The sequence below is a fragment of the Diadema antillarum genome, unplaced genomic scaffold (genome assembly GCF_040938485.1).
Source record: "Diadema antillarum isolate AM-2024a unplaced genomic scaffold, OU_Dant_1.0 seq00000126_RagTag, whole genome shotgun sequence".
NCBI classification, from domain to species: Eukaryota; Metazoa; Echinodermata; class Echinoidea; order Diadematoida; family Diadematidae; genus Diadema; species Diadema antillarum.
The window spans coordinates 718,937-791,025 of NW_027271205.1; the positions used below are offsets into that span (position 1 = coordinate 718,937).

At 42.3% G+C, this 72,089-nt stretch overlaps 2 protein-coding genes across 2 annotated transcripts; one reads left to right on the top strand and one right to left on the bottom strand.

The window, feature by feature from the left end:
- Positions 1-547: 547 nt before the first annotated feature.
- LOC139727335 (solute carrier family 23 member 1-like) lies at positions 548-40,581 on the bottom strand. Its single transcript, XM_071638292.1, has 12 exons — positions 40,348-40,581; positions 15,067-15,224; positions 14,332-14,420; positions 13,576-13,643; positions 12,091-12,272; positions 11,494-11,614; positions 10,440-10,596; positions 9,267-9,520; positions 8,518-8,647; positions 4,874-5,017; positions 1,076-1,171; positions 548-801 (listed from the first exon to the last, which is right to left on the bottom strand). Exons 1-12 carry the CDS (start codon positions 40,528-40,530, stop codon positions 548-550), a joined length of 1,836 nt encoding a protein of 611 aa, XP_071494393.1. The 5' UTR covers positions 40,531-40,581.
- Positions 40,582-49,232: 8,651 nt separating this feature from the next.
- On the top strand, positions 49,233-50,282 carry LOC139727336 (octopamine receptor beta-1R-like). Its single transcript, XM_071638293.1, has one exon. It carries the CDS (start codon positions 49,233-49,235, stop codon positions 50,280-50,282), a length of 1,050 nt encoding a protein of 349 aa, XP_071494394.1.
- Positions 50,283-72,089: the final 21,807 nt, after the last annotated feature.

Consider the following 72,089-nt stretch of genomic DNA (forward strand, 5'->3'; position numbering starts at 1 on the left):
AGAAATATTTAAAGATATAATTACAACCAAAGTAAACCAATTTTTTATATAATCACGTGATATTTCCCACAACACACACCGAACACACAAAATGCTCATATTATCTTCTTCCATACAAACATGCAGGAGTGAACGAAAATGTGTTCAGAACTGGACATAACACGGGCAGATCCGCAGATTGATCGATCTCGGTCATGGTTTATATTAAATTGTATCATTATAGTATGCATGTATATCATTTCTCTGCTGTTGCATCGCGAAGTTGCCTGAACTCATTTCATATTTCATTTCATTTATGGGGGCGTTGTGACAGAGTGGTTAAGACTCCCGACTTCCGATCGGAGGATCCGAGTTCGAGTCCCGATCAGCGCTTACGTCCTTATTGGACAAGATGATTTTACCCACAATGTCCCTCTCGACCCATGTGTATAAATGGGTACCTGGCAACGCTAGGGTAATAATAATAATGGCAGGGCCCTCTGGTAGAGCAGTGGCAACACTGAAGAGGCTACCCTGGAAAAATAAGACCTTATTATTATCATTATCATTATATCTTCGGTCTGCAGCGATTTACTTTCGCGAAGGGGTTCCGAAACCCGGTGAAAGTTGGACAGAAAGGCACTCGTTTGGTCCATTTCCACCGTCGGACAGCTTTCATACCGAAGGGAAAGTCGTAGCACTTTTTCACCAAGTAAGTGACGTCATCTCCAGACTCTCCCAGGTCGCTTTCGACGTCGACTTCGTCGTCTTTCTGGAATTGCATCTTGCTGAACTTGATCATTCCTCGCTCTTCCGGGGAACCTGTTTGGCCATAAAAATCAACGAGACTAAACATTGTGCGACTTAATACTACACAATAAAGTCATGATCTTAGCCAAAATCCCGAGAAGCGATAATAGAATACTGTATAGTTTGCCCCTTGTTGTATTTCAGTGTAAGCACGCACAATGTATAGGTCCTGCAAAAATGTTACCTTATTTACATTTTACAGATGCCACAATGTCTAATCTTTGAGAGAGCATTACCAGTACACATTTGTGTTCTACTTTTTTTTTCTTCAAAAAGAAGTAATTACCAGGAATGGTGTTGTCCAAAATGCAGCCGACTGTCCCACCTAGGAACATGCTTGTGCCCAAAATGATCACCAAGATTTGGTCAAACGTCTCAGAACCTGCATGATAACAAGTCACAAGGATCGTGTTAAAAGAATAGTGTATTCATTACTAGCTGTACTTACGCGCATGCTCTCATTTTTAACTGAAGTTCTTGCATGGCAATAAAATTGACTACAGACCGATCCGACCTGACAGCAAAATCCACCAAAAGATTACGTGTCCCATTCGCGCAAGCATACTATGCGAATGCATGATATTGCGACCCGCTCGCGCTCGCCGCAATTTATACTCACTAGCCGCGGTCACAGTGGCAGAAGATTAAGGCCGTGTCACACCAGCCTTGCGTGCGACTTGCAAAGAACAATTTTGACTCCCCGGAGGTCCCCGTAGATATCCGCACATGGCAGTACCTAGCATGTATCTCAAAAGTAGTCGCCCGGAGGTGAGCACGCATATTTTTTTACCCGCAACCGTGTTCGAGGCCCTGTCACACCTTTCCGGGCAAGCTACTCGGGCTTGTTACGTGTATGGATTTTTTTAGCATACCGGACATTCCTGAGGGCGGAAAGGATTTGTGCGAGTCAGCGCATGTGTCTTACTTGCTGGACGCGTTATGCTTGCGAGTATACTGTGTGACCTTTGTACCAGTCGCGTGGGGGCTGACAACTCAGTGAAGGAATTTCTCTAACGGAATGGCTGAAATCTCACAGAATTTCATTATCTTGGCTGCATACGGGACTGCGAAGTACCTGCGTGGGAATTGCCTGGGAAGTACTGCCGCTAAGGGTCTCCTACTGGCGTTCTGCGTGGACTTCTACGGGCATTCCCGCGACTCACCCGGAAAAAGTTTTGGTCATGCTCAAAACTTGGCTGCGGTTAAATCGGACTTGCGTGAGCACCTCCGGGCAACTACGCGCTAGATACTGTCAGGTGCGGACCAACTGCGGAGAGCTCCTTGGAGTAAATTTGTTTCCCCGCAAGTCAAGCCGCAGAAGTTCCCCCGTAAGGTATGACAAGGCATGAATGAAAATTGCAAACATTCTTGTTCGCCCGCTGAAAATCTTATACGTGCTGGAAACTACCTCCTCGCCACAAGCCCGCGTTATGGTGTGACACGGCCTTAACCAAGTTCAAGATCGCAAGTCTTCGTGATCTTCAGTCATCCGTTCACACTGGCAGCAAAGATCCGTCATCCTACGTATTACTTTGCTGGCAGCCAAACTTTATCGAGAAGTTTGGGTCGTGCGCGTGCCAAAGAAAGAAGATAGAGCGCGTCGTCGGATTGCTAGTGATTGTGACGTAACAATGAACACCTGTATAACACAAAATAGGCACCGCCCGAAAACAGGTGGTGGACTGGACAGGTCACGTGACAAATTTCGCGAAGTTTCAGCTTCTAGCGTTCACCCTGGAAAAAGATCGAGAAGTTTGGTGGGGATGGGGTCAATATCCATAGTTTGAGTGGGAAGTTGCGGGAAGAGTTTCGCGAGAAGTTTCGCGGGAAGTTACACTGGCAATAACACTTCGAGATCTGAAAGATAGCAATCGTAAACTTTTCGATCGTCTGCCAGTGTGACCACGGCTTATCATACATTCAGCACACGAGTTCGCACGTGGACACTGCAGTACGAAAATTGTTGATTTTCTGCCAGATCGGATGGGTCTGTAGGGGCAGAAAGACAGAGAGAAGAAGAAGAAGACGAAGACGAAGGATTAAAGGTATCGTATAGTTTTGGTTGAGACCTAATTTCAGGTTTCTAACATTTTTTGGTGAGATAATGAGAAACCTCTTATGAAATATGAAAGAGCACGTAATGCCATGAAAAATTCAACGTTCATTTGATGAAAATTGGTTTTGAAAGGGCTGAGATATCCAAAAAAGAGCAATTCTAATAAAGTGTGGGACCCACATTTTAGTACGATCACTTTGTTTTACTTTGTTTTTGGATGTTTCAGTCATTCCAAACCCGATTTTCATCAAATTAACTCTGAATTCCTCTTAAAATGGTATGCTCCGTACTATTTCATAAGTGTTTTCTTGGTATCTCACAAAAAGATAAAAGCCCAATTCTCATCTCCACCAATACTGTACTATCCCTTTAAAGGGACTGTACAGTACTGGTTGAGGTAGGGATTCATGTTTTGAACATTCCTAAGTGAGGTAATGAAAAGCCTCTTATGAAATATAAAAGAGCATGGAATTTTAAGAAGGATTCAACGTTTATTTGACAAAAAGTGCTAATAATAAAAGGCGACATGCCACAACTTTATTAGGATCTCTTTGTTTCACCTTGTCTTTGGATATCTCAGCCATTTCAAAACCGATTTTCATCTAATAAACTTTTGATACCCCTTAGAACTGCATGCTCTTTGACATCTTATAGAATGGTTTCTGAATATTTCGCAAAACGTTAAAAGCTAAATCTTCACCTCGACCAGAACTGTACACACCCTTTAAAGTAGACAAGACACAAGCAAATAGATTAGCACAGTTCGCTGAAAAGGTTCATCTGATTGGAAAATCAACTGGATGAGCGTTCGTTTTTAGATTAGCACAGTGCATTTCATAAATATATATTTTTTTTGCTACATGCGAGCTTCCTCGTGTTTGTTTGTTTGTTTATTTGTTTGTGTCTTTGTCTTCTTTTATTTTTGAGGCAATTTGTCTAGTTTTGTATTAAGTTTTTTACAATTACATATCGTTTATGAGGAGACAGCAAAACACGAGCCGTGCATTTCCGCAGTCTTTCCGTTTCAAACAATCTATTGTACTTATATCACAGTGTTTTCCTTGATTACAATGTTGTAGTAATTGTATGTAATTATGTGTATTCAAATGTCTTAGTGCAACTGCATTTTTGTTGGAAATGAAATAAGTAAATGAAATAGAACGAAGTCAATCACAATTATATGCGTGTGCGCACTTTACAAGCGCGCCTACACCATTGCAAAGGCAAAAAATATAATGTTCTTTGTTTATGATGAAAAGCCTGATTTATCTTGTGCTATGTTTTTGTTGAAAAAGAAAAAAGAAGAAGAATGAAAACAAATGAATTGAATTGAATTGAAAAACGGCATTAAGGTAGGCCTATTACAGTATACATGACATTTTTATTTCTTTTTCTCTTTTTTTTTTGGGGGGGGGGGGAATTTTATTTTCTTTCCAGAACTGAAATTTCATGCTCTTTTGTAATTCATTGGTTCCTACATGTTTATCAAAACATGATTTCAGCCTAACGTATAAAGTTGTTTAGAATTTGATTTAAATCCTGTTGACCTTCTTTTTAGCATAATATGTATCAACGAGTCAAGTAACTTTATTTGATGTTCTTTTTTTTTACAAAACAAAATAAATTGAGATGAATTGAACCAAAAATAGCTTGCCAGAGCGTGAAATCAACCTGCAGTCAAAGTTTTTGTTTAAATGTTCACATTACATACGGATAGTTCAATTGTGTAGATTTAGTCAAACAGGTTTGGGGTTATGAATAAATGGGAATGAAAGAATTTTTCCACAATCTCGGTAATTACAGGTTGGGCAAGATCCTGTAAATAGCGAGTTTTAGATATGCGACGCGAACGCTAAGACAACGCATCCTCGCGGGTTGGACATTGGAAACAGCTGTATCGCGTATATGCGGAACACCATTTTTGCCTAATTAGCGTTACCGTTAGCGGTATCTAGCTCGCTGATGAGGAGCTGCATGGATGAATAAGCAAAACTGTTTAATGCTGTTCCGATGGGTGATGGCAGTGACCTGTGTTGATGGAGTCCCTGTTTTCGTTGATGTAGGTAGGGCCAGCTATTCCAATGTAGAACGCTGTTCCCAGGATGAAGAGGTTTCGGGACGAGTTCAAATTGACAAACTGGAGGTTGGAGAAACCCACGGCGGCCACCATACCTAAAACAAGCGGTCGAGGAGAATCGTGGAAGAGAGTACGCTATGCACTATCTCTGTGATTTCAAAGAGAAACTTAAATTGAACAACATTTTGAGTATATTTAGACAGTCTATATTAACCAATTGCTAGCAGGAACGGGTGTGCTGTGTATAATGATTTTATTGGAATCATCAATAACGGGTACACGGAAGATTATTGTGTAAATCTGTCCTACTCAATACGCATCAACGTTGATAATAACGTCATCAGTGGTATTTTGTCACTGATATCTGTATATCCTACATGCATATTAATGTTTGAGTGTTAATGTTTACTATATCAAACTGACAAACACTTCAATTGCACAAGAGATTCAGCACGTTTGTATTCATTTTTTACTCAAATAATAATTTTACAAGCAATCAGATATTTTTCTCGCCTTTTTTTTTTGGCGTGCCTCTACATTTCTTTAATCTGCAATAAAAGTGACCTATATACAGATGTATTATCACAAAACTTTACAGAAGACACCAAGGCTAATGAATGAAAATGAAATAAGAAATCAATAAAATGTAATGCCGGTTTCTTATAACAACTTTTTGAATGCCATTAAGTTTTATACGACACTTAATCTTATCCCTGGAAATAATTTCTGTTCTCTAATATCCAGGGGACTTTCTTTTGCATCACTCTGAATTTAGAAAACATTTACAAATTTCGAGTGAAAAACTAAATAGAAACAGAAAAAGTAATAATAATTCTTACCATGTAGTCCTGCTTTCACACACCTTGTGAGGGGCATAAGTACAAAAGCTTCTATGAAGCTATTGGAATTGATGTGAAATATAGTACTTGAGCTTACTTTGAATCCAGTGGAATTACGCAAGATTTCAATATTTTGTTACGTGTAGATCAGTGATATGCATATATCTATCAATTTCATGCAAGTCTCTATAGTAAAATAGCTACTAGATGGGGTATTCCGTTACAGAAGGCGTAACCTTTCGCGGAGACAATTTTCGTTAACATTACAGCATGTACACAGTCTTCTTTTTTAGCTTGAGAGTAGTACCTACTCGTAGATACTTAGGGATGAGTGTCTTTATCACAGGCGCCTCTATCACAGGCCAACGGCGTAGCCAGGATTTCATCTTAGGGGGGGCGGTTAGTGTGCGAGGGAGCGAAGCGACCGAGCCCGAGCGAGCGGAGCGAGCGAGGGGGGGGGGGTGTTTGGATGTTGTAAATGGTGCAATTTGATGCATGTTTTTGCGCGTTTTATCGACGTGAAACAGTCCCACTTGTTTATGGTAGCAGTTTATTTTGATGTAGATTATTATTGAACAATTTGCCTATAAAATGGTATAATTTAGATACACTTCTTGTATTAATTCTTTTCTCTGAGTATCATGAACGCGACTGAACCCGAGCGAGCGGAGCGAGCAAGGGGGGAGGGGAGGGTGTGTCCCCCCTCCCACAGTAAGAACTTTTTGCATTTTGATGTTGCAAATGGTGCAATTTGATGCATGTTTTTGCGCGTTTCATCGACGTGAAACATTCCCACTTGTTTAAGGTAGCAGTATATTTTAGTGTAGATTATTATTGAACAATTTGCCTATAAAATGGTATAATTTAGATACACTTCTTGTATTAATTCTTTCAGTGTATATCATGAACGCGACTGAACCCGAGCGAGAGGAGTGAGCGAGGGGGGGGGGGGGGGGGGGAGGGGAGGGTGTGGGAGGGGGTGTCCCCCCTCCCACAGTAAGAACTTTTTGCATTTTGATGTTGCAAATGGTGCAATTTGATGCATGTTTTTGCGCGTTTTATCGACGTGAAACAGTCCCACTTGTTTAAGGTAGCGGTATATTTTAGTGTAGATTATTATTGAACAATTTGCCTATAAAGTGGTATAATTCAAATATACACTTCTTGTATTAATTCTTTTCACTGAATATCATGAACGCGACTGAACCCGAGCGAGAGGAGCGAGCGAGGGGGGGGGGGGGAGGGTGTGGGAGGGGGGTGTCCCCCCTCCCACGGTAAGAACTTTTTGTATTTTGCTTTTGCAAATGGTGCAATTTCATGCATGTTTTTGCGCGTTTTATCGACATAAAACAGTCCCACTTGTTTAAGGTAGCAATATATTTTAGTGTAGATTATTATTGAACAATTTGCCTATAAAATGGTATAATTTACATACACTTCAGTGAATATCATGAACGCGACTGAACCCGAGCGAGCGGAGCGAGCGAGGGGGTAGGGGAGGGTGTGGGAGGGGGGTGTCCCCCTCTCACGGTGAGAACTTTTTACATTTTGATGTTGCAAATGGTGCAATTTGATGCATGTTCTTGCGTGTTTTAACGAGTTGAAACAGTCCCACGTGTTTAAGGTTGCAGTATATTTTAGTGTAGATTATTATTAAACAATTTGCCTATAAAATGGTATAATTTAAATACACTAGTCTTCTTGTATTAATTCTTACACTGAATATCATGAACGCTGTCTGTTCAGCAATCAAACAGAAAAAGCATGCACACGAGGGTGTAGATAGCGGCATATCCCCTCCCACACGAAGGTGATTTTGCGTTTTCAGACCTGAAATTCAGCGATCTGGTGCAAAATTTTTGATGCAATACTTTTTCATCGAAGTGTTAAAATCACGGAATTTAGCTCTTATTCCGAATGTGCACCATCTGTGCGTATGTATAAAGTCTAGTGAGGTAGAGCTTAGGGGAAGGGATTCCCCCTCCCGTTCACGGAGCTTTTGCGTTTTAGAATTGAAATAAAGCGATCTGGGTGTAGCCACAGTCTACTTCTTTGCATTTCTGGGGGGGGGGGGGGGGCGAGCAGGGAGAAGGCGTTGGCGAGTGTTATCTCCACCCTTCCCTTCCGATGGAGCTTTTATCTTTTTAAGGTTGAAATTGAGATATCTGGTATACGCATATGTATATGGAATCAACATTTGGGAAATCACCAAAAAAAAAAATGATGGGGGGGGGGGCTGAGGGAGGAAAGAGTCTATTAAAAGGGGAAATTCCCCTTAAGATACATGATGGAACCTTCAGTTTTCGGAATATAAGTGATAAGTCTTGTGCACTCAGAATTATTCAGAATTTTTTTTAATCTAAAAAGTGTACTTAGCTAGGGAAAGAGGCACAGAGGGGGAGGGTTTGGGAGGGGGATACCCCCTCCCAAGCACGAGAGATTTTGCATATTTTGAATTGAAATTCAACGATCTGGTGCACACTTTGAGTGAAATATTAAAAAAAGAAATATCTTATTTGATGAAAGGTTGCAAAGGAGACCCGCTTAATGTGCATGCATACAGTATACACGCATTTTTTTTTTCCGCCTCCCAAATCCCCGGTCCAAATCTTAGGGGGGGGGGGGGGGGGGCAACCGCCCCCATCCCCCCCCCCCCCCTGCCTACGCCAGTGTCACAGGCTACTTTGTAAACCGAATTTTCCCTATCAGGAGTTCACAGAATGAGATCAAAATAACTGAATCGTTCGGCAACTCACCAAACGTTGCAGCCATAACGCCCCCGATGACTGGAGCTGGGATCGACACGAGAACAGCGCCCGCTTTCAGCCACAATCCAAAGACGAGAAGTATGAATGACATCACCTGCACAACGAACCGACTTCCCACCTGCGTCGTTGATGGTGACATTACACAGCACATTTTAGTTCGATATGGAAGTACTCATGCCACGAATCTGCGTCAAGTGGTGGTTAATCTATAGGTAAATATGCGTAAAACTGGACAGCAAGATAGCAATGTTCATAGATTCTCTCGACCCCCCCCCCTCCTTGCTCTCTTGCTCATCACTCGATCCCGCTATCATCTTTTGTCCTGTCTGATTTGTATGGGATTGTCGAGCCTATGAAATGTCATACCTTTAGTGCTTGGAATGGAAAATACAAACGAGATGCAGGTTGAAATATCCAATGTCCTCCTATGGATATTCATGCAAACAAAATGAATGATAATACTCACTCAGCGTTTAGATACTTTTTATCAATTTTATGTTGTATGTATACTTTGTGCAGAACAAAATAATGACGCGTAATGCAAGCAGATATAGAAATGAAAACCCCAAAACGTAATTGTTTGGAGGCGAATCTCTACAACTACATAATAATATTCATTAACTTTACTTATATGCGTCAATTACAGCAGCGGTATAGTGATCGTGTATGTGTTTATTTGGTATTTTTGGCCGTTGCTGACTACTTTTGTTGTGTGAACCTATGGAAGCTATTCTCACCTTTGTGATACCTATGACTCCTATATTCTGGCTATACGAAGTAGCACCCACACCGGTTCCCCACAAGGCCGAGATTATACCTCCGACACCTTCCATCCCTATCCCACGGTTGACCGCGTGTGGCGGAAGTGGAGGGGCGCCAGCTATTCTGGCGCATGCGTAGTAGTCACCGATGGACTCAACGATGGAAGCGGTACAGCCTGCCATCATACCCAGAACTCCGGGGGCAGTTATCCGTGGCGGTCCCCACTGACCTGCGTAAGATAATTAGGCGAGTTGAATTACAAAATTGTATGGCAATTGGGACCGATTTCGACTGTTGCTGGCAGGGAATTTTTTTTTCTTCTGATATTACATGACAATTCACAAGAGGAGAACAAGCTTAGGGTTGCACGTGTGTGATAATTGGACAGTCCTCCATTTTGTGTATTATAGTTTAACATGACTATCCTTGTGTTGCATCATAAGGAGATCACGGTCGTTGCGAGATATGGCTGCGCGAATCATGCATCAGAAGTCTGCTGAGGTATCAAGACGTAAAGTAAAAGTATTCTCCTAACTATAAGTCCCGCCTACAATCTAAACTATAGTTAACTTGTATACGGCATTGTCCTATTGCATGTAGAGAATACTGTAGGCCCTACTCATTTCAAGCATATCTCAGTGGAAGAGAAGTCGCCGCGACTGCCACGACTCTTGCGACTAAAAATGGCTGGTGTTCTCACCAAGAGGGTAACTCCAGGACGACGTCCGAGACGTCTAGAAACAGGGTTACACGTATTCGCCCTGAAGTCGCGGGGACGCCGCCGCGACGTCTCTGAGACGTTCTCTTAGTCGCAGAGACGTCTCCGCGACGTCTCTACACCGTCATGGGCCTCCGAAAGGTCGCGGGCAAGATTAGTCTCCTTGACTAGGCCGCAACCAAGGAGACGTCATGGAGACGTCCCCAAGACCATCTGGAGTCTCGTGACTCCCCGGCGACCTGGCTGGTCGCGGACGTCTCCGCAACCAGCGAGACCCAAGCCGCCATCACGTCGCTATCTAGTGTCCAATCCCATGTGATAGCCACTTAAGAAAGTTTCATCATCCAACAAGTTACCCAAAGTTATAGGCCTACTGTATCTGCCTGCTACTTTGGAATTCGCTGTACTGTCTCATTCAAAGACACCATACCTGGATATGGAATGTAGTACCAGGGTGTAGCAGACAGCTGTTCATGGTTCAGGTCGGTTCGAGCCCGGTAGCCACTCGAAGACTCGTCGTCAGGAAACACGTTCGTTACCGTCAGAATGCAGCAGAACAGCCACGATGTGAAGAGCGCGAGCACCACCTACAAATATAATGCATCAGCGATGGAAATTTAGATATGATGATAACACATGTTTTTATGAATACGAGAAACTATGGAAAATCAACATTGAAAAAAAAAATTCAGAAGAAATAACAAAAGTCCAGAAATGTATAACCATCTAAATGTATGGGCTTTTGAGCCTAAATCTCCTAACAATAATAGGTATACCTGGGATACATGGAAATATCCCAATCCGTCACGTGATCATGACGTCAATCGAGTGAATGGCTGTAATCTTCCGTAGGCCTTACGTGTACATAAAAAATAGCCAGTACCATCCTTTTTCACATTTTGAATACAAATTTCGACTGTATTCATTTACATTGAATAGGTTGCTATATCGCCAGGCATAGACAATTCTATGCATGGTCTGCATGGTCTCTTTCGCCACGAAATTACAATTTCATGACGGAATTGTCATTTCTCCAACGTAAGTTTGTCATTCTGTGGCAACGAAATTGTCATTTCCTGACCAAATGACCTATTTCGTAACGAAAGAGACCATGCTTCACTTGGCGCCCCATACTTACCTACAAGTTTATCCTCGAGGTTAAGGTTCACCGTCTGAACGTAACTATTCTCTTCTCTTGCATTTCTCGATAAGTGTTTTCAGCGTTTCAGCTTAACTTAACCAATTCCCTTAGTACTCATTAATAATTTGGTTGCTTTGTAATCACTACTTGCGTAATAGCTCGTTTTGTTTGAAGAACTAGAATATTTTGAAACCAACCTATTTCAGAAAGAGTGCTTAATCGTAATCTCTTGTTTCATGTATCTTCTTGCCCTCATGAAAGGAATGAACAGAAATGTGCAGTTCATTACAATTTTGGCATATGAGATTACATTAAAATTGTAATTAATCATCATCACACGAACCGGGAATAATTTGAAGAGTGGGAACCGGACCACCTTGAATCTCTTCGTTTTCCCGAATCCGAGACAGGGAACGTTAACGCTGTCTAAATACTGCGAGAAGATAGCGATGAGAGCCAACGTGCTGCAAAGAGCGGGAAAGAAGAAAATTGTAGTTTGATCCGAATCCCAAACACTTTATTGAAAATTGCTGCTGATTTTCAAAACAATACAAAACAAAACAAACTATATAACCAGGCCGGAACAGGCTCTGCTCCGTTTCTCTCAAAATATTCGTTTTATTTCAGTTTTCCATATCCAAATAATACAAAATTATTATAAATTCTCGCAACAATATTCATCTAAAAAAATAGGTGCATGAAGGCATATCAATGAAGTAACTAGGAAAATATGCATAAAATAGATGTAAAACATTGATAATATAGGGGTAAGTACGCTAATGTTGATGTGTTTTATATATATATGTGTGTGTATATGTGTGTGTGTGTGTGTATGTGTGTGTGATATACTTTTAGCAAATGATTTAACTGATAATTATTTTAATTTTGTTCTAATTCCCAATTATGTTAATTTATACACAAGGTAAAAATATAAACTCACAGGCCAGCAATGCCCCAGTGCTGGCTCGCGTACGAAGACGCCACGTTAAACAGCGATAGTCCGATCAGACCGATCGTAGGAGCGATCGTCAGTGGTCCAATGAAGCGCAGAAACAGGCTGGTGATGCCCGCGAAACCGACGACGATCTCGAAAATGGAGGCGACAAGGACAGCTCCACTCAGCTATATATACGATCAATAAAGAGACTTCATTAATTGACGATACCATCATTAGCTATTTTACCGTATACAAGACATATTAAGATATGGATATAAATTTATGTCCTGAGCAAATACATGGTAAATTCATAATCGATAGCAAAGACTGCATTTATGTGGTGCCTACGAATAGTATTAATGCATCCTACTCGATGGGATTGTTACCATTGCCATGATTACAAAAGTACTGCTTATGTACATAGTCAACAGTTTTTCTGCTACTACTGATTTTTTTCCCTCCCTGTGCATCGACTTATTTTTTGAATGATGTTCTTTACCTGATGGGCCCACATTGTACAAGATTTGTCTCTTTAGTGGGTCCCTCCATTTTTCGCAGCTTGCGTATCGTTATTTCATTCTCATTGCTTCAGATTTCATGACAATGTATGATAATCATAAGGTTCTACAATTATTGTATACTCTTCTCGGTTTGCTTTGTTTTGCCTGTGAAACCTCATGTCTATGTTCTCGTAAAAAAAAATGAAATAAAATCTGAATTGAATTGAATAAGCTAGTTCGGGGTTAGCAAATTGTGTACATGGGTACAAATGACCTTGTTTTCAAATGACATAATGCATATTAAGCTTGACTGATGGAATTCATCAGTCATATTCAAAGAAAGTTACTAACTTGCGTGGACCAGGTGACATGAGCCCCATTTCATAAAAGGTGTTAGAGTAGCAACTCCTGTCCTGTTGGAATGGCAACTTCCCACATCGACAGCCAATCAGGAAGCTGGATTCATGCCGTTACCATGACAACTGCCATTTAAGCAAGAGTTTCTATCACGTCAACTTTTTATGAAATGGGGCCCAGAATGGTACGTACTCATTAACACTTGGGAAAGCATCCATTTCACTACTTAGCACTGAATGTATTAAAAATGTTTTCTTTGTTTTCGTTATTTCCTTGTTATAAAGTCTTTTCTCTCTGTCCGATTCGTCTGACGTCATGATGTCAAGATTTTCATACATGGAGTCCTTTTTTTTCTATCGATATTGCCAAATGCCGCTTTGGCTATCATGTGGATATGCTGGCAAGCATCGTTTACAAGGTCCATTTGAACGATCATTACATCACAGATCCTTATATCAGTGAATATGAAAAACTGTCAACATACCCTGTTGGTGCAAATGACCCAATTCTGCTATTGCTCATGCACAAAACTGAATTCCGAACTGGCTTACACTGTACTACGCGCATACACCCACAGCAAAGTAACGCGTTCACGACATTATTATCAAACTAAATATTTGGCAAAACTTGCCTCCTGTATTCGGACTTGGTATTCCTTCATCTCCTCCTCTTGAATCTCAGATGCGTTTGTGGCGTTGGCTGAAAAAAAATACATAATATGATAAAACAAAAAAAAAGGGCTCAAACATTAAAAATGAAAGCTTGAGGACCTCTCATCGATGACAATTTTATAATGTTTATATCATAGGGAGAGCAGAAGCCGCGGAACGTTTTTTGTTTGTTTGTTTGTTTGTTTGTTTGTTTGTTTGTTTGTGTGTGTGTGTGTGTGTGTAGGGGTGATGGCGGTGGCATGCAGATGGGGGGAGGGGGATAGTGCTTGTTGGTTGGGCCAAGGGGCAATGCTCTTTCCCCACCCCTTCGATGGGAAGATAGGGTGGAACCCACGAAAATAATTTTCCGTGTATTGTGTTTATAAGATTAAAAAAATCCTGGTTCATTTCTGGGTTTTAGTCAGATCCAACATTTCTGCTCGATACTTATGATAGTGCCTGAGAGGGGAAGAAGGATATTTGGTGTTGCAAAATGTGGGTGTCCACTCACCGCAACAAAAAGAGATTGTCGTATGACTTGATAAGAGACGTGTGCTGTAAGGCGTGACGAGATCATGTGCTTACCGAAGGCCAGTGCTGCTTCATAATATTTACAGGTCAGTTGATCTATTGACAACTAATTAAGATTTAATTCATCGGGGTTGAGCGTCTCAGTTGAAGTTTTTTTTTTTTCAGAAAAGCAGAGACATTTTTTTTTTAAACCCAGGAGTGCTCACCTGTCACAGCCGGACAATCTCCGCGGACGTTCATCAGAGAGAAGGCAGGGAGAAGGAAGGTAAACGAAGGACCCTGAACTATTGGAAGTCTGTAGATTTTGTAAGACAGTATGAAAATAAGACATGATACCACAAGACTACTGATTTTGGGTTTTTTTTTCACTTGCAAGACCGTATGCGTAGGGATCGTCAAACATATTGACATGATGTAGTTTAAGCTATCACCCCTTGATTGTGAGATACCTATATCAAGTGCGTGGATACTTTTTACACTTTCATTTTCTTTGAATATTGAAGCTCACTCCGAGCATCGATTCAGGGTAACGTTATAAAGAACACGATATTGACTTTTGGTATCACTCCGCTGTGCACTAAACATGTCGATTTGTTTAACAAGTATCACACATAATTATTTGCTTTCATACTTGTTTAAAAAATGTTTTGTTTGTGCGATGATAAACATGATATATCAATGTGAAAATAGGAAAATAAAGTGATTAAGAATGGAGGGATACAGCAATTATCAGATGTGATGTCGGAATATGATTGATTCGTATCACTCATTAAGATTTCATCAGCAATATTGACATGAATACTCAACTCTTTTTTTCAGAGTCGAGAACTTTTCTTTTTTTCAAGTAAATTGTAAGGTACATGTTGATGTAGCTCCACTTAAACTGCTTGTTTGTTTGTTTGTGTGTTTGTTTGCTTGCTTGCTTGTTTGTTTGCGAGCACCTTGATCCGAATGTCGTCTGCAAGAAGGTCTGGATACCAGCAACCACGAACTGCGTGGAGACCAGCTTAGAGATGATGTCCAGGTTGCCATGGATACAGAGATATGGCGCCAAGATGAGGGGTGTAGCAAAGAGGCTCGTGAAATCTGCCAAGAAATGCTGGAAGAAGCAGAGTGAAAGATGTATAGAGAGAGAAAGGGGAAGAGGGAGAGAGAGAGCGGAGGGGCGGTGTAAGGGAATGACTATATACTTTTATGACGTCTCTACTCCATCTCCGAGAAAGATACTCCCAGCCCAGCCCCTCATTCAAGCTACGAAATTGTAGTTGATGTCAGAGAACAAGCTATACAACCTTGACATGACGTTATCTAACAGCACCGCCAAAAGGTGATAGATCAGAAAGAGTACATTATAAGCTCATAAATGGAAGCCGTATTTCCTTTTTCAGTACTGTCAATGAAATAACAAAAAGAAGAAGACATACATGAAGAGACATATATATATATAATATATATATATATATTGTAACAAAAATGCACCCAGGACAGGCCCTCTACGGCCGGAAAAGAGAAGGCTTCCTGTCGCTCAGCACAAGCCATTCACTCTCAGAGCTATTTACAGATTAAAAGATAGAGGTTTACAGAGTTAATACTTTTCACCACATAGACTTCCAGGTGCCAGTGCGGACAATGGCAGCTTGTTGAGTATACGTTTAAGGCATCTTTTACTGCTGCGTCGCAATCACATTACCTTATGACATTAATTAAATACTCCCGAAAGTAAAGAGTTAATTATCCTTTTATATTTTATTATGAAGCCAAAAACAATAGATCCCTGTGGGAAGCTTACGTTAAGTCATACACTGCCGATGTTTCAGTTGTACGCACAAAGTAGATATATGCGAGAGATTCAGTTATCGGTAGAGTTAACCTCCTTATGTTTTTCGAAGACTCTACCTAAAACAATGGGGACCTGTCTGAAACTCTTATTAAGCCTTAACACATTACAGTAATGCCGCAGAAAAGAGGTTAGGTAATGGAAGTGTTAATTTCGTTATATGTTTAAAGGAACCTCCCCAAACAGGGGGTCCTTGTCCAAAACTGCATTAAGTCACTCCCTGTGGGAGAATGTGCAGAAGGTACGCCCAAGGCATCTAGCAATTTATTCTGTGGTATAAGGAGTTAATCAACTTATGTTTTATATGAAACCCCGGAAAGGAGGTACTGGGGAGTGTGGTGTTACAGATAGGGTAACAGATAAGCCGGTAAGAGCAGACGCCGAATCTAAACAAAGGGATGGAGCGGAGATATTTTTAGTCATCGATTATATGGGTTGCTTTGTTTAAAATGGGAGAAACGAGAGTAGTTTTTAATTAAGAAGTAATGACCAAACGTAATGTAATGGTTTTCTTTATCTGCCCTTCCATTTGAGTGGTCGGGAAGGGTATAAATATGTCCGGGTTTTGGTCTGGAAATCAGAGAGAATCCGACGAGGATCTCAGAGAGCAGACAAGTTCGAAACAAGGTACGGGCCTGGTCAGGTAGAGGCATTGGGTGCTGCAAGTCCCAGCATAGAGCAAAAAGCAACTTTGGTTTGTAAGCCACGAGTTTATTTGCACGTCGGCCTACGCCAGGGCGGCGGGTCGGAGTCGGTGAGGAACAGAGGATAGCACAGACGGTTACTGAGCAGCGGCTCGGTAATAGACATGGGCAGCGGCCCGTGCACGCAAGTATCCTGAGCTTCCTCACTGCCCAGCTCTCCTCCCTCCCCTGTCAATTTAGTCCCGTTATAGTTAAATCTGTTAAGCACCCCCCCCCCCCTTTCGGGCGGCTGTTCGGAGTCGGTGAGGAACAGAGGATAGCACAGTCGGTTACTGAGCATCGGCTCGGTAATAAACATGGGCAGCGGCCCGTGAACGCAAGTATCCTGAGTTTCCTCACTGCCCAACTCTCCCCCCTCCCCTGTCAATCTAGTCCGTTTATAATCCTTTAAGTCTGTCCCCCTTTTAGGAGTATGTTAATTCGGGTTGGCAAATATAACGGTAGGTCGTGAGAACTTGACCTCGGCTGATGCTGTTTTGGTCTGGCAGAGCCTTATAATAAAAACATTAGGAGCAGCACCCGATGTCCTCGTGCCGCCAGGCTCGAACATCATTTTCCCCATGTGTTTCATGTCACGATTTGATGTATTAATGTTTTGTACTACCCAACTCGATATTTGTTAAAACCAAGTTTCATGAGTAATAAAACTTAGATCTGAGTTGTGCTCAGACTCCCAAATGAACTGTTTGATTCGTGAGCTGCTTGCCCACTGACTGCTTAGACTGCTCGCTACCAGGAACGTTTGTGTGTGCGGATGTGAGACGACGCTGTTGTGATGATGATGTTGGTGCTATATAAAACGTACAGACATATAGACCCACATCCAAGAGGGACACGAGTATACACATGCACACATACAAGTGTATAAGTGATATATTCCTCGCCACGTTCGTGGTTATAAATCATATCACAGAGGACACGTCCACACTACGACCATCATTTTCCCCTTTTCGCCACATTGGTGGCAGCAGTGGGATCAGCTTTACGAATCAATTCTTTCTTTACCGAAACAAGGAGGACGGGAAACTGGGGACAGAACGGACACCTACGCTGAAAAAGGGGCAACAGTTGTGCTTCGATTCAGAGCTGGAGCACGGTGGTGTCGACGGAGTGCAGAGCCAGAGCACGGTGGTGTCGACGGGGTGCAGAGCTAGAGCACGGTGGTGTCGACGGACGGTGAGACGTAAGCAGGGTGTTGTTGGTGACTACGGCACTGAAAGCTAGGTGAATCCCAGGTTGCTGAAGAACCACTAATTGCAGAACGTAGCGGTTTAAATCGACGGAACTGAGAGACGTGAACATTTTGTGGTGGAACATTAGTATTGCAATATGGCAGAGTCGGAGCCTCCAATGCAGCCGGGGAAGGCGGCAGATGCAGTGGTGATAGATGACGCGGAATCTGAAATTGACTTTCCAAGGTCCGCACAAGCCAAAATTCGGGAGGCGAAACGTGATGATGACGGAGGCAGGGCCGGGGTACAGACGTCGGATGATGAAACTGAATCCCTGGGAAGTACATCGTCGGATGAGGAATCTGACAGTTTGTTTCCACCGAGAATCACGGTGGAGGAAAAGGGGAGGAAACCGTCAACCGTCGAAAAGCCATGGCCGTTAAAAAGAATGGAACGGCCAGCAGAGTGCCAACCGACGGGGGTGATGATTCGGAAACAAAGTTTCCATCCGGACCGATTTGATGGAGGCAGCCCCTGGAGAGATTACCGGGCTCATTTGAATCCTGCGCCCGGATAAATGGGTGGAACGAAATGCAAAAAGCACAATATTTGGCCGCGAGTCTTCGAGGATCAGCCCAGGAGATTTTGGCGGATTTGGATGCGGGGACCCTTCAAAACTATAGTGCCCTGCAGAGGAGGCTGGAGCAGCGATTTGGACCAGGAGAGCAAGCAGAGACTTTTCTCACCGAACTGAGGGTGCGGACTCGGAAACCAGGAGAGAGTTTACAGGAACTGGGGCAGGCCATCAGGCGTTTAACGACGCTTGCCTATCCGGAGTTGACGAGGGAGGCCCATGAGAGACTGGCTAGGGGACATTTCAGTGACGGTATCCCTGAATCGGAGATAAGGGCGGGCATCTTCCGAGCCCACCCGAAGAACCTCGATGAGGCGATACGGGCCGCCATCGAAACGGAGGCCTATCTCACCGCCGAGAGACAGAGACAAGGCATCCGCAAACCCGCATCCAAGTTTACCCGGAAGATGCTGGTCGAAAATCCAAACAAAGAGCGTGACGATATGAGTGCCCTTCAAGACGAGGTGAAGCAACTTTCTACCCACATACAGTTGCTCATAAAAGAAATGCACTCAGGAGGATCGAATAACTCTCAACGCTCCACCGGTGGACGAGGAGCTGATGGTGCGATGAGACGGCCAGTGGGCTCAACTGTGTGCTTCAATTGTGGAAGGGCTGGGCACTGGAAACGTGAGTGCCCAGAACGCGGAGCGGCGACCGGGATGCATGATTCGGGAAACCAGGGAGGACCTGCCCGTGGGGTCGCGGGGAGGTCGGACGTGAGAATGAATGGCCCAACGCGCACCTACACGCAGTGAAAGACAGATTGATAATGCAAGGAACGGAAATGACTGGAACTGGAACCAACATAAACGTACGTGATAAGGATTCACGGCAGGAATCGCGAAAAGGACTCTTTGTTGGGGGGGAAATATGTGGACTGAAAGTGACTTTCCTTGTAGACACAGGTTCGTCCGACACTGTTATATCTGAGGAGGTATATGAGAAAATCCCTCTTAGAAAACGACCTGCGATACAACAGGCAAGAGTTGAAATATGTCAGGCAGATGGGAGCTACTTAGGAGTGAGGGGTGTCGCGGAGATGGACATAAAAATAGGCAGACAATGCGTATGCATACCAGTGCTGGTGGCAAATGTGAACAATGCTGGCATAATTGGAATGGACTTTTTGTTGGCGACAAATAGTGAGCTCGACATGAACGGGCTCCACATGCGACTCCGCGACGAGATTGTGAATCTGACGAACGAGAGAGCGGAACCCTTTTGCACAGTGGTGGTAGCTAAAACGATGGTCATTCCCGGTAGACACGAAGCGATTATTCCCGGACGGGGAATGGAGCAGTTGACATTTACCGGTTCATGTCTAGTTGAGCCAGCGGACGGGACAAGGGATGACGGCATGCTGGTAGCCAATACCCTAGTGGATGCCGGAGATGATAATTTCCCTGTTCGTGTACTTAACACCACAACCAAACCAATGACAGTTTACGAGGGAACGCGAGTTGGAGCAATTCGCCCTGTTCAGGTGAGCTCAGCTCGAGAGGGTCAAATGCTAAATCTACAAAGGAGTGGTGTGAAGGGCAAGGAAGTACCGGCGCACATCGATGATCTGATTCAGCGGAGTAGTTCCGCTCTGACACACAGTGAACGCGGAAAGTTGACGACTTTGCTCACAGACTATATTGATGTGTTTGCCGCCAGTGACTCCGATTTGGGACGGACGGGAAAAATCAAGCATCACATCGACACCGGGGCGGCTGCCCCGATCAGACAACCACCTCGGCGGCTGCCGAGATGGCAACAGGCAGAAGCCGACGCGCAAGTGACCAAAATGCTACAACAGGGGATAATTGAGCCTTCGGCCAGTCCCTGGTCCTCTCCGGTGGTGTTGGTGAAAAAGAAGGATGGTTCTATGCGTTTTTGTGTAGACTATAGGAAACTCAATGACGTCACAATCAAAGATGCTTACCCCATCCCACGAATCGACGACACAATTCAATCGCTTGCAGGAGCAAAATGGTTCAGCACCCTTGATATGGCCAGCGGCTATTGGCAAGTGGAATTGGATGAGGATGCCAAGGAAAAATCAGCCTTCTCGACCAGATGCGGGCTATACCAGTGGCGGGTGATGCCGTTCGGATTGTGCAACGCGCCCTCTACGTTCGAAAGGCTGATGGAATCCGTGTTTGCAGGATTGCAGCACGAAATCATGCTCCTCTACTTGGATGATCTGATCATCTTTGCACCCACAGTGGAAGACGAGCTCGAGAGGCTACGCCGGGTATTCGACCAGTTGCGATCGGCAGGCTTGAAGCTAAAGCCAAGCAAGTGTAACCTGTTCCAGAAGGAGGTTGTCTTCTTGGGTCATGTAGTTTCTGAGCAAGGAGTCGCAACAGACCCGGAAAAGATCCGAGCAATCAATGACTGGCCGACACCCCTAACAGTCCGAGAAGTTCGTAGTTTCTTGGGATTGGCATCGTACTACCGTCGCTACATACAGGGATTTGCTGAGATCGCTAGACCTCTCCATAAACTGACCGAAAAGACGAGAAGTTTCAACTGGGACCAGGAGTGCGATGCTGCCTTTAGGAAGCTCAAAGAGAAGCTAACGACCTCGCCAGTACTTGGTTACCCGAGAGCAGAGGGAGAATTCATTCTCGACACCGATGCAAGTGACAGTGGAATTGGGGCTGTCTTGTCCCAAGTTCAAGACGGCCAGGAACGCGTCATAGGATACGCGAGTCGTGCACTAAGCAAGCCTGAGAGAAACTACTGCGTGACCAGGAGAGAGTTATTGGCAGTGGTAAACTTTGTGAAGTATTTCAGACAATACCTGTATGGGCAGCGCTTCACAGTGAGAACCGACCATGGGGCGCTAAGATGGCTGCTAAACTTCAAAAATCCCGAGGGCCAAATCGCACGATGGTTGCAGGTACTTGGCGAATATGACTACAAAATCGTGCATCGGGCAGGGCGGAGCCACGCCAATGCAGATGGGCTGTCGAGGGTACCGTGCCGACAATGCGGACGCACAGACGAGGAAACAACCCAGCGGGATGACGAGATCGGCCCGCGAGAGGCTACTCTCCGGAATGACGAAATCGGCACGCAGGAGGCAATTGCACAGGATGACGAAATTGGCACGCGACATTCAACTGAACTGGATGACGAGACCAGCCCGCGAGAGGCGGTTGCACGTGATGACGAAATGGACACTCAAATAACTGCAGAGGATGAAGGCCGAAATGCGAATGACAAGTGCCACAGCAGAGTGATGACGATTGCACCATTGATGGATGGAGAAAAGATGGGTGAGATGCAAATGGAGGATAAATCAATCAGCCCCATTATGAAAGCCCTGCAAAGAGATAGAACGAAACCAAAATGGGAAGCCATTTCTACTCACTCTACAGCAACGAAAGTTTACTGGAACGAATGGGAACGTCTCAGCATTCGCAGGGGTACTTTGTGTAGGAAATGGGAGTCGGAAGATGGCCGTCAAGCGGTTTGGCAGGTTATTCTCCCAGAGAAGTGTCGCCAACGTGCCATGGAAGAACTACACGACGCCAAGACGGCGGGGCACCTTGGATGCAAAAAGACACTTGCGAAGCTACGGGAAAGATTCTATTGGCACGGCATGGCACTTGATGTGAAAGCGTGGTGTAGAGAGTGTCAACGATGTGCTAGCCGAAAACCGCCTGCCAAAAAGCGTCGAGCTCCTCTCCAACAATACATCGTAGGAGCACCAATGGAACGGATAGCAGTGGATGTGCTGGGTCCCCTACCTGAGTCTTCTCGAGGAAATCGCGTTATTTTGGTTGTCGGTGACTATTTCACAAAGTGGGTGGAAGCTTATGCTATGCCAAACCAGGAAGCTGCGACGTGTGCTGAAAAATTAGTGACTGAATTTTTCAGCCGCTTTGGAGTCCCGAGGCAACTTCACAGCGACCAGGGTAGAAATTTCGAGTCCAATCTCTTCGCCGAAATGTGTGAACTGCTAGGGATTGACAAAACGCGGACCACACCTTTCAACCCAAAGTCAGATGGAATGATCGAACGATTCAACAGGACTCTGTTGGACATGCTGTCTAAAATGATCAAACCAGGTAGACAGCAAAAAGACTGGGATGAGTGTGTCCCACTTGCACTCATGGCATACCGGAGTTCGATTCACGAATCGACCGGGGAGACGCCAAACATGATGATGCTTGGAAGGGAAGTGACACTACCACTAGACCTCACATTGGAGCCCACGGATGAAGACCTACAAGGCGCAAGCTCGTATGCCCAACAAGTCCGCGGCATACTGAGGGAGACCCATGACAGAGCACGCCAGGCCCTGCAAAAGAGTGCGGAGAAGCAAAGGTGTAATTACAATCAACATCAGCACGGAAAACCATTCGAGGAAGGGCAGTTTGTGTGGTACTTCAATCCAACAAGGACTAAGGGTCTAGCTCCGAAGCTACAGAGTAAATGGGAAGGCCCCTATCGTATCGTTAAGAAGCTGTCGGACGTCACACTGCGTATTCAAGGTGGTCCGAAAGCAAAGATGAGGGTGGTACACTCTGACAAACTCAAGGAGTATGTGGGACCAGAATTGAAATCGTGGCTGACACCCCCAGGTGACCGGCAGGAGCCGGAGAAAGAGGCTACCAGCCAAGGGAGGAGAGAGCCGGCGGAAACACAGCGAAATAAAGAGATAGGAAGGGGTTCAAAGTCAAAATACTCCCTGAGGGAGCGCGTGAAGCCACCAAGCCATTACGTCTAGTTTGAAGGGATGTGTGGTACATCCATATATGGAACGAAGACTGCTTCAACTCTGTTTGTTGCCCATGGGGTTCCGGAGTTAGAGTGCTTGAGAATTGGTACCCTTACGAGGGGAAACAGCACAACTCGGGACGGGTAAATGACAGAAAAGGAGCAGGATTATAACGGTTATTGGGTTTATAGGAGAGGAACACGTGAAGTGAAGTGGGGAGATCGGCGTCCCCTGCCTTAATTCCAGCTCAGAGGGGGTTATTGGGTTTATAGGAGAGGAACACGTGAAGTGAAGTGGGGAGATCGGCGTCCCCTGCCTTAATTCCAGCTCAGAGGGGGTTATTGGGTTTATAGGAGAGGAACACGTGAAGTGAAGTGGGGAGATCGGCGTCCCCTGCCTTAATTCCAGCTCAGAGGGGGTTATTGGGTTTATAGGAGAGGAACACGTGAAGTGAAGTGGGGAGATCAGCGTCCCCTGCCTTAATTCCAGCACTTGTGTTACGAGTTGCAACGTATCCTATGTCTATTATTAAAATCCATTCGTTTAAATAGAATGTTATAGGGCGGAAAGCAACGGAATCCGCTTACTTTCCTTTTTGATAACTTTATTTCATTTTATTTTATTATGTACATTTAGAATGACGACGATCATCATTACAATTTACGGGTTCATCCTAGCCGCGCTATTGACGCTTGGAGGTGGACTAGCATTGCAGCAGTTCTTTATAGCCCGTCGGCTATTAAATTGGATGGAGGACATTTTCCATTTACTTTCCCAGGCGTTTGTAGTGCAAGAAGACCAGCGAGGGGAAAGAGATAACGGCGGAGTGGTCGCGAGCGATAACGCGCCCGTGGCAGGCCCGAGATACGAACTACATATACAACGTAGGAACTCTTCCCCGCCCTCTGACCGGGACAGTCCCTCGGATCACGAGTACATTAGCATGCGTAATTTGGGACCGTTATATGCATCACCACGCCTACTTAACGCGGAGCCCCTCCAGGAGACACTAGTCTAACCGAATAGGGGGCGAATTGGGAGGAGTCACCTAACACAGTCACGTTATCAAACTTTTCTTTAGGTAGCGGGGGGGGAATAAAACCGGCGAACAAGCCAAGACTCTCCTCATTTCCGGAATTAAATCTTAGCAGCATGGAGGGAACAACACAGACTTGCGCAACTTGTCAGAAAAAATTCAATAGCGTGGCGAGTCTCATCCGGCACCAAAGGGAGAGACATCCCGCAGCATTCGAATACCCCTGCCAGCAATGCAGAAACATTTACGGAAAGAGAAGCGACCTGTCGGCACACTACCGGTGGAGACATCCGGCCCACATGCCGGAGGCGGAGACCATAGCGGGGCGGAGAGTAGACCCGGTGGCAAAGGCGGAACAGGCCCCGGAAAGACTGAATACCGCAAAGAAAGTACCGATACCTAAAAGAAAGGCGGGCGACGAGCCACACGGACAGGTTCACCCAGAGGCAGCCAAAAAGAAGGTGGCCCGGTCGGCGGCCTCGAAACCTTCACCACCAAGGGACCCGGAGGCAGCCGCAGGGAAAGTAACTCCAACATCCAGGGCGAGCGATTCCCAGCCCAAATCATCAGCAACAAAACAACGGGACCCGGAGGCAGCCGCAGGGAAAGTAACTCCAACATCCAGGACGAGCGATTCCCAGCACAAATCATCAGCAACAAAACAACGGGACCCGGAGGCAGCCGCAGGGAAGGTAACTCGCACGTCCACGACGAGCGAGCCCCAGCCCAAACTACCCGCAGCAGAAAAGGGGGACCCGGACCCGGAGGCAGCTGAAGAGATGACGGCCCGGCCGTCGGCGGCAAACCCATCGCCACCGAGGGAGTCAGGGCCTGCTCGACCGTCCACGGCAGGGATAGAACTTCAGGCCCTATACGACTCCCTTGACGGCGACGGGGAATCCGACGCCACTCCCGGGGAGGAGACCGGTGCAGCTCCAGGAGAAGCGACACCGGTGAGGGACGAGAAGAGAGCAACGCCGGAGGGTGGAGCGGCGAAAGGAGCCCAACCAGACCAAAGGAAGTGGCGCGGGGAAGCTAGGGAGCTGCGGAGCCCGATCAACATAACAACGGTTATCGCAGATAAGTGTGTGAAGATTATTGAAAAAAATTGGATCAGGGAATACAAGGGGCAAACACTTAAGAAGGAAAGGACCTTCGAACGAGTATATTTATTAAGAAACGTAGATGGGGATGAATTTAAGAAAAATTTTATGAGGGAACACCAGATTCTGGAATAATCATTTGCAAGCGAAAGGCACAGATGTAACAAAACACTTGTTGATCTGGTTGTAAGTGCGAGTCCTTTTCTCACGTCCATAATCATTCGACAACTTGGCTCAATATTCCTCGCTTTCTCCTGCCGTATGAAGTAGGCATAGTTTCTTGGTCTCACTCTCGCTATCTGCGGCACCACTCTAAAACAATTCTTTATTATGTTCTCTGTCTTTCTTTCTTTTCTTCTATGACTCTACTACAACTTTCATTTTTTCTTCGTCTTAACACTATCCTGTTACCGCCACTTCGTTGAATTACGTTTATTTTTTTTTTGAGCCGAAATTGTCGCCTGTTTGTATCTTCTGGTTTTAATATTATTCGCCGTTCTCTATTATTACTTACACTGCGTCCCGTAGCGGGACTATTCCTCACTTTTTCTATTATGGCGTGAAATTTGATATCGCAAGTGGAGGGTTGTATATAAATTTGTATGGGATATGTTTTAAAATCATTGTGTATGTTTATATTAATAGTTTATCATACGTAAAGTTTATAAGAAGTTTTATCGCGTTTTTTTTTACATCATCATAAAGTAATATATTAGCATTTTATGGCAGGAGAAAGTTTATTGCGCTAAATAGCATGTCGCATAGATTAGGAAGTTTGTGTTCTCATATAAGAGGTCCGTGGATATTGTGAACGGAAGGCAGGCAGCATGGCAGGGAAAGAATGCAAAACTAGAACAAAAAAAAATGAGATGAGGTAAAATAGACACGCCCTTTAGACTTAAAATGGCACTAAAAGGGAGAAAGAAGTTAAATTGATGGAAATTTGTGTTATGTTTTGTTTGTTTTAATTTTGATGGATATATGCTCGCAAAGTCTGGGGTAAAGGCTGAATTCTGTTTCCTTTCTCTTATTTTTTTGTTCAATTCGCTTGGGCAGACCGTGTATTGACGCACTTTGCCGGGTTGGGCGTTATTATAAAGATAGCGTAGATATAGCTTCCGTTGTGGCGGGTATAAAGCCTAGCTGCTTGCATTCCGTGTATAGCTAGGAGAAGTAAAAGGGCGATTGGTTGTCCTTTTCTGTAGCAGAACTCAAGTAAGTTTTGAGGAATGGTAGGGATGTACATTCATTTTTTCCGTTTGGCTGTAAAATGATGAATTGTCGTAAGTAGGACGTCAATTTATTATTTTTTTCATTTCATTTTCATTTATGTGTTTCTATTTTGATAGGGTTGACGTTATAAAGCGTACCCTGGTTGTTTTCAGGCAATTTTTGTTGTTGTTATCGTTTTAGTAGTTTGCATAGTTACAGTGTTAAGTAGTTGTGTTTTCTCGATCCGGGAGTATCGAGCTGGGGAGGGGGTAGTGTAACAAAAATGCACCCAGGACAGGCCCTCTACGGCCGGAAAAGAGAAGGCTTCCTGTCGCTCAGCACAAGCCATTCACTCTCAGAGCTATTTACAGATTAAAAGATAGAGGTTTACAGAGTTAATACTTTTCACCACATAGACTTCCAGGTGCCAGTGCGGACAATGGCAGCTTGTTGAGTATACGTTTAAGGCATCTTTTACTGCTGCGTCGCAATCACATTACCTTATGACATTAATTAAATACTCCCGAAAGTAAAGAGTTAATTATCCTTTTATATTTTATTATGAAGCCAAAAACAATAGATCCCTGTGGGAAGCTTACGTTAAGTCATACACTGCCGATGTTTCAGTTGTACGCACAAAGTAGATATATGCGAGAGATTCAGTTATCGGTAGAGTTAACCTCCTTATGTTTTTCGAAGACTCTACCTAAAACAATGGGGACCTGTCTGAAACTCTTATTAAGCCTTAACACATTACAGTAATGCCGCAGAAAAGAGGTTAGGTAATGGAAGTGTTAATTTCGTTATATGTTTAAAGGAACCTCCCCAAACAGGGGGTCCTTGTCCAAAACTGCATTAAGTCACTCCCTGTGGGAGAATGTGCAGAACGTACGCCCAAGGCATCTAGCAATTTATTCTGTGGTATAAGGAGTTAATCAACTTATGTTTTATATGAAACCCCGGAAAGGAGGTACTGGGGAGTGTGGTGTTACAGATAGGGTAACAGATAAGCCGGTAAGAGCAGACGCCGAATCTAAACAAAGGGATGGAGCGGAGATATTTTTAGTCATCGATTATATGGGTTGCTTTGTTTAAAATGGGAGAAACGAGAGTAGTTTTTAATTAAGAAGTAATGACCAAACGTAATGTAATGGTTTTCTTTATCTGCCCTTCCATTTGAGTGGTCGGGAAGGGTATAAATATGTCCGGGTTTTGGTCTGGAAATCAGAGAGAATCCGACGAGGATCTCAGAGAGCAGACAAGTTCGAAACAAGGTACGGGCCTGGTCAGGTAGAGGCATTGGGTGCTGCAAGTCCCAGCATAGAGCAAAAAGCAACTTTGGTTTGTAAGCCACGAGTTTATTTGCACGTCGGCCTACGCCAGGGCGGCGGGTCGGAGTCGGTGAGGAACAGAGGATAGCACAGACGGTTACTGAGCAGCGGCTCGGTAATAGACATGGGCAGCGGCCCGTGCACGCAAGTATCCTGAGCTTCCTCACTGCCCAGCTCTCCTCCCTCCCCTGTCAATTTAGTCCCGTTATAGTTAAATCTGTTAAGCACCCCCCCCCCCTTTCGGGCGGCTGTTCGGAGTCGGTGAGGAACAGAGGATAGCACAGTCGGTTACTGAGCATCGGCTCGGTAATAAACATGGGCAGCGGCCCGTGAACGCAAGTATCCTGAGTTTCCTCACTGCCCAACTCTCCCCCCTCCCCTGTCAATCTAGTCCGTTTATAATCCTTTAAGTCTGTCCCCCTTTTAGGAGTATGTTAATTCGGGTTGGCAAATATAACGGTAGGTCGTGAGAACTTGACCTCGGCTGATGCTGTTTTGGTCTGGCAGAGCCTTATAATAAAAACATTAGGAGCAGCACCCGATGTCCTCGTGCCGCCAGGCTCGAACATCATTTTCCCCATGTGTTTCATGTCACGATTTGATGTATTAATGTTTTGTACTACCCAACTCGAAATTTGTTAAAACCAAGTTTCATGAGTAATAAAACTTAGATCTGAGTTGTGCTCAGACTCCCAAATGAACTGTTTGATTCGTGAGCTGCTTGCCCACTGACTGCTTAGACTGCTCGCTACCAGGAACGTTTGTGTGTGCGGATGTGAGACGACGCTGTTGTGATGATGATGTTGGTGCTATATAAAACGTACAGACATATAGACCCACATCCAAGAGGGACACGAGTATACACATGCACACATACAAGTGTATAAGTGATATATTCCTCGCCACGTTCGTGGTTATAAATCATATCACAGAGGACACGTCCACACTACGACCATCATTTTCCCCTTTTCGCCACATTGGTGGCAGCAGTGGGATCAGCTTTACGAATCAATTCTTTCTTTACCGAAACAAGGAGGACGGGAAACTGGGGACAGAACGGACACCTACGCTGAAAAAGGGGCAACAGTTGTGCTTCGATTCAGAGCTGGAGCACGGTGGTGTCGACGGAGTGCAGAGCCAGAGCACGGTGGTGTCGACGGGGTGCAGAGCTAGAGCACGGTGGTGTCGACGGACGGTGAGACGTAAGCAGGGTGTTGTTGGTGACTACGGCACTGAAAGCTAGGTGAATCCCAGGTTGCTGAAGAACCACTAATTGCAGAACGTAGCGGTTTAAATCGACGGAACTGAGAGACGTGAACATTTTGTGGTGGAACATTAGTATTGCAATATGGCAGAGTCGGAGCCTCCAATGCAGCCGGGGAAGGCGGCAGATGCAGTGGTGATAGATGACGCGGAATCTGAAATTGACTTTCCAAGGTCCGCACAAGCCAAAATTCGGGAGGCGAAACGTGATGATGACGGAGGCAGGGCCGGGGTACAGACGTCGGATGATGAAACTGAATCCCTGGGAAGTACATCGTCGGATGAGGAATCTGACAGTTTGTTTCCACCGAGAATCACGGTGGAGGAAAAGGGGAGGAAACCGTCAACCGTCGAAAAGCCATGGCCGTTAAAAAGAATGGAACGGCCAGCAGAGTGCCAACCGACGGGGGTGATGATTCGGAAACAAAGTTTCCATCCGGACCGATTTGATGGAGGCAGCCCCTGGAGAGATTACCGGGCTCATTTGAATCCTGCGCCCGGATAAATGGGTGGAACGAAATGCAAAAAGCACAATATTTGGCCGCGAGTCTTCGAGGATCAGCCCAGGAGATTTTGGCGGATTTGGATGCGGGGACCCTTCAAAACTATAGTGCCCTGCAGAGGAGGCTGGAGCAGCGATTTGGACCAGGAGAGCAAGCAGAGACTTTTCTCACCGAACTGAGGGTGCGGACTCGGAAACCAGGAGAGAGTTTACAGGAACTGGGGCAGGCCATCAGGCGTTTAACGACGCTTGCCTATCCGGAGTTGACGAGGGAGGCCCATGAGAGACTGGCTAGGGGACATTTCAGTGACGGTATCCCTGAATCGGAGATAAGGGCGGGCATCTTCCGAGCCCACCCGAAGAACCTCGATGAGGCGATACGGGCCGCCATCGAAACGGAGGCCTATCTCACCGCCGAGAGACAGAGACAAGGCATCCGCAAACCCGCATCCAAGTTTACCCGGAAGATGCTGGTCGAAAATCCAAACAAAGAGCGTGACGATATGAGTGCCCTTCAAGACGAGGTGAAGCAACTTTCTACCCACATACAGTTGCTCATAAAAGAAATGCACTCAGGAGGATCGAATAACTCTCAACGCTCCACCGGTGGACGAGGAGCTGATGGTGCGATGAGACGGCCAGTGGGCTCAACTGTGTGCTTCAATTGTGGAAGGGCTGGGCACTGGAAACGTGAGTGCCCAGAACGCGGAGCGGCGACCGGGATGCATGATTCGGGAAACCAGGGAGGACCTGCCCGTGGGGTCGCGGGGAGGTCGGACGTGAGAATGAATGGCCCAACGCGCACCTACACGCAGTGAAAGACAGATTGATAATGCAAGGAACGGAAATGACTGGAACTGGAACCAACATAAACGTACGTGATAAGGATTCACGGCAGGAATCGCGAAAAGGACTCTTTGTTGGGGGGGAAATATGTGGACTGAAAGTGACTTTCCTTGTAGACACAGGTTCGTCCGACACTGTTATATCTGAGGAGGTATATGAGAAAATCCCTCTTAGAAAACGACCTGCGATACAACAGGCAAGAGTTGAAATATGTCAGGCAGATGGGAGCTACTTAGGAGTGAGGGGTGTCGCGGAGATGGACATAAAAATAGGCAGACAATGCGTATGCATACCAGTGCTGGTGGCAAATGTGAACAATGCTGGCATAATTGGAATGGACTTTTTGTTGGCGACAAATAGTGAGCTCGACATGAACGGGCTCCACATGCGACTCCGCGACGAGATTGTGAATCTGACGAACGAGAGAGCGGAACCCTTTTGCACAGTGGTGGTAGCTAAAACGATGGTCATTCCCGGTAGACACGAAGCGATTATTCCCGGACGGGGAATGGAGCAGTTGACATTTACCGGTTCATGTCTAGTTGAGCCAGCGGACGGGACAAGGGATGACGGCATGCTGGTAGCCAATACCCTAGTGGATGCCGGAGATGATAATTTCCCTGTTCGTGTACTTAACACCACAACCAAACCAATGACAGTTTACGAGGGAACGCGAGTTGGAGCAATTCGCCCTGTTCAGGTGAGCTCAGCTCGAGAGGGTCAAATGCTAAATCTACAAAGGAGTGGTGTGAAGGGCAAGGAAGTACCGGCGCACATCGATGATCTGATTCAGCGGAGTAGTTCCGCTCTGACACACAGTGAACGCGGAAAGTTGACGACTTTGCTCACAGACTATATTGATGTGTTTGCCGCCAGTGACTCCGATTTGGGACGGACGGGAAAAATCAAGCATCACATCGACACCGGGGCGGCTGCCCCAATCAGACAACCACCTCGGCGGCTGCCGAGATGGCAACAGGCAGAAGCCGACGCGCAAGTGACCAAAATGCTACAACAGGGGATAATTGAGCCTTCGGCCAGTCCCTGGTCCTCTCCGGTGGTGTTGGTGAAAAAGAAGGATGGTTCTATGCGTTTTTGTGTAGACTATAGGAAACTCAATGACGTCACAATCAAAGATGCTTACCCCATCCCACGAATCGACGACACAATTCAATCGCTTGCAGGAGCAAAATGGTTCAGCACCCTTGATATGGCCAGCGGCTATTGGCAAGTGGAATTGGATGAGGATGCCAAGGAAAAATCAGCCTTCTCGACCAGATGCGGGCTATACCAGTGGCGGGTGATGCCGTTCGGATTGTGCAACGCGCCCTCTACGTTCGAAAGGCTGATGGAATCCGTGTTTGCAGGATTGCAGCACGAAATCATGCTCCTCTACTTGGATGATCTGATCATCTTTGCACCCACAGTGGAAGACGAGCTCGAGAGGCTACGCCGGGTATTCGACCAGTTGCGATCGGCAGGCTTGAAGCTAAAGCCAAGCAAGTGTAACCTGTTCCAGAAGGAGGTTGTCTTCTTGGGTCATGTAGTTTCTGAGCAAGGAGTCGCAACAGACCCGGAAAAGATCCGAGCAATCAATGACTGGCCGACACCCCTAACAGTCCGAGAAGTTCGTAGTTTCTTGGGATTGGCATCGTACTACCGTCGCTACATACAGGGATTTGCTGAGATCGCTAGACCTCTCCATAAACTGACCGAAAAGACGAGAAGTTTCAACTGGGACCAGGAGTGCGATGCTGCCTTTAGGAAGCTCAAAGAGAAGCTAACGACCTCGCCAGTACTTGGTTACCCGAGAGCAGAGGGAGAATTCATTCTCGACACCGATGCAAGTGACAGTGGAATTGGGGCTGTCTTGTCCCAAGTTCAAGACGGCCAGGAACGCGTCATAGGATACGCGAGTCGTGCACTAAGCAAGCCTGAGAGAAACTACTGCGTGACCAGGAGAGAGTTATTGGCAGTGGTAAACTTTGTGAAGTATTTCAGACAATACCTGTATGGGCAGCGCTTCACAGTGAGAACCGACCATGGGGCGCTAAGATGGCTGCTAAACTTCAAAAATCCCGAGGGCCAAATCGCACGATGGTTGCAGGTACTTGGCGAATATGACTACAAAATCGTGCATCGGGCAGGGCGGAGCCACGCCAATGCAGATGGGCTGTCGAGGGTACCGTGCCGACAATGCGGACGCACAGACGAGGAAACAACCCAGCGGGATGACGAGATCGGCCCGCGAGAGGCTACTCTCCGGAATGACGAAATCGGCACGCAGGAGGCAATTGCACAGGATGACGAAATTGGCACGCGACATTCAACTGAACTGGATGACGAGACCAGCCCGCGAGAGGCGGTTGCACGTGATGACGAAATGGACACTCAAATAACTGCAGAGGATGAAGGCCGAAATGCGAATGACAAGTGCCACAGCAGAGTGATGACGATTGCACCATTGATGGATGGAGAAAAGATGGGTGAGATGCAAATGGAGGATAAATCAATCAGCCCCATTATGAAAGCCCTGCAAAGAGATAGAACGAAACCAAAATGGGAAGCCATTTCTACTCACTCTACAGCAACGAAAGTTTACTGGAACGAATGGGAACGTCTCAGCATTCGCAGGGGTACTTTGTGTAGGAAATGGGAGTCGGAAGATGGCCGTCAAGCGGTTTGGCAGGTTATTCTCCCAGAGAAGTGTCGCCAACGTGCCATGGAAGAACTACACGACGCCAAGACGGCGGGGCACCTTGGATGCAAAAAGACACTTGCGAAGCTACGGGAAAGATTCTATTGGCACGGCATGGCACTTGATGTGAAAGCGTGGTGTAGAGAGTGTCAACGATGTGCTAGCCGAAAACCGCCTGCCAAAAAGCGTCGAGCTCCTCTCCAACAATACATCGTAGGAGCACCAATGGAACGGATAGCAGTGGATGTGCTGGGTCCCCTACCTGAGTCTTCTCGAGGAAATCGCGTTATTTTGGTTGTCGGTGACTATTTCACAAAGTGGGTGGAAGCTTATGCTATGCCAAACCAGGAAGCTGCGACGTGTGCTGAAAAATTAGTGACTGAATTTTTCAGCCGCTTTGGAGTCCCGAGGCAACTTCACAGCGACCAGGGTAGAAATTTCGAGTCCAATCTCTTCGCCGAAATGTGTGAACTGCTAGGGATTGACAAAACGCGGACCACACCTTTCAACCCAAAGTCAGATGGAATGATCGAACGATTCAACAGGACTCTGTTGGACATGCTGTCTAAAATGATCAAACCAGGTAGACAGCAAAAAGACTGGGATGAGTGTGTCCCACTTGCACTCATGGCATACCGGAGTTCGATTCACGAATCGACCGGGGAGACGCCAAACATGATGATGCTTGGAAGGGAAGTGACACTACCACTAGACCTCACATTGGAGCCCACGGATGAAGACCTACAAGGCGCAAGCTCGTATGCCCAACAAGTCCGCGGCATACTGAGGGAGACCCATGACAGAGCACGCCAGGCCCTGCAAAAGAGTGCGGAGAAGCAAAGGTGTAATTACAATCAACATCAGCACGGAAAACCATTCGAGGAAGGGCAGTTTGTGTGGTACTTCAATCCAACAAGGACTAAGGGTCTAGCTCCGAAGCTACAGAGTAAATGGGAAGGCCCCTATCGTATCGTTAAGAAGCTGTCGGACGTCACACTGCGTATTCAAGGTGGTCCGAAAGCAAAGATGAGGGTGGTACACTCTGACAAACTCAAGGAGTATGTGGGACCAGAATTGAAATCGTGGCTGACACCCCCAGGTGACCGGCAGGAGCCGGAGAAAGAGGCTACCAGCCAAGGGAGGAGAGAGCCGGCGGAAACACAGCGAAATAAAGAGATAGGAAGGGGTTCAAAGTCAAAATACTCCCTGAGGGAGCGCGTGAAGCCACCAAGCCATTACGTCTAGTTTGAAGGGATGTGTGGTACATCCATATATGGAACGAAGACTGCTTCAACTCTGTTTGTTGCCCATGGGGTTCCGGAGTTAGAGTGCTTGAGAATTGGTACCCTTACGAGGGGAAACAGCACAACTCGGGACGGGTAAATGACAGAAAAGGAGCAGGATTATAACGGTTATTGGGTTTATAGGAGAGGAACACGTGAAGTGAAGTGGGGAGATCGGCGTCCCCTGCCTTAATTCCAGCTCAGAGGGGGTTATTGGGTTTATAGGAGAGGAACACGTGAAGTGAAGTGGGGAGATCGGCGTCCCCTGCCTTAATTCCAGCTCAGAGGGGGTTATTGGGTTTATAGGAGAGGAACACGTGAAGTGAAGTGGGGAGATCGGCGTCCCCTGCCTTAATTCCAGCTCAGAGGGGGTTATTGGGTTTATAGGAGAGGAACACGTGAAGTGAAGTGGGGAGATCAGCGTCCCCTGCCTTAATTCCAGCACTTGTGTTACGAGTTGCAACGTATCCTATGTCTATTATTAAAATCCATTCGTTTAAATAGAATGTTATAGGGCGGAAAGCAACGGAATCCGCTTACTTTCCTTTTTGATAACTTTATTTCATTTTATTTTATTATGTACATTTAGAATGACGACGATCATCATTACAATTTACGGGTTCATCCTAGCCGCGCTATTGACGCTTGGAGGTGGACTAGCATTGCAGCAGTTCTTTATAGCCCGTCGGCTATTAAATTGGATGGAGGACATTTTCCATTTACTTTCCCAGGCGTTTGTAGTGCAAGAAGACCAGCGAGGGGAAAGAGATAACGGCGGAGTGGTCGCGAGCGATAACGCGCCCGTGGCAGGCCCGAGATACGAACTACATATACAACGTAGGAACTCTTCCCCGCCCTCTGACCGGGACAGTCCCTCGGATCACGAGTACATTAGCATGCGTAATTTGGGACCGTTATATGCATCACCACGCCTACTTAACGCGGAGCCCCTCCAGGAGACACTAGTCTAACCGAATAGGGGGCGAATTGGGAGGAGTCACCTAACACAGTCACGTTATCAAACTTTTCTTTAGGTAGCGGGGGGGAATAAAACCGGCGAACAAGCCAAGACTCTCCTCATTTCCGGAATTAAATCTTAGCAGCATGGAGGGAACAACACAGACTTGCGCAACTTGTCAGAAAAAATTCAATAGCGTGGCGAGTCTCATCCGGCACCAAAGGGAGAGACATCCCGCAGCATTCGAATACCCCTGCCAGCAATGCAGAAACATTTACGGAAAGAGAAGCGACCTGTCGGCACACTACCGGTGGAGACATCCGGCCCACATGCCGGAGGCGGAGACCATAGCGGGGCGGAGAGTAGACCCGGTGGCAAAGGCGGAACAGGCCCCGGAAAGACTGAATACCGCAAAGAAAGTACCGATACCTAAAAGAAAGGCGGGCGACGAGCCACACGGACAGGTTCACCCAGAGGCAGCCAAAAAGAAGGTGGCCCGGTCGGCGGCCTCGAAACCTTCACCACCAAGGGACCCGGAGGCAGCCGCAGGGAAAGTAACTCCAACATCCAGGGCGAGCGATTCCCAGCCCAAATCATCAGCAACAAAACAACGGGACCCGGAGGCAGCCGCAGGGAAAGTAACTCCAACATCCAGGACGAGCGATTCCCAGCACAAATCATCAGCAACAAAACAACGGGACCCGGAGGCAGCCGCAGGGAAGGTAACTCGCACGTCCACGACGAGCGAGCCCCAGCCCAAACTACCCGCAGCAGAAAAGGGGGACCCGGACCCGGAGGCAGCTGAAGAGATGACGGCCCGGCCGTCGGCGGCAAACCCATCGCCACCGAGGGAGTCAGGGCCTGCTCGACCGTCCACGGCAGGGATAGAACTTCAGGCCCTATACGACTCCCTTGACGGCGACGGGGAATCCGACGCCACTCCCGGGGAGGAGACCGGTGCAGCTCCAGGAGAAGCGACACCGGTGAGGGACGAGAAGAGAGCAACGCCGGAGGGTGGAGCGGCGAAAGGAGCCCAACCAGACCAAAGGAAGTGGCGCGGGGAAGCTAGGGAGCTGCGGAGCCCGATCAACATAACAACGGTTATCGCAGATAAGTGTGTGAAGATTATTGAAAAAAATTGGATCAGGGAATACAAGGGGCAAACACTTAAGAAGGAAAGGACCTTCGAACGAGTATATTTATTAAGAAACGTAGATGGGGATGAATTTAAGAAAAATTTTATGAGGGAACACCAGATTCTGGAATAATCATTTGCAAGCGAAAGGCACAGATGTAACAAAACACTTGTTGATCTGGTTGTAAGTGCGAGTCCTTTTCTCACGTCCATAATCATTCGACAACTTGGCTCAATATTCCTCGCTTTCTCCTGCCGTATGAAGTAGGCATAGTTTCTTGGTCTCACTCTCGCTATCTGCGGCACCACTCTAAAACAATTCTTTATTATGTTCTCTGTCTTTCTTTCTTTTCTTCTATGACTCTACTACAACTTTCATTTTTTCTTCGTCTTAACACTATCCTGTTACCGCCACTTCGTTGAATTACGTTTATTTTTTTTTTGAGCCGAAATTGTCGCCTGTTTGTATCTTCTGGTTTTAATATTATTCGCCGTTCTCTATTATTACTTACACTGCGTCCCGTAGCGGGACTATTCCTCACTTTTTCTATTATGGCGTGAAATTTGATATCGCAAGTGGAGGGTTGTATATAAATTTGTATGGGATATGTTTTAAAATCATTGTGTATGTTTATATTAATAGTTTATCATACGTAAAGTTTATAAGAAGTTTTATCGCGTTTTTTTTTACATCATCATAAAGTAATATATTAGCATTTTATGGCAGGAGAAAGTTTATTGCGCTAAATAGCATGTCGCATAGATTAGGAAGTTTGTGTTCTCATATAAGAGGTCCGTGGATATTGTGAACGGAAGGCAGGCAGCATGGCAGGGAAAGAATGCAAAACTAGAACAAAAAAAAATGAGATGAGGTAAAATAGACACGCCCTTTAGACTTAAAATGGCACTAAAAGGGAGAAAGAAGTTAAATTGATGGAAATTTGTGTTATGTTTTGTTTGTTTTAATTTTGATGGATATATGCTCGCAAAGTCTGGGGTAAAGGCTGAATTCTGTTTCCTTTCTCTTATTTTTTTGTTCAATTCGCTTGGGCAGACCGTGTATTGACGCACTTTGCCGGGTTGGGCGTTATTATAAAGATAGCGTAGATATAGCTTCCGTTGTGGCGGGTATAAAGCCTAGCTGCTTGCATTCCGTGTATAGCTAGGAGAAGTAAAAGGGCGATTGGTTGTCCTTTTCTGTAGCAGAACTCAAGTAAGTTTTGAGGAATGGTAGGGATGTACATTCATTTTTTCCGTTTGGCTGTAAAATGATGAATTGTCGTAAGTAGGACGTCAATTTATTATTTTTTTCATTTCATTTTCATTTATGTGTTTCTATTTTGATAGGGTTGACGTTATAAAGCGTACCCTGGTTGTTTTCAGGCAATTTTTGTTGTTGTTATCGTTTTAGTAGTTTGCATAGTTACAGTGTTAAGTAGTTGTGTTTTCTCGATCCGGGAGTATCGAGCTGGGGAGGGGGTAGTGTAACAAAAATGCACCCAGGACAGGCCCTCTACGGCCGGAAAAGAGAAGGCTTCCTGTCGCTCAGCACAAGCCATTCACTCTCAGAGCTATTTACAGATTAAAAGATAGAGGTTTACAGAGTTAATACTTTTCACCACATAGACTTCCAGGTGCCAGTGCGGACAATGGCAGCTTGTTGAGTATACGTTTAAGGCATCTTTTACTGCTGCGTCGCAATCACATTACCTTATGACATTAATTAAATACTCCCGAAAGTAAAGAGTTAATTATCCTTTTATATTTTATTATGAAGCCAAAAACAATAGATCCCTGTGGGAAGCTTACGTTAAGTCATACACTGCCGATGTTTCAGTTGTACGCACAAAGTAGATATATGCGAGAGATTCAGTTATCGGTAGAGTTAACCTCCTTATGTTTTTCGAAGACTCTACCTAAAACAATGGGGACCTGTCTGAAACTCTTATTAAGCCTTAACACATTACAGTAATGCCGCAGAAAAGAGGTTAGGTAATGGAAGTGTTAATTTCGTTATATGTTTAAAGGAACCTCCCCAAACAGGGGGTCCTTGTCCAAAACTGCATTAAGTCACTCCCTGTGGGAGAATGTGCAGAAGGTACGCCCAAGGCATCTAGCAATTTATTCTGTGGTATAAGGAGTTAATCAACTTATGTTTTATATGAAACCCCGGAAAGGAGGTACTGGGGAGTGTGGTGTTACAGATAGGGTAACAGATAAGCCGGTAAGAGCAGACGCCGAATCTAAACAAAGGGATGGAGCGGAGATATTTTCAGTCATCGATTATATGGGTTGCTTTGTTTAAAATGGGAGAAACGAGAGTAGTTTTTAATTAAGAAGTAATGACCAAACGTAATGTAATGGTTTTCTTTATCTGCCCTTCCATTTGAGTGGTCGGGAAGGGTATAAATATGTCCGGGTTTTGGTCTGGAAATCAGAGAGAATCCGACGAGGATCTCAGAGAGCAGACAAGTTCGAAACAAGGTACGGGCCTGGTCAGGTAGAGGCATTGGGTGCTGCAAGTCCCAGCATAGAGCAAAAAGCAACTTTGGTTTGTAAGCCACGAGTTTATTTGCACGTCGGCCTACGCCAGGGCGGCGGGTCGGAGTCGGTGAGGAACAGAGGATAGCACAGACGGTTACTGAGCAGCGGCTCGGTAATAGACATGGGCAGCGGCCCGTGCACGCAAGTATCCTGAGCTTCCTCACTGCCCAGCTCTCCTCCCTCCCCTGTCAATTTAGTCCCGTTATAGTTAAATCTGTTAAGCACCCCCCCCCCCCCCTTTCGGGCGGCTGTTCGGAGTCGGTGAGGAACAGAGGATAGCACAGTCGGTTACTGAGCATCGGCTCGGTAATAAACATGGGCAGCGGCCCGTGAACGCAAGTATCCTGAGTTTCCTCACTGCCCAACTCTCCCCCCTCCCCTGTCAATCTAGTCCGTTTATAATCCTTTAAGTCTGTCCCCCTTTTAGGAGTATGTTAATTCGGGTTGGCAAATATAACGGTAGGTCGTGAGAACTTGACCTCGGCTGATGCTGTTTTGGTCTGGCAGAGCCTTATAATAAAAACATTAGGAGCAGCACCCGATGTCCTCGTGCCGCCAGGCTCGAACATCATTTTCCCCATGTGTTTCATGTCACGATTTGATGTATTAATGTTTTGTACTACCCAACTCGATATTTGTTAAAACCAAGTTTCATGAGTAATAAAACTTAGATCTGAGTTGTGCTCAGACTCCCAAATGAACTGTTTGATTCGTGAGCTGCTTGCCCACTGACTGCTTAGACTGCTCGCTACCAGGAACGTTTGTGTGTGCGGATGTGAGACGACGCTGTTGTGATGATGATGTTGGTGCTATATAAAACGTACAGACATATAGACCCACATCCAAGAGGGACACGAGTATACACATGCACACATACAAGTGTATAAGTGATATATTCCTCGCCACGTTCGTGGTTATAAATCATATCACAGAGGACACGTCCACACTACGACCATCATTTTCCCCTTTTCGCCACAATATATTGCGAAAACATCCGATCGTCAAAAGAATAAGACAGCCCAATGCCACAACAGAACGTGAACGACGGACAAAAACGGACATTCTAAAGACGAATAAAAGAGGACAATTTAAGAAATGGTACTCAGTTAGCATGGATGTCTTTATGTTATCAGTTAACATTTCAAGTTATGTAGCTTTAATCATCATTTCACTTTCTGTATTTGAAGAGAATACATTCTAAATTTGCTGCTCAACACGGAAACTTTCTAAATACTTGTCTTTACCTGCATCGCCAACAAGAACGTACTGTACCATGGTGGTCGGTCGTCGATTCCATACATGACCGTGCCTCTGTTCTTGGCAACTGTGATGCTGGTGGTGTGATCTCCGTCGATATCAACGTCCTTGTCGATTTCTATATGAGTAATGTTGGGGTCATCCACATCCGCCAATCGTATCTCCTCCATCACGGTTTTCCCTGTGCGGTCCAAACTCGAGAAGAACGTTGATGCCGAAACAAAGAGACAACTTCGCGCCTTCAAAGTTTTGAGCCTTTGATACACTTGGTCCGAGACAATTTCCCTCCAGTAAAGGGTCAAACAAACATTAGAGAGGAGCTGTATTCCTTCCTATACACACTTTGTTCAAATGACCGCAAGAAGTCCGGAAACTATAACCAAGGCTATGAATACATACACGGAAAGTCGTGTTGTATTGTCATAAGTCAACAGGGCCGGTGCCAATATATCGTTGTCCTCCGCAGAAAGGCCGAGTGTACCTCACAAAGTGTGTACGGCATACATTTTTGCAATGCATTGTCACCGCAGAGAAGTGAGCCGTAATCTTCGACGTATCTATACTCAATGTGCAGGACTCAAAAGACTGAAAAGCAGAAAAGATAGTATACATTTCTCTCTTCTTTGTCCAGGTTTTTTCTCCTTTTTTTCCCCTTAGGTTATTTGTGAAGTCGCCATAATTGTTCGCATTCGTGGAATTCATTGTTATTTTCCCCAGAATGACAACTATTATCCATTCTAGGGACAGGCTAAGAATAGTTGAGTTCAGTCATTGAAGGGGCAAACAGCCGAGTGAAGCCTCTGCCGATTCTTGTTTACTGAAAGAGAAAAAACCGAAGGGCCTATTATCAATAATAACGACAGTTTGCACCGAAATGAAGAAAACACGTTAAGGGAAAAACGGATTCCAGATTAAGAAACAACAAAGACATAATGAGTTCTATATATGACACCGTCCCTGTATACAAAACATAGAAAAACAACAGCAAAAACTCGTTGAGTCGGCGTGATTATAACATTTTCCGCACCAAATCCAGGGGCCGACCCGTGAATCCTTAAAGAGGAGGCGCCTTTGCAAAATTAAGTGGGGGTGGGTGGCACGCACCCCACATTTTTTTCTGTTTATTTCTTTTACTTTAACAAAAACAAACAAACAAACAAACAATAAAAAGGGGGCGCGCGCCCGTTGCACCCCCTCTGGATCCGCCACTGAAAGACAATATAACAAAAAAGTTCACTTCTTCACCTGTGGGGTACTTTCAAAGTGGATCTTGACTTTCAATCGCTGGACACAAGTTCGAATTCAGTCCAACGCTTAAGTCCGTGGACAAGATCTTCTTACCTACCCTTTCCCTCTCAACCCAGGTGCACAAATGCGTACCTGGCAACGCTAAGGGTAATAATGGTGGCAGGGCCCTCTGGTAGAACAATGGCAACACTGAAGAGACTAACCCTGGAGGAAGGGCACATTCTTTTATTATACTTGAATTCCTCACTCTTATTCAAAACTTCGAACTTTGACCAGAGTGCGACAAGAAGCTAGGGAGGGGAGTCATATCCCCCCCCCCCCTCTCTCTTTCTCTCTCTTTGTGTGTCAGTGTGCCTTATTCACCGCATAGTGTTATATGAAATGAGATGATATATAGCTTTACACTGCTGCACTGTGGCTATAGAGGTTTCGGGCTTTGGACTTGTCAAGCGTGGCGTCGCACTGTCCTAAAATTGTCACAAGATTGCAATACGAATATATAGAATTTTTTAATTTTGTGCAAATCAAATTGGCTCCGAACTTAGTTTAAAAGCCAATCAACAACCGACTGATATGGCTTGAGATGCCATCACTGAATCATGCAGCCATCGCACTGTTCCGAAGTTGAGCAAAGATGGTACACACTATAGAGGAAATGTTCAAATTCGACTCTGGTCGCATGAACAGCGGGCCAGTCGACCCCCGGTGGAGTTTCTCAAGCAACTCGTGAGCGGAGGCAAAATCTTCGTGTAGCTTTCGCGTTTTCTTTCTGTGTCCTTAGGGCAAACTTCTCTATTCAGATTCACATCTTCGTGTAGCCTTCGCGTATGATTTGGGTGCCATCGAGTGACCTTCCGCAAGGGCATCGCACTTGCTTCTCCTGTTGATTGGCTTTGCACCAAGTTCGGGGTTAACTTCTCACGAAATTGAAAATTCCATATTCGCAGTGGTCATGCATCTTGTGTCAATTTCGGGACAGTGTGACCCCACCCCAAGGGAAGGTCCTAGATTCGAATCATGCACATAGCTTACATCAACGGATTATCACGTCATACTCATGACCCGAATTTACGAAGGGTGGTACAATCTTTGTCCATGGTTCAAACCATAGACAAAACCGTAGTTTTGTTTGGGACGCCAGGTGTCGCATTGCCTATTTCGTTACGAAATCAGTCATTTCGTCAACGAATTGATCTCGTCGACGAAATGACTGATTTCGTAACGAAATATGCCATGCGAGACTTGGCGCCCCAAACAAAAATACAAGATTGTACCACCTTCGTGAACTCGGACCAGTATGTAAGGCTTGATCTGGGCGAGAAGAAAATAGGTAAACCTGGCAATGATTACGTAATGACATTGCAGGGACCATGTGGAACAATAAAACAATGCTTCGTTGTCTGGGTTCACATGTCATGTATTCGTCGATTTGAACATGCAGTGGATTGCCCTGCTCAGCATCGTTAGTAGGGCTTTGTAAATACGACGCCGCAATACGAAGAAGAGAACTTCCTCTGAGTTCACATGAATGTTAAATTATTATTTTATATGTATACGACCCCGAATGTTTATGACCCCGTTTTCATTGATTGCTTTCTGAACTGAACTGGAACTGAACTAAATGATGGGGTGTGCGTTTATTCTTCTGTTGTTCGCCCTTGTTTAGAGTGCCGCATACAGAATGTGTTGCTCCAGCATGGAGCAGGAGCACTCATGTTAGAAAACTGGATGTTACCCTCAAAGGCACTATGAGAATAGTCAGTGGATGCCTGCTCCCAACCCTGCTGAAGTATCTTCCTGTCCTGCAGGGCTGTCCTTCCGGGAATGGATCCACCAGCACTTCGTATGGAACATCACAACATAACCGAAGTGGTTAAGAAGTCCCTACAAGACACATCTCACCTTCTGCATGCCAACATAGCAACAGCCCAAAAACTTCGGCCACCAACGCCTTGGCTCTTGTTGGCCTTTCAGTCACCAAGCAGCATCTCTCCCCAACTCATCCGACTTAAATCAAATCAGGGAGCTGGAAGAGAGATCTCTCTTCCACCTCCCTGATCAAATGGAGCGCTGGAAACGTGACTGAAAAGAGACAAAGCCTGTGCAGCTCACAATAATACAAACATTCCGCCAGGAGATGATCCCGAAGTCCCCGCAGAGAGTGGGTAACCCCTAACAACCAGCGCATTGGAGTCGGCCGCTTTTAATATGGCGCCAAAATGCACCCATGGGGCTTCGTCCGTCCGTCAGCAGCTTGCCCTGCATGTGGGTTGCTCCAGAGCAGACTGCGGACCACTTCCTGTCCTGTTCGAGTGCACAAGGCTTGGCCCTCCTTGGAGTCCTCCCATTTAATTAACCAACCCAAGAAGAATACAGCTGAAGTAGGGTATCTTGTATAGGAAGGGGCCTGAGGACTAGGACTATTGATATGTATAACAAATATATAATAATGATAATAGTGTCCATTAAAAAGATGCTCATGGCACTTTTAGGCTATAAGGTTAAGAAAAGGAAAAGAAAGAAGAAGAAGAAAAAAGAAGAATAAAAGTTATAATATAACCAGAAAGTTTTACAGTTAGACGTAGACATGGGACAAAATCATGGAAAATTCCATGTGAATTGGCCATGAAACTTTTGAGAATGATGTTGAGTTAGAAAACGTCAGAAATAAAGAAAATTGAAGGAAAAGAAATGAGGATTCCTTAACACTCATTTTGTAACACTCATTTGTCGAGAAATTGACTCTCGGGGTTTTCTTTCAAGGTAATGAAACTCGCCTGATGAAATTGCTCTGAGTATTATTGACCACCCTGTCCAATTAAGAAAGGTGTCCCTCAAAATCAGTTACGATTTCATTATTGATCTACTCGGCAAAGATTGAACCCAGTTGAACGTGAGAACATCTCTGCAGATCCTTAGGGATTCCATGACTTTGCACCCCACACACACACCCACACACGCATATTCACTTACACAATTCAATTGACTACATAACTCACCCACGCCTATATATATTCCCGATAATGTATATCAGTAACTGCGATTTTAACAAATACATTTATACAGAGGTGACAACTGATAAAAATCTGACATATGATACATTTTCAGACTTCTGCTTTGCGTTCATTCAATATGTGCTTGTCCGCCTTGGACTATTTAGCATAATATAAGAATATCGAAATTTCGGGGCCTGGATATTTGTTCCAAGTTCATGGTGTCAATCCCGGCAACGCAGTGATAGTCTGCAGGTAGCAGACGAATGTCTCTGCCCGGAATGTTGCAGATGAGATGATCGAGTTCCACTGATTCCTTTTCCGACATATTTGTTAAGAAAATATAGATCAGGTTACGATCATATAACTCCATTGGTACAGAGACAGATAACTGACAAAAATCTGCCACGGCACATCTCCACCCTCTGCTTCAATCATCTCTTGCTTGATATATGCATACATCTCTTAAGTGGCAAGCTATTTTCATAATTATGTAAATGATAAAGAATTTTACTAGTTATAATTTCTTTTCTTTTTTTTACTTTCTTATAAATCCACCCCAGTTCAATTATATTAAGATTAACTTGTTGGCTTACTAAATTTATAAACAATTTGACAATTGTCATGATCAGACTTTGATATACCGTGTTACATTTCTGAAGTTTTGCTATTCATTAATGCAAATATATCATCATTCATTCATTCATTCATTCATTTATTGCTGTTTTACGTGAAAATCCCAAAACACCTTTATATCAGATGAAACTTTCAATTAGGCTTAATGTTATGTCTTTTCAATTTGTAATTTTAATATGTCTTGCATGCTCATTTACACGTCTTGTCCTGGGCAATAATATAATATAAAACTTTATAATGTTATCTCTTTCAATGTTTAACCTTTGTTGTTTGATAAGCTGCAAGAAAGAGGTTACACACACACACACACACACACACACACACACATATATATATATATATATATATATATATATATATATATATATAAGATTGATAACCAATTCCTATACTCAAAAGAGACAAAGAAAAATTACAGCTCAAAATCACGATATAAACAATAAAACTATTACAGCTTGAATAAACAACCAAGAAAAAGAAAGTCAAACACAAAACACATCCGTACTCATTTTCGAACACGTATGTAAGCATAATCATAATTGCTGGATATCAAATAGTGAGGGTACATTGTCTGAAGTCATGAAACGTATGAAAATACTCCATCAACCGTTTAAAAATATGTGGAGTTAATTTATTTATATATCTTTGAATTTGTTTTTCATTTTCAAGTCAAGAGAGATTTTCACTTATGATTTCATCTCAAACTCAAGGTAAAAGTGTCTTAAATTTATCTCTCTTTTTTTGGAGTATGAGAATGACATTGATCAGAATTCAAATGTATCTACAGAATGATAAAAAAAAATTGATCTGAAATCATTTCACAGATCTTTAATTATTTTTTTTAGGGGGGATATACATTACCTCAGTGGTTTTCAACGATTTTGAAATGGAAAGACCACGACCGATTTCACCAGAGTCAAAAAGCAAACCTCATAACTTGTCATTGCTACTAACAGTATGTAGCAGCTCTTAATTCATAAGTGTTATAGGCTATACTGCCATGTTTTGCAATTGAGGGCTGCCAGGAAACGGCAGACAGAGACAGATAGATAAAAGTCATCGAACAAATAGTAAGCTTCTCCATAGCAACTTCCTCTCCCTCTGGTGTTTAATTGTTTTCTTCGCTTTACAGCCATGCATGTCTGCGTCGCTGTTTTCCTTTGCATGCGAGTCTAAGTCTTTTCTCTTTTTTTTAACCATGTTGGACTTCCTAAGACTTGTATTTTTTACAGTCTTTCTCGATGCATTTACTCCCCATCGCCCATCCCTCACTCTACATACTTCTATTTCTGTCTTTCCCTATTTATCTTCCTCTGGCGTCTACAAATAATTAGATCAGCTGCTCCTACTGGAAGTCTGGAACATTATTGCCTCGATTTGGTATCTTGCTCTTTCTTCGATGGAAAGAAGCGCCCTTTGCACCGAGAGTGTATACAAGGTCGTCTTGTGAATACCGCGAGGATTAGGAAAGGGTAAGCGGCTCTGGTGGTATAATGGAAGCCCATATATTTCAAGGCAGATTAGATGATAGACCTGCATATGGATATAATGTCTGCATATATATATATATATATATATATATATATACAAATAAGTTTATTTCAAGACATATAGATACTACCTACTAGTATGTTGATTTGCACATAAGCTCTAATAACACAATATTAAGACTGCAGGAGTGTTGTTGAGCGCTGAATCTCCCTTCCGCTGTATAGAAAATGACTGATGAAGAGATACAGACAGGGGAAAAGATATACAGTGAGATGCAAACGTTACAGCGCATCGTCATGTACCCACTCTACATGTTATGATTACAAAGTGTACAAGTAGATAATAAAGGAGATTTACAACATTTAATCTGATTTCATGATCATCAAGTTAGCATACTCTCTAAAACAAAATCGAGTGAAAATTTTCACTCTAAAAAGAGTGAATACAAAAAAGAGTGAATTTCGAGTGAAATTGGAGTGAATTTTGAGTGAAAATGCTCATTTTCACTCATTTTGGAGTGACGTCAGGGATCACTCGAAGATTTTGGAGTGACGTCAGGGATCATTTTCACTCAAAATTCACTCAAATTTCACTCGAAATTCACTCTTTTTTGTATTCACTCTTTTTAGAGTGAATATTTTCACTCGATTTTTTTTTAGAGAGTAGGATTGTGGAAATTGATATGATTTGCAGTTAATGAAACATTATTATCATGGATCTCGGAAGAAGAAGAAAACAATGTTGATCTAAAATAGTTGCGGAACTACAACCGAAAGGATACGAAGAAGTAACAAATTTATATTCAATTATACTTTATTTTTATCGAACAAAAGGTAATAGGTAGGCTATAACATCTGAAATACAAAGTGTCTATTTGATAACAAAGGGTTACATTTTGGCAATTTTTGCACACACACACACACAAATGATTGCTAGAAACACAAACTTGTATTTTTGAAAACAAAGTTGAAACTTTTTTGACGATCTTATCATGCAACAAACTCGACTGATGCGAAATTAAAATGAGATATTTATGCCCCCGAAAATAAAATGTATCGGTCACTTATTCAAGTGATATGATGTCGAAAATGATTATCTTTCACAAGAATCTGAAAAAAAGTCTCAATAATGAATTTGGACCAAAAGGAAAACAGAATGAGGAGCTTCGCTCGAAAACGAATGCTTCTTACCGAATTCCAATGACTTTCTTATCACTTATTTTTTCCAAACATTTAACATGTCAGTTGGGTGATGATTCCGTCGAATTCTGATGTATTGTAAAAAATATCACTTATCGACCAAAACATTTCACTTAGGCCTTACTTATTTACAAAATCGAAGTGGAAAATGTTTGATTCAATGAAAAGAGATAGAGACAGATCCAGAGATAGATAGATAGATAGATAGATAGATGGATAGATAGAAAGATAGATAGATAGATAGATAGATAGATAGATAGATAGATAGAGAAAGATGAGAGAAGATGGAGAGAGAGATAAATATGAGATATCAACAGGGGATATGAAGAGGGGAGGAACAACCCAGACGAAGGAGAAGGTAAGGTAGCTTGTAACACAGGTTACCCACTACCGATATAGTTTACGATTGCATGACATGATGTGAATCAAAATCGGGGATAATAAAATTTCACGGCCTTCGAAAGTTAATCCAAAAATAATTGGAATGCTATCGGGTTATTAGCAAAATCGCGGATATTGAGTATCGCATGCACGTTCCCAGCGAAATGTAAATTCAATCGAAACATAATTCTAAGCCGACTTCCCGAATAATTATCGTTTCTTAGTGAGAAAGGAGCCGAAAGAGTGATCGTGTATGCATCAATTAAGTATATGTACGCATGCCCAGTATGTGCTGAAGCCGTTGACGTTTATGGTAACATCGCATCAATCGCTGTACACCTACGTCAATCAAGCCCCTGTCACATTTCACCAGTATCGCGAGGGGTGACTTCATCGCACCAACATGTCCTCCACAGGCTGCGTTGTTAAAGTTAATTCGGATGCGATGGGACTTCATTTCACCAGCGAACACTGATGCGGTGTGGTGCAATCATCTTTCATCAGTGTTGGCCCGATTTACCTTGCCTTGAGCGGAACGTTTAAAGGCTGATCGAGTGGACTGGATTTCAAAATTACTTTGCACTCCTTTCATGCAATATGCATCTCGAGAAGTGAAATATGACAGAAAAAAAAAATCGTCTCTTTCGGTTCGTGTTTGAAATCTACACGTTACGTGGCGTCCAGCATTCTCTGGTGTCATGTTTGTTTTGTTTTTCTGCTGAGATGGACAGTAAGATTGGTGCATTATGAATGACGTTGTGTGGCTTCACCAGAAATCATATATTCCGCCAACAAGTTTGGACACTGCGATGATTACGAGTTGCCGATTAGATCATAAGCAGAGTCGTGGTGGTCTGTGATAGACATTTTCATGCTACGTTCACATCTAGGCAAGAGGTTAACAGTGTCAGTTTCATGACCGCCATGGAGGTAACCACTGGATACGATACAATGTACGCTAATCAGACACCGACGGGTGCTACCATCCCAAGCAGCCAGACCTTCTCCGCTCAGACTATCGTCCAGATTACCTTTTTCTGTCTTTTTGCATGCCTCATCGTCATCAGCAACACGCTGATCCTCTTCGTGCTGTACAAGGTGCAGGACTGCTTCGAGGAGATGCAACAGTTCGTGTTCCGTGCCCTGGCAGTCACGGACCTTCTCACGGGGATCTTCTGCTGTACCCTCTCGGCTTTCGCTATGATCTTTGGGACGCGAAGGTCGTTCTCTTCTTCACTGTGCGCCGTCCGAGGTGCTGCTTGCACCGGACTCACAAACCTCTCGGCTCTGCTCATCACCTGCGCCTGCTTCGATCGCTTCGTTGCCATCATGTATCCTCTCCATTATCCGACCATGGTGACGCTCAGGCGCGCCAAGTTCATGTTGGTAGTCGTCTGCAGCGTGGCAATTTGCAACGGCGGACTGAGCACGCTGCGAGGGAGAACCGTGGCCAGAAGCAACCTCTGCCTCTCGGACTTCTCCTCGGAGAGGCTAGCCTTCCGTCCCAGTCTTGTCACCAGCTTGCTCATTCTCTCGATCACTCTCTCCCTGACTATCTTCTTCAACACCAAAGTCATGTTGGTCGTGTTCGGACAGTCCAATCGGGTGGCCGCTGCCTCGAGTGTCCCGTCCGGGTCTGAGCAGAAGACGGAGGAAGGAGAGCCAAAGATGAGTCGACGCAGGGCCCTGAAGGGTCTTCGGCCACTCATCGTCGCGACCACGTCCTTCTTCGTGGCCATTCTCCCTTGGAACATTGTGGCTGCATCCCAGTTCAGTTCGTCTGCCAATATCGCCACGCCCATGGCGCGCTATGTCACCAGTGCGCTCCTGCTCTGTAACAGCTGGATGAACGCTTTGATTTTTGCCACGTTCAATCGGCGCTTCAGGGCCGCTGCGAAGAGGGTGGTGTTCCCCTCCCAGAGTGACGATTCCATCGCGGAGACCACACTCTATTCCATCGACAGCCAAAAGTAAATTACATATACAACATGTTTCCAATTGACTATGCTACCTCGACAGGACATGTATTGGCGTTGTGTCCATTGAAACACTATCCACTCAAGATTTTCCCCCTTCAATGGACACGGATTCAAGAGTTTCCTGATTTACCTATCATAGCAAACTGCGAAACGAATTCATTGAAAATGAACGTCGAAAGTGAAAAAAAAAAAGAGTAAAGAATCCCTAAGTGACTAGATTGTTTAAACAAATGAGATTTTCTGCACAGAGTAATTTTATAAAGGGAACCATTTTGTGATCGGTGTATGGTGTATATAGTATTGTAATTTTGGATATCATAATAGTGATGCCATATTTTTCATAATTGTTGTACCTAGGCCCTATGTGGTTTCCCTCATTTCAACAACATTTAGCAGCTCGGTCAGCAAATTTCCACCACGATGTACAAAGCGTTTATTCATAGATTTTTCCCGCCCATTTTCGTCATCATTCCAATCAATTTGAAAAGAAAAGAGTGTTTGTGCGACTGTTTAGTTAAAGGTCTTTTTGCAGATTCATTTGAAACCTTGTGAATTGTTTTCGTGCTTTGTCACTCGTTTTGGTCAAATTGTTGGTCAGTGGCTGTAATTCAAATTCTTTGGTCACAGTAGCCGAGCATGAGCCAGTAAGATTTGGGATAAGCATTTATCTTGTTGTTTGTCAAAGTTTCACGCGAAATCATCTCCCAGGTCGATATACGATGCGGTGCTGTCATTATTGCCTTAATCGAAATGTTTTTGTTTAAATGTCCATGTTATACATAACACACATGTTTCCCTCACAGCACTCACTCATTTACCCATACTTATCCACCTAACAGGCACATAGAAAGGATTGAAATTTCATTTGCCCTTCCAGATAAAAGGCACATTATTACAACATTTGACGACTTTGATCCCGCTTTCCTAACTCGCCAAGTGGCAAAGACAAACGACACACCGGAGTGACGGGTAACGGTTTTTAATGCTTATTACTGTTATTCTATTCTATTCTTCTTCTTTTTTTTTTGACAAAAAAAAATCCCAACCAACCAACCAACCGACCAACCAAACAAACAAACAAACTAACAAACCAGGAAATGAATAACGATTTAATCTAGGAATTGAAGGCAGTTAGCTTCTCCGAAAGAAATTGAATCGAAAATTGATGAAATTAAATGAAGAGGTGACGGAAATATAGATTGGAAAAGCTGTATCAATCACCTGTAGCACCCGCACAATTCATGAAGGCCGAACTGATTTTGGTGTGGCTGACGGATGATACATGATGATTGCACTTTATAATAGGGGCGTGCATTAGTGCGCGTATACATTATGTTTCTTGCATAATCCGGTATGTAAAGCTGAGGATAAAAACTTCATTTCTGTCATCAGTTGATTGTGTTTTGTCATAGTTGAGTGGCTATAAGATCTATTATGCACTTGTATACATCTCTTTTTGAAGTAACAATATTCATGTTTATCAATGTAAAGGATGAAAGAGGAAAACTATCTTTGAAAGCGGAAAGGACATGTTTCCTTATGTAATGGAGGGACACACTTACGAAATCGGTACAAGCGCAGAGGTTGCCACGCAGATTCACTTTTAATTATTCATTGTTCTTTTACCGATTCAACGCTTAATACGTACAACGTAGGCCTACTTATGCAATGTGTTCATGTTCTAATTAAATATATGTATATATATATATATATATATATATATATATATGTATATATATATACATATATATATATATATATATATATATATATATATATATATTTGGACTAAATCTTACCGTACATTCAAGATGTTACGCTGTGATCGTCAACGTATTTCAACAGCGTTGGCATGACGTGCCTTTAAAGGAGAAGTTACATCAAACATTACGTAATTCAGTGAATGAAGAAATAGTAGAAGAACGCTTCAGTGACGTTTGAGATAAATGGTTAAATGGTTAAATTTAATTATCATTTATGTGGTCATTGCTGAATGAGAAGGCTACTGCAGTCCGTGGCGTCACTATATTGGTAACGATGCAAACAAATATGCAGGGAATTCCAGAAAATTCAATTTGTTACGAAAAGTACGCATCCCGTGGACTTGTTACTTACATATTACGAAAAGGGTAATATCATTCACTCTGTGTTTTGAAGAAGGTGAGTCATAGTGAGCCCTTTCATTATGATAGAAATGTGACAAAATTGGCAGTGGCGGATCGGGGGGGGGGGGGGGGGGGGAGGGGGGCGCACCGGGCACGAGCCCCCTCTTTGATTTTTGTTAAAATGAAAGAAATAAAAAGAAAATGGGGCGCGCCCCCCCCCCCTGTACGGAATACCTTGATCCGCCCATGCTTTTGCGTAATTTTCTTTATATTTTCTTTATATCTGTTAAAAAAAGAATGAAGCCTTTTTATCAGTCCATTTTGGCATGTACGGTGTTAATTAAAAACTCTTAAACATTTAAAAAACTCCTGAATGGACATCCGATTTTCTGTAAAATTTCACTGCATTGGTGAGTTGAATATTTCTGCATTCACTGAACCCATGCACCTATCTATTTTGAGAGAAATTTCTCTCTCCGGAAGATTCAACAACTTACGACACTTCTCCGAAACAGGGTATTTCCTCTTATGTAGGCAGTATGCCTAGATCAGAAGTAATATGATACGAAACAACATCATATGATTTTTACCTCGTAGCGTTTAGATTCTAATAAAAAAAAAAAAGATATCGGATCGTTATTCCATTACACATCGCTTTGTCCAAAATGGTGAGGAAGTACTGAATTTTTCATTGTGATCCCTGATATTGTGTGAGATATTTTTTTTTAATGAATGTTTAAGTATATCATCAAGATATATTTTGAAGATAGAAGTGATTTTCCCATGTCTCATTAAAGGTTCAGTGGATGTAAAAAAAGATGACGTCTTGAAATTCTTTACTTCTGTTTCGACTTGTTGCTTCAACGTACCCCATCTCAACCTTTCCTTGACCACCGTCTAAAAATACCATTTGAAACTTTGCACAAATGAGTTGTTGGTGAAAGGAACAGAGTTTGATGGTCAGCTAAATTGGCTGCAAAATAGTCACTGACATTTGATGCGAGTCTTTACTGCGAGGCTTTGTGTACCCACTTGACCTCATGTAACACGCAGCAGCAGAGGCCGCCACCTGATTTCATATTTTTCTCAAGGAGACACGTTTCCTTGTCATTGTGAATCTAAATTCGTGTATAGTGTTGTGTGTGTGTGTGTGTGCGTGTGTGTGTGTGTGCCTCTGTCTTTATACTATGCCAAAGTAAAATGAAAAGAGAAGCGCCTCAGTGAAATACACGTATAACTATTTCTTCCAAAAAAGCTCGTTCCTTAGTTTTCCAGTGCAAATTTCGAGTGCATCCTATATTACATAATGTTTTTCATCAAGGTAACGCTTTTTTCTCCCGTCAACATTGGAGGTATTATATGCATTAGAAAATAATTTTCTGCAAGGGATGTCAAGAAAATGGGGAGGGGAATGCGTATCTTCCCCGTTTTCTTGTTCAGGCAAAATACTTTTGCACAATCACCCCACAACCCCGATGGAAACACGGTAATAGTAGCAGTGGTAATGAAAATGATCACTGGAATTTACTGTAACTCTCTCGCAAGGTTGAACCGCCTTTCACAGTCATCAATGTATCAATCAATTAATTTCATGTACGCATTCATGTGCGACAATCCGAGTCATACATCACAGGGGCGGATCCAGGGGGCGCCTTTACAAAATTAAAGGCTGCGCACGCACCCCACCCCGATTTTTCTTGTTATTTCTTTTGTTTTAACAACAAAAAATAAAAAATAAAGGGGACGGGCCCCCGGTGCGCTCCCCCTGGGTCTGCCGCTGCATAAATTCCGTCAGATTTCGTCCCTCAAGATAAATATGACCGCCGATTGTATTCATCACACGAGCAAGTCTGCAGTGACAGGAACCAAGAAAAAAGGTTTAACACTAAATGAATTCTATGCAAGGTGGGATATGTATTATATCATGCCACCATGAGTCAAATACACTCTCTCGTATTGCTGTGAATGAATCGTCGCTCGTCCTTCCGACAGTGATATAGAATTTCCTGCACATTTTAGCTATTATTTCATCCAACTTTTGAAAATGGGTTTTCAATTTCGTCCAAGACACTGTGGGATGTGCTAATGGTCGTTTCAATTTCGTCTCTTGTCGATCAATTTTGCAACATTGTCATTCAATATTTAAGTAATTTGTCATCCGTTTTCCGTCATCCGTTTTCCGTCTTCCGTCATACCTGAGTACGGCAAAATCTTCTTTACCTATTGGCTCTCATTTTCTGCAAAGTTTCATTCCGGACGAAATTGAATTGAAAAAATTGATGAAATTGGATGAATAGGTGACAAAAATATTGGCGAGAAATCCTACAAATTAGTCAGGTGCTGCTGTGCCGCTCTCCGTTGATAACGTAACGGATTAAATAAATCACGGGGTCCCGTGTTTAAGTCCCTTTTATTCAATAGGTTAGTTAGTTGGTTAGTTAGTGAGTTAGTTAGTTAGTTTGTTTGTTTGTTTAATTTTTCTATCTGAAAAGAAATGGCTGGATAGCCCATTTGTTAACCGGATTAAGCACCCTGTTCTTTGAGATGAATGAATCATGATGAATAAAGCGGGATCTTTTACGTACATGAGTTGCGACTCCCTCACACACGAGATCTCCATTTAATATGCCCTATCCCATGCAGGCACATAGTGTTTTTCCTCTCACTAGTTGGGTGGTATGATTACAAACAACATTGCATGGTTAGACTCTGGAATCAAACCCGGGTCCCTTGGATCTTGAGGCAGACGTGCTACTGACTGAGCCAAAGCTTCCAAATAACATGATTAATCTTACGCCCTTCTCCTTTTCAAAGTCTGCTCCAATTTAATGAGTTCTTTTCAGTCGACTCTTCGTACGCTTCATGATGCAAGGTCTTAAAGATACCTGTAAACATACCTCTCTAAAAAAATCGAGTGAAAATATTCACTCTTAAAGGAGTGAATACAAAAAAGAGCGAATTTAGAGTGAAGTTAGAATGAATTTTGAGTGAAAATGTTAATTTTCACTCAAATTTTTAGAGTGACCTCAGGGATCACTCCAAAATCTTCGAGTGATCCCTGAGGTCACTCCAAAATGAGTGAAAATGAACATTTTCACTCAAAATTCACTCCAATTTCACTCTAAATTCACTCTTTTTTGTATTCACTCCGTTAAGAGTGAATATTTTCACTCGATTTTTTTAGAGAGTTATAAATGAATTATGAATGTATATGCATACGTTTTTGTTTTAATTTCTTATGTTTTTGTTTGTTTGTTTGTTTGTTTGTTTGTTCTTTTTTTGAGGAGCTGGATGCCATCTCGTCCTTGGCGGACAAAATAACGAGAATAAAATGGCCTTTTTGCTTCGCGCAACACAAAGATATTTTCAGAGCTCAAGATCTTCGATGGCTGACTTGCACACATACTTGTCTTTTAAACCACTCTCGTTTATCATTCACATCTCATGCGATACATTAAAGGCAGACTGAATGGCAGAGGAGTAACATCTATAATATTCTCCAACCCGCTATAATCCCAAGAAAGGGACAGGCAACAGACAACAATATAAGAATATAACAATATAGGCGCAATACTATCTCTGTGCAATACATACTCTCTCTCATTGTATGTATGTATTAGGCCTATGTATGTATGTATGTATGTATGTATGTATGTATGTATGTAGTCAAATGAAAAAGATGTATGTAGACATCTTCCATTCGCCGCACCATTATTTTTATCTCAAACAATTCAGTGTGTGTGTGTGTGTGTGTGTGTGTGTGTGTGTGTGTATTTGTGCGGTGTGAAGAGACTATCAAATGCCCTTTTTTTCCAATGTTTAATTGGACGTTTTCGTGTTTTTCCCCCATCGGCGGGTGTGCTTGTGCAGCTCATTCGAAGTAGAGGCAAGAACACTAGATGCAAGCACACATGCTGTTGGTTTCTCATTACTATTCACACACAAACATACATGTACAAACTCTCTCTCTCATTGTATGTATATATATATATATATATATATATATATATATATATATATATATGTGTGTGTGTGTGTGTGTGTGTGTGTGTTTGTGTGTATGTACGTATATATTATAATGTATATGTATGTTACATGTAATAGAACATGTATATTTTATTACTTATACATACACGTATATCATCATTATCCCTCTCATTGTGTACAATCAAATATTTATTTTTGTTTATATGTATATATATGTTACATATAATAATACATTATATCATACATTACAAATATGCTATAAAAAATTCAAAGAGAATTCAACATGTTTTCACTTTTTTGACATAACCTCTTTCGGAATGCAGAGGAAATAATGATACATTTTGACATACAGTATCAAGTCAAGGGAATATGTGCACTTTTCATTAAAAAAAGAATCAAAATTTTGTGGAATAAAAAAATTGTGACTCATATTACTTTAAGTCACAAATATATGTTATATTTCAACCTTACGAAATGTCACTACTCGCATCAAAATGATTTCGATCCTCGCTTAATCAGTCACGTGACAGCATCACGACCAATCACCGACCAGTATTAATAGAGCCCTTGATCTCACAAAATGAAATAAAATGGAACCAATTCAAATCTAATAATGTGGGACGATAATGTTATTACCTTATACGAATCTCCAATATATTGCACTTCGAAATTATAAAAATAACGTGTCTGGTTAACCTATCAGCAACTGCCATCCTCCACTCAGAAAAAAAAAGTCATCGGTGGTCAAGTCGACAATAATTTCTGTCATGTTTTGCGTTTGCCTAAAACACTTTATTGTCAAAGTCAATTTGAGCTTTGCAGAGTGGAGTTCCCTTTCAAAACGCACTTCGTGCTTTCTCGTTAAAAGGTATAGCCCTACTGAAGGCTGTATTGTATTGTCGAGTTTGTAATGTGATACTCCAGCATTCTGCAAAGGTGATGATTGGCCTCTCCCTGTATCTTTCTTTTTCATTCACTCACCTTTTCTTGAACTGAATGTCTTTAAAAAAACACAAGACGAAAAAAAAAACCTAAAAAAACCCCGGTCCTTAAAAGGTAACGACGACAGGCATTTGATACCCCGGAAATACACTATTTTTGCACTATTGCCTGTGGAGGGGAGTATACACACAAAGGCGTATATATCTCATATCTACATATATGTATATATATATATATATATATATATATATATATATATATATATATATATATATGTGTGTGTGTGTGTGTGTGTGTGTGTGTGTGTGTGTGTATTTACATACATGTAATTGGTGTACAGCAACCTTTCCGTTTTTCGCACATGTACTTCAGTGTGACTTGTTCATCTGCTTTCCATCAATCTTGTATTCACAGGTTGAATTACACTGAAGTATACATTGTGTAGTGAAAATAAAGGACAAACACTGGTCTTCATCGTCGCGATGCGACAGGTGAATTTGAATCAAAGTGGCCGATGCGAATGCATTGACGCTAATCAAGTGCTGAAAACTTCGTCCCTCATTTCTGTGCCACTCACGCTGGGCTAACGATAGGATGGTAAAGGGAAAATGATAGCGGCTTTGGTCAATTCATGATGAATTCCCATACGGCAGTCCAAAACAACTGTTACTTGACACTTCTTTCATTTTAGTTGTCAGGCAGTCAGCGCGATTCTGTTTTTGTTTTTGTTTTGTTTTTTGCTGACATTATCCGCTGGTACTTGCGCATTTGGGCGTCATCATATCATTTCCAGCATTTCTGTATACTTAGAAAATTCTTTAAACCTATCCTTTATTATGCATTCATTGTGATGAAATTTATGTATTTAATTTCTGTAAAATATTTATATGTTTATATTGGAAATGGAAAAATGAATGAATGAATGAATGAATGAATTATCATTATTTGCCGATATTTGTGTATGTGTGTGTGTGGGTGTGTGTGTTATGTGTGTGTTAAACAGCGCCCTAATTGTCGTTGTCCTTCTCCATCGTATTGCTAATTCTTGATGACAGGGTTGACATTTAATCACCATCGTATCGTTACAGGGAAATAATGACTTATTTTCCAAGCTTTTACGTTGCTATGTGTAGTTGCTATGTGTAATTTGTGCATACATTATATACTTATGTACATGTATATCTATTCATAAATTATTGTGTATTAAGTTCATAAAATTACACAAAACACACACACACACACTGGTATAGTTATATTACATAATATACAACACCAAATTACACAAAAACTTTATTCTGTACATAGAATTGGGTGTGGTCTGTCTGTACCTCATTTCTCATAACAAGGGGGGGGGGAAGAAAACGACATCAAACGCTAACACTAATTGAAACGTTTGTGGTCTTCAAAGTGATATTATTAACCTCTCGATTTTATCGTACACCATGATCAAGACATTTTCGTTTTCTGGATAGGAACAAACGCGACAGCCCACTTCAGTCATGACAATGACCAATGGCACGAGATACGTAGATGATAGCAAATCCTTGAATATGATAACGGTGAAATGAAAAGTTAATGAGATACCGACAAAGTTTGATTGGCTTCATTGAATTGGCAATGATTATGTAACACGTGTCTCTCGGTGATGACCAAACAAAATTAAAAAAAAAATCCCAAACAAACTGCATATGTGTATACCTACACATTCACACACACACACACACACACCCACACACACACACACACACACACACACACACACACACACACACACACGTATATAATATATTTCATTATATTACATGATATACATACACATAGAGTATACTGTATACATATTATGTGTGTCTGTGTGTGTGTTCCAGTTTGTTTCTCCCGCAGGAAGCTGCCAACGGTCATGCACTTCCGGCCTTTTGTAGAGATTCTCCCGAGCAAATTCCTCGGAGATTTCCAAAGATGCAAATTGTCATTCATCAATAAATGGACATTCCCGCCCATTGTCGAAGAACATTGTGTGATAAAAAAAAAAAATCAATAAACACTGCGAAATAAGTGACTAATAATAAAAAAGTCGAGCATAGATTATGTCATATCATAATAATTATATGTGCGTATACATGTATACTCACAGCAGTATAATATTGTGGAATGTTTTGTAATTGCTGAATATGTTGTCAAGTATGTTCTGAAGTCGTTAACTCATGCGGAAACTGCACTAAGTGTATTATGTTATACTCTATATAGTTTGTTATGCTTAAAACCTCTATTCCATTTTGTATAAAAAGACTATAAAGCTGATGAAGACCTGAGGTCGAAAGCTTCTACCACCATCCGGTATCGTGCGATATCTACTGTCTTCATTGCATCGATTGCATATATTTCATAAGCGCTTTATAAGGACTCGCGTCTTTGTTTTTTAGCAGAATATTATAGTTATAATTCTTTTTTCAGCGTTGAAACATTTTAGATGCACCACATTTCTCGAAGAAGCTCTGAATGGCCCAGTATTTGAATATTTTCGAAGAGCGAAAGAAACTTTTCGTTTTTCGTTTTTCGGGACACAAGTCTCATCGAAGTTACTATTATACCATATTAATTTCTGTAATTTAGCTCTCTCTCTCATCTCCGTCTCATTTTTTGTTTTCTCCACGGCCTCTCTTAGATGCAACAACTATGAAATCACGGTCGCCATTGCATATACCAATAGATTAATTTTTTTCAGAATTAAGAATTGCAATTTCGCTTCGCCATAATTAAAGTTACCTCCAACGGCTGCAATCTATTTGAAAACTCCATTTACATTCTTTAGATTTTTATAAAGTAATGTCAATCTAATGGCCACGTCCACTATGGCAGCGGCTACGAAAGGTAGAGGACGTTCAATGACGTTCGTGTATTTGTTTATTTTCATTTGCATTATTATATCTTCCTTCATTATCAAAACTGAATGGGTGTATAAGATTCTCAAGACAAAGCACGCGTACACAAACACACACACACACACACACACACACACACACACACACGCACACACGTACACACACACACACACACACACACACGCACACACACACACACACACACACACGCACACACACACACATACACACAATGACTGAACAAAAGCATCGAAGCAGGTTTTATTCGATCGTAAAAGATGACTGCGTGCATGGCCGAATCACAACGTGGACGAAACAAGAGACCCAGGGGTCTCGCGCTCACCTGGGTATCTTACCTGGGTAAGTTCATCTTCCACACAAAGTCATTCTTCATCGCTATTACCCAAGAAAAACAAAGCAAAATTGGGGAACATTGTATTTGTATGTTCTATTGCACTGGCAATGATACCTGCCAAATTTGTAGAAAAAAAAATGACCATGCGTTTTCAACAACAACAACAACAACAAATGAATACTCAGTAAATAAAAGAGAGAGAAAAAAAAGGAAAGACCAAAGTTGTGAAACTGTCCCCTAATCTGGTTCCGGCCTCAAGCGAACTCCCCTGAATGATGATGATGATGATGATGATGATGATGATGATGATGATGGTGCTAATGATGATGATGGTGACGATGATGGTGATGATGGTGATGATGGTGATGATGATGATGATGTTGATGATGATGATGATGATGATGATGGTGATGATGGTGATGGTGGTGACGATGATGATGGTGATGATGGTGACGATGATGACGATGATGATGATGGTGATCATGATGATGGTGATCATGATGATTATAATGACGACGGTGATGATAATAATTCACAGCATTTATGTGGAGCCATATCTGTTTAAAACATTCAGAGGCGCAGACTCCTCCAAGACAGTAAGCAATATTGAGTGCCTGTAGTGAAAAACGTGAGTAATAAATTGGTCCGCCATTAACCCTATAAAGCCAAAGGGGGGGGGGGGGGTCACATTTTGCCCCCCCCCCCTACCAGATTTTCGTTTGCCACTCCTTCGCCCTTAATTCGATTTCAACCAAATTTGGTGACTTTTCCTAAAATCTTATTGCGAACATTTTGATATATAATTCAGCTATATTTGATGTTGCTGGTTGCCATGGCAACCATAAACTGACAACCATGTCAGTCAGATTTTGCATCTTTTTTTCTGTTCCCATTTCATTGAACAGCATTACAGTGTATGAAATAGGTGTTTCTTGGCTGAAATTTGTTGAAGGAGCAAAATTTGAAGTAATTATGGTCCTGGAAAGTTCTTTTATTATTTCCTTTGTTTTTATGCGACAAAGGCATGAAACAATAGATATAATAGAGATAATTGAAAGCAAGAATATTTTCTATAGATTGTGCTTATATTTTGAATTAATTTGATTCCTTCACCCAAGTTATGCCTCTAATATCATTAGTTTATCATATTATCAATTTGCAATCTCAAAATTCTTGTATTATGCAAATATGAAATGTCATACCTGTACATGTTTCCATCCCTGTACATGTTTCCATCCCAAACATTTCATCTCAGGTCTCATAATGTATCACTATGTTGATATGAATAGCGCCCCCATATGGTGACCTTGAGGAATTTCAACCATAACAAGTAATAAAGTCCCACTTGCTTATCATTTGTGGCAAATATGAAAATGATTGGTCTATAACAAGACATATATAATTGGGATGAAGAAATTATACAGAAAAATCATGTTTTTAGCATATTTCCTATGTATTTCTTTATATTTTGGTAAATAGCGCCCTCCATGGGTGACATTGTGAAAATTCAAATGTCCGGTCATGTAGAGTATGATTTACTCTACCTACGTGCCAAATATGACGATGATACATCAAATAATAAAAAAGTTATATGGGGGGGGGTACAATGTGCCCCCCCCCCCCTTGGGCCTGCGAGGGGTTAAAATAGCTTGGGCTTAATAGGGTTAACAAACTTGAAAGTACTTTTTTTTTTCAACCTACAATGTGGTACAATAACTCAGAATAATTTCCTGTTTTACAGAACACGAGTTTTGTTCTAAGGAAAAATTCCTGCCAAGTGTGGTGAAAATTTGACTACGCATTTTCAAGGTGAAGATGAAAATGTGAAAATTGGGCCCCAACTTGGTCATCCACCCCCCCCCCCCTCCTCAGGAAAAAAAAAGGGGGGGTTATGGTGCCCATTTGATCCTATTACCATAGGGATCGATCGATGCTGTTTGTAACTTTCAAGTTTGGTGAAAATTCGTCGTGAGGTTTTCAAGAGCTGTAGGCAGCTGAATAAATGAGAAAAGTTTACGCACGACGGACGGACGATGAATGACCTAAACAGCTCAGTTTGAGCCCTTGTCTCAGGTAAACTAGAGAGCAAAACAAAAATAACGTCAAAACAGACAATTTGTTAATTGTATGCTCCTGAATTACAGGATCCTGTAAAAACCAAATTGCGGGGATGAGGTTGAAAATCAAGATTGCTTGATGTTTCACAACATGGCATGCATATACACCACTTGGTTCTTCTTCGGAGAACATTTTTTTTTCACCCTCGCCGCAGTTTAGAAGTTGTATAAAAACTATGTCTGTTGTTGGTATTCGGTCGTTGAACTTTAAGAGAGAAACGGTGAGGTTGGCAATTGCATGCATCTTGTAAATCAGGAAAAGGGAGAAAGAAGCAAATATACGTAACAAATTAAAAACTGACAGAGATAAACAGAATGTTCTCTCTCTCTCTCTCTCTCTCTCTCGATGGTATTTTTACCCTTAAGTCGGGTTTACGTTCGCCACTTATACTATAAGCCTAATACGAAGATTGGCAAACTGATAAGAAACACCTTTGCAAAAAGAACCTGACAAAAGTGCGAAAGAACATATGTATTTATGCAAGCGAGAGATTAAACTGGTCTCTTTCTTTTCAGGTTGAAAGGAAATGAGGATGGTGCTCCCCTGTTGCAATGAATAAATGAATAAATAGATTAGTAATTAAATTCACTCATCCTGATACAGCGACTTTGTACTGGTTACTGGTTACTGGTTACTGGTTACTGGTTACTAGTCACGCAGATCATAAAGGCATGCACGGCGTGTTTGGTTCTTAGTTTTCTAGCATTTAGCCAGCTCTACCGGGTATAGCGGTAATATAGCCAAAAGCTTGAAGGAAAATTCACAACAGACTACATCCGGCACTGTCCGGATTGAGTGAAAATCAGAAATAGTAACACATAAACTCTCAAGGCTTCAACTGCATGACTTTTGATTTGGTGGTACATGTTATAATACAAACACTCAAACGTTTTCCGTATTGTCTCTCGATTTATTATTGAAAGTTGTCGTTTAATGTGTGGGGTCTGAACTATCGCGTTAATCTAAAGCTAATTAGAGGTCCATGTGTGTGCATCTTTGTGAATGTTTGGGCATGTATCATGTGCATGTGTGTGTGTTTGGGGTGCCTGTGTGTGTGTGTGTGTGTGTGTGTGTGTGTGTGAGGGTGTGTGTGTGTGTGTGTGTGTGTGTGTGTGATCAGTGTAGCTTTTCCTGAGATGTATGCAGAACTTTTTATTACGTTTGTATACATGGTATTTTTGAAAAAAGGTTGTATTTTATGTTACAAAATGTGATTCAGCAGCACAAGTGTTACTGTTGATTATAGAAGCAGATATTGATTAGTTTGATCAGGTCGATCAAGAAAGCTTTTTATCTGAGATTTATGCAGAGTTGTATAATACTTTGGAACACATGGTTTGATTTGTATATATATATATATATATATATATATATATATATATATATATTGTATGTTTGAAAAAAAAGAATATGATTCAGCAGCACAAGTAAGAAGAATATCTTGTTATTCTGGTTCGAACTAGTATTATTGTGAAAAAGAACCTGATAGTGATTGAAATTCAGATAAGAACATCATGAAAAATAAATGTGTCTGTGTGTGTGTGTGTGTGCGTTTGAGCTGGCTTTGATTATTGGCCCAGATACACAGAGGAAGATCCCGAGACAAATACTGACAAAGAGAAAAAAGTAAACAAAGAGGAAGAGATATCAAGAAAGTCAGAGTGGTAGAGTACATAAAGAAAACAAAACGAGAAGATGCAAGCAAGCGCGTCTCCCACTAGACAATAATGCGAGAAACAGGAAATGAAACCACTAAGAGCAGGGCGAGGCTACTCTTCCCAATTTCTTCTATTTTTGGCTCTTCGCTATAATATAGCGAAAAAAACACGAGAATATAGCTAGAAAGTAAAAAGGTTGAAAGTAACCCTGAGCGGGGGAGGGGGGGGGGGGGGGGAGGGGGAAGGAGAGAAGAGAGGAGAGCTAGAAACTTTATGGTCTCCAAAGTGAATTTCCCTGAAAGATGCTTTTTAAGTGAAAGCGGTGTGAATGACATTTGCAGCATATAGGCTATCAAATTTCTTCTTTTTTGCATTGGTTTATTGTCCTCAGAAAAAAAGGAATTGTGGCAGAGAAGGAGAGAGAGGGCTGATTGTAAAAGCTGTCAAATTAAACAAGAAAAAAAAAGGTGGAAGGAAGAAAAGCGAGTGGAATATGAACGCAAGGTGACCAAGAATAGTCTACATGGAGACGACAGGGCTATTCTCTGTCACAAACTTTGTTGGTTCGTCAGCCTGAGTCGGTGTTCTTTTTCGTTGAAGTCAATAATGATGGTATTACCACACACACACACAAAAAAATCATGTTATAATCATTCATAAATAGCATCCAGCCTGCACAGTGGAAGGTTTGTTTTATGTTTTCTTCATCGATTGACATGTTCCTTAAATGTATTACATTAATGCAGTGTAGGTTCAATGACAGATAGTTTGTCGCTTATACAGATGGTCTTATAAAAAGAAATAAGAAGTAAATCCAGTTCTCTCCCCCTTGACGATTTACGCAGGCGAACAACTTCCTCTGAATTAAGTTAACCGCATTCTTAAGTGCCAGGGCATCTTTCTTTGTCACAACAGGGAAGGGTTTCTTGTTGCTATGGCAACTGCATGAACATTAGTGGTATTCTCCGTCGAAAATATATCCCCCCCACTTTTCGATGGTACAGAGCTGGCCTTGTTGATCGCTTGTTTGTCGAGTGTATACGACAATCTCGCGATCTTGTCCAGTTGACCTCGCCATTTGCCACTATCAAGAAAATCTCTTGCTAGCCACAATATTAAATTATCGGGAAGGTCACTCTTTTCTGGAAATGCATGTTATGGGACACTGCAGAATGGCGGGGATTTTTTTTTTTAAGAAAATATTCTCAGGTTCCTATTTCTATTCTGGATGTCTATAGATTTGAAGGTTGGATTCTCTCAAGAAGCTGAAGTGCATATAAATTGCAAGAAATGCCCTCTCTAGTGTAAGCTGCAAGTGGCCTTGCGCCAACGAAGTTATATCTGAACACGCGCCGTCCATAAATACTTTTAAACCCTCATGACGTCCTGTCGGGAAAAGTAAAATGATCACCAAGCTTATTCACTGAAACAAACAATGTGAAGGAGAACCTTGTCTTCTTGGTGCGAATATTTGAACACCATATTGACGACGACATCGCCCACTGTTCCAAAAACGTAATCAAAGAGCAATTCGACACCATGCATGTGCATGTCGGCGCTAAATTAAGATTTTTAGTAAATAGAATGAACTCAGGCGAATGAAATGGAAGATGTTTCATCACAATGAGATCTGAGAGGAGGATGTTATGGAATGTTGAAATGTGAGGATATTACGAAACAAATTTTCCTGACAGTGACCTATTACCTATATATTGCCAGATTCACTTGAAAAATATAAAGGAATGTTAAGATGTGACGATACTGCGAAACAAATTTTGATATAATCTCTCCAAAGATTAGATTTTAAATTAAATGCCCTCAGCGTTTTGCTTGTACCGCAGTCTCTTTACATCCATTCTCATAATTTGGACTCGTTCCAAACATGAGGGTATAAAGATATGCTTTTATACTTGTGTTAGCTTTACTTCTTCACCTATATTAGTTCTCCTTGTCATTCTTTTACGTCCTTTGCTCTTGTAACTTGCTATTTTAATGGTCTTACTTGTATGTTCTTAGCTATTGTTCTTTGCCCCATCTCCAATGCGAGATGAATTAAGATGTTATTATTTTTTCCCTTGAACCCGCACCAGTTACAAGTTCTGCTTTTGCGGTTCTCTCGTATTTAACATCTTCTTAAGATAGCTTTTTTGTTTATTGTAGATCTCGTATGCAGCCACACTTTCTAATTATAATCCACTGCATGTGGACGTACATATTTTGTCTTTTATACATATATTGTTGGTTTTGTTTATGTGTGTTTGTTTGTTTTCTTGTTTGTTTGTTTGTTTTTATCTCTGTATTACTTCAATGTCGAGTGAAACATGAAAATAGTGCTGGAACTGTTTACCAATGTTTGAGTCTCAAATGCAAGACCGGTGCAATTACCAGTGATCAATTTATAAAAAAAAAAAAAAAAAAAAATCGGAAGAGATGATGACGTCATCACAAATTTCCAATCAAAATTTTGACCAGAACATGTTGTTCATCACAAAAATTATCCATTCTTGTGTGTGTGTGTGTGTGTGTGTGTGTGTGGTATGCAAGGCATAATTATATGCATAGAATATATAAGAATAATTTGTATCCCTGGCGTAAGATAACATTGTAGTCTTGTAATAGCCTGTGGTATAGAATAGCAATAATGACATTCAGGGATCCAAGGTTTGTACCTATATGAAATCATAAATCCACCCCCCCCCCCAAAAAAAAAAAAACCAACCAACAACAACAACAACAACAACAACCCACCCTGATTTTTAAAATGTTCTTGATGTAAAGACCAATCGGAGAATTATGTTGCAGTGATAATCCCAGTCTCTCTCTTTCGTGTAGTTTAGCTCCATTAATTTTGATTAAAACGTGATAATGCCAAAGGTCAAACTTACATGACTATAACCTTTCAATCCGTGTTTGAGTTTGATGAAACTCTGTCTATATTATCAAACATGGTGTGGCATCGCACTGTTGTGATGATAATGATAATGATAATGATGATGATAATGATAATGATAGTGATGATGGTAATGATAATGATGATGATAATGATAATGATAATGATAATAGCAGTACACAAAATTTGATACGTGATACTAGTAATTTTGACTAAAATCTTCTGCGTATTCAGTACAGCGGAGGCTGCCGTTGTCATTCTCCGGTATTGCCGGATACGCGGTCATTCAACATCTGAATAAGATAGGCGTCGTGAGTGATGTTTGTCATCCCAAAAGTTCGTTTGATCGAAAGTGGCGTAAGGTTCTTTATTCCGACGGTTCGTTAATCCGAAAACGAAATGATGTTAACGTTAATCCAAAACGAAAAGAAGGTGGGGTAACCTTATTTGGTTTCCGAATTAACGAACCTTTGGAATAACAAACCTTTTTTCCCCCATTTTTTTCGGATGAATGAACCTTCGGAATAACGAACTTCATTTCATTTCCGGACAAACGAATGTTCGGAATACAGAACCTTTCTCATTTTTAGATAAACGAACGTTTCGAATAACGAATCTTTTTTTTTCCCATTTTCTGATTAACGAAACTCCAAAATAACGAACTGTAACCAGTCTCTTCGGACGTGAATTAAATTCAAAACGTCGCTCAGGAACCAAACCCCGTATAAATGTCAACAGAGTTATCCACCACATTGCTGGTTTCAATACCATTATTTTTTTTCCTTCTCTTGAGAGAACTATTCATATCTAACAAAGTTATAGTAATCATGACGAAACCTGCGATATTAAACGATTATGACAAAAACAGTCAATTTTCCCAATACACTATAATCTGCTACCGCTATTGAAATGAGATGTTAGATGAACATTGTAAAGCTATTGCCTTAGCATGTTTGGTATGAATATACTATACTGGGATCTGGAGAGTATGCAAGCTGTCAGGGCTCAGCTTATGGTGACATGAATGCAGCTGATTGTTAAAGGTATAGTATATTTTTGGTTGAGACCTAATTTCAGGTTTCTAACATTTTTGGCGAGATGAGAAACCTCGTATGAAATATGAAAGAGCATGTAATTCCATGTGGAATTCAACGTTTATTTGATGAAAATTGGTTTTGAAATGGCTGAGATATCCAACACAGAGCGATTCAATAAAGTGTGGGACCCACATTTTATTACGATCGCTTTGTTTTACTTTGTTTTTGGATTTTCAGTCAATCCAAACCCGATTTTCATCAAATAAACTTTGAATTCCTCTTAAAATGGTATACTCTGTACTATTTCATAAGTGTTTTCTTGGTATCTCACAAAAAGTTAAAAGCCGCATTTTCTCATCTCCACAAATACCGTATACTATCCCTTTAATATCACTTGAGTATGTGGCTGTCCAATCTAAGAGCATTTTAAAGCATAATAATCACGAAATACGAGTTGTGTGACTGAAGTCGTCACTATGCCATAAAACAAACACATTGTTTCCAGATCCACAAGCTTCTCACCATAATCTACTAATAGCACAATGTTGTTGGTTTAATCACGTGTACGGTTTAAAAGTTACAGTTGTAGGAATTTTTTATATAGTCATTTTACACTTCAATATTCCGTTTGTCCTTTACATCGGGAAACATGTCACTTAACATAATATACGAAGGTTAATATATCTATGATGAGACTAGCAGGCAACTTATTCATTACAACCATTATTTGACAAATGCGTAACTGACACCTCAGTTTTCGAAGATTTCAAAAGTCTTACGAGATATTAAGCGTGTTTAAATAGGGGCATCGGCATTCTAGACATATCAACTTTAACGTGATATGAAAAGCGATGTTAATTTCACACAAATAACAAGAAGAAAAGAGATCAATTACTTGTGTTGAAATATGTTCAGTTCCAAGTCTTGTCCATTAAATTTTTGTCTCTAAAAAGAGTTCGCTCATTGAACTATACTAAATGCTACTCAAGTGCAGACACGCCTACACCATAACGTGGACGTATAATATTGGTCAAATTTAAATTTGTTTCATTGATGCATGGGCATGTGGAAAACCAGGTGATGATAATGAGAAAAATTGAGACTCATTTTTGAAAATTGAATAGGAATAAAAATATCGAACATGAATATCCCCAGTTATTGAAAATAGCTATAGAATTACTTTATTCAGATTTGACATCTCATGGAGTTTGCGTCCCTCCCTTAATCGTAATAGACCTTGATAGACCATTATCTGTTTTATCTTCATAAATACAATAAAGTTCTTTCAAATTCAGAATATGCACACAATACATGTCAATAAAACGTATCAAAGGAGACATGCCTTATACGTTATACGTTGTATAACCAAAAGAGAAAAACGTAATTAGTTTTCCTCTTATAGGAATCATGATTTACATCCCATAAAATCATCTCGTAAGCGGTATTGCCTTGAAAACTTGGGGGGGGGGGGGCATGCAGGGGAGACAAACAACCGCAGTTGATGAAAAATGTTTGCTTAATTAGTTTCGGCTTGATTAAAATTCATGTTTCCCAGTTTCGTTTGGAGGAAATGCTGACATAATTGTATTATCATTTCATCACTAAATGTATGCTTCAAAGATTTAAGAACGATTTTTTTTCTTTCTTTTCGGTATGAAATATAAATTAACTGTATTTTATGTCATTGCGATAGTCTAACAATAAGAATCTGATCATGGAGCATTCGCAGACCATAAGTTCAATAGACATCGGTGGTAAAAATATGAGCAATAATAGCATATTACACAAGATGATTATTATGTAACGTGTAATCAATAATAAACAATAAAAATTGCACTGTACAAAGAAGCATCCTGTTTTGTACTTTCCTTCTGTTAATTTCTGCCTATATGATAAACGCATATATGGGTATACCGTACTGTACTGTAATCCATTTGGTTTCCGGTAGAAGATGTGATCGCCGGAGGTTGTATCAGGCTGTAAATCGGAGAAATTAGAGTTTTTGTGCGCCAATATCTAATGACACTTACGTGAAATTACCTGATTATAGTCGTTCGGATATGTAATCAGCTATGTATTTAAAATGATACTTTGTACTCGTTCGTCCGCGTGGTCCTTGAATTATGCTAATGAGAAAGAGCATGATATAGATTTGTATACAGGTCTGCACCATAATACATGACATGAGGGTGGCCACATGGCAATGAAACATGCGACTGAACACGTGAAAGCCTAACCTAAACACACCTACAGAATAATCATTATTGGAATTAATTGGTAACGAACGCAACAAACATCGGACTCAAGGCTTCAGTTACACTTCTGTGCTTCAGAAAGACGTCACTATTTTGACGATTAGGCCAATTACATATAGTTTATATGGTTTCACAACAGAGAGATGACGGCCATCAAGATATCAGTTTGGTTTTTTTTTGCTACGCCACTTTGATAATGCTGCATGAAATGGGTATAAGTAGGCCTGTGTAGTATTTCGAATGCTGTCACGTTATTTTCTGCCCAATAACAAAAGTGGATGTTAAAGAAATCTTTGCAGTATATAGGCCTAACTGTTGACGCACTCGTTCAACAATTTTATATTGTAAGACACAGGTCAATCAAATTATCCATACCTCTCCTTCTTTCCACGTACACACACATACATACACACACACCCAGACATGATGATTACTGCAGTCGTCCTTATAGCTGACTGCACACACACACACACCTAACTCAGTAAGAGAGAATAATACAAATTTGTATATGATTATTAAACAAAATCCACTTCTGTGAAGCTATTCACCTCAGTGCCTCGACAGGTAATCGTCTTCCGTGCCATAGCATCATTTCCATCTTAAAAACCGATGACAGCTACATCAAATTGTATTCCTGTTTACAACATTCTTTATACAGTTGTACATCAACCCCTTCCGTTCTAATGACCTATCATGCGCAAAAATTTCATACACAAACCTATTAACGGACAGAAAACAATGTGGGGTGCAGAGGGTTAGAGTGTTAAAGATTAACCACGGTTAACGCAAATTAAGCATTATGTCTCATTTAAAGGCATGTAAGAAGCAACTCAAGTATTCAGAGAAACTGAATGGAATATAACACATCAAATTTCTCATCTTCTCAAGGAAAGACATTCAAAGACTTAAAATCAGCAAATGTGATACTAATGCATACTTAAGTATAACTCCAGAGAATTTGCTGTGTTGTGTTTTGTAAGGCTTTGTTTCGTTAACCCTCTCTGGGGACAAAATTTGTCGAGACACTTGCGGCATCATTCTATTGTACATAATGTTTATTTGCCGCTATTGTGATGGTGTATAGGGAAAAGGAGACAACGTAAAGTTAAAGAGTGCCTTAATGCTTCATGTAGCGTACTGTCAATTAAGAAGATTATTGCTGTTGAATGACACTTGTGAAGCCAAGGGAGGTAATGTTGCAAACATATTACAGTCGTTTTGTCTGCAACAAAAGCATTATAACATTCTCTGTGGGTAGACAGAAAACTCTGAGCTAGAATTGATTATTACTCTCCTTGCATCATTGTGACATTGTTATTAACACCATCATCACCACTAACTTATTGTGACAGTATACAGTACAGTGCACTCCCGATTATAACGAAAGTCCGGTTACAACGAAATGAAAATTCAGGCCGCAATATTATCCACTCTATGTACTTTTATTGTTTATTATTTTGTTCTGTTATGATGAAATTACAACACAACGAAAGAAAATTGCCGGTCCCGAGGGCTTCGTTATAACGGGAGTCAACATGAAGTATAGCAGTTGTACGAGGAGTACTGTATGCAGTAT

What these genes read in the sequence shown, in the direction of transcription:
- LOC139727335 (XM_071638292.1), bottom strand. Translation starts at nt 40,530, where the DNA reads ATGGAGGAGATACGATTGGCGGATGTGGATGACCCCAACATTACTCAT. An exon ending in CGTTATGGCTGCAACGTTTG is followed by an intron (nt 5,018 to 8,517) that starts GTGAGTTGCCGA and finishes CGCTTGTTTTAG; the next exon opens with GTATGGTGGCCGCCGTGGGT. An exon ending in TTTGGACAACACCATTCCTG is followed by an intron (nt 802 to 1,075) that starts GTAATTACTTCT and finishes ATGGCCAAACAG; the next exon opens with GTTCCCCGGAAGAGCGAGGA.
- LOC139727336 (XM_071638293.1), top strand. Translation starts at nt 49,233, where the DNA reads ATGGAGGTAACCACTGGATACGATACAATGTACGCTAATCAGACACCG.